Below are 72,089 nucleotides of genomic sequence, written 5' to 3' on the forward strand. Positions count from 1 at the left end.
AGGTGTACCGAAGTATACCGAGGTGTACCGAAGTATACCGAGGTGTACCGAAGTATACCGAAGTATAACCGAGGTGTACCGAAGTATACCAAAGTGCCACATTCCACAAAAAAAGTTGCCCATGACTGCATTATATGAAAAATGTTTATAACCTCAATTCAATTCTAATTTCAAGCATTGAATATGTTTATAAAGTCGGAGGTAGTCGTAGCGAAGAATGAGAAGAAAGAAAGAAAAAAGTAAAAAGGAAAGGCGAATAAAATTCAAAATCCATTAAGATGCTGACTAGTTGAGCTTAGACGCTTGTTATTCTGCTGCCTTCGACAAAAAAAGAAACAGAAACAGACTTCATTTCCCGTTAACAATGAGATAATAAAGAAAACAAGCAAATCTAACTGACTAGCCCGAAACTTGAGAATTGAGAGAGAAAATTTTCATTTCATCTAATCAGCAAAAAAATGATTCCTTTTGTGAGCTCAAATCAATTCTTTTTGGGTCTTTTTTTTTGAATGCAAATGGAAAAAAAAAAGTTTTCGAGAGCAGAAAAAATTTAAATTTCATTTCTATTTGCTGTTTAATTTAACTGAATTTCATGCATGATTTTTCTGTTGTTTTGCTTTCATGCTCAGATGGAGAAATTCTCATGACAGAAACTTCATCTGTGAGATTCTTTTTTTGCTAGTTTTTCGTTTGAAGTCTTATAAATGCCGCATTATGCAGGAAGAGCAACTTTAATTTGAGGAAAATTTAATTAAATTTTTTTTTGCATTGAAATGTTGGAAATTGATTTGACTGGGTTTGATGGAATATTGTAAGGCATGTTAGGGAAATTAGCAACAGTGGAATAAGTTGGATTGATTCAGGTTATTCAGCAATATTAGCAACATTAGTTGAATTCAGCTTATTCAGCAACATTGATTAAGTTCAGGTAGCTCAGCAAAATTGACTGAATTCAGCTTATTCAGCAACATTAGCTGAATTTAGCTTATTCAAAAACATTAGTTAAGTTCAGCTTATTCAGCAAATTTGCTGAATTCAGCTAAACAAGGTAAATTGATCGAATTCAGCTTTTTGATCATAATTTGTTAAGCTCAGCTTATTCATTTCTCACTGAATTCAGCTTGATAAGCAACATTGAAAATTTTAACTCAAAAAATTCAGAATTTTATTATCAACTGAATTCAGCTTATTCAGCAACATTGACTAAATTAAGTTTATTAAGTAACATTGGCTGAATATAGCTTATTCAGCATTATTCACCAAATTGAATAAAGCTTTTCTTAGTAACATTATTAACTGAATTCAGCTTATTCAGCAATTCATTGCCAAAGTTTAGCTTATTCAGCAGCATCATATGAATAAACCAAAAACATGCCGAGTACCTCTGCTCTGCAAAAAATATTGATTATTCAACAGAATCGAGTCCATATAAAAACTCAACACAATCTTCCTCAATTTAAACTGCTTCTTTTGCCTTATACAACATCAATATCCCACAGCCCATCTTTACATATCGCTTTATGAAAAATTAATTAATCATTCTGTTCATCTCTTCCCTTCTTCTTTTGTTCCTCTTTCGCTTCCTTATTCAAATTAAAGTGATGTTTTTTTAAAGGCATTTCGAAAGCGGTACGTACAGACGAAATTTCGTTGACTTTAATAACCATAACATAAAAATCATCATCATAATAACCGCCATCGTCAATGGTGTCTTCAAACCAAACAAAAGTACATCACATAATAACAGACGTACGCTTGGGCAATGGACTTTCTTCAATGTCTCTTTTTTCAGTTTCTTATTACATCAACAAGCCATTTAGACGAGATGATATAGGAACAATGGAAATGAAAGATAAGAACTGTGGCTCTAAAAGTTAATTTTGTGTATGAACGAAATTTCATTTTCAGTTTTTTTTTTGTAAAAGGTTACTTCATGAGTGAGATCGTGATAAGGAATTGGATACTATTCAAGTTAATATATCTTTGAGATTTGAACATTAAGTATGAGAGATTGAGTATGGAAGGAGTTACAGATAGAATTAAAGTTGATTGATATTGATTGTAACGGAAAGAGGTGGAAATTGAAGAAGTTTCGTTAAAATTTTGAATTTTTCGTTAAAATTTGAATTTGAAATTTTCCGCTGAGAATTTAAATTTGAAATTTTCGTTAAGATTCAAATTTAAAATTTCGTTAAAAATTTAAATTTTTCGTTAAAAATTCAAATTCAAAATTTCCGTTAGAATCAAATTCAAAAATTCAAATTTGAAATTCCGTTAAAAATTAAAATTCAAAACTTTCGTTAAAAAGTTGAAATTTTCAATTAACAATTCAAAATAGAATTTTCCGTTAAATATTCAAACTCAAAATGTCCGTTAAAAATTCAAATTTTAAATTGCCGTTAGAAGTTCAAATTGAAAACTTCCATTAAAATCCAATTAAAACCTCATTTTGCAATTTTCTACTCGACGCACCCAGTCGCAAGTCCAGTTTGAGAGAGTTAATTTAATGAAAATTCCATCGATCCAAATCAAGCAACAGCAATATTGAATTAATTTATGCAGCAGAAGTGGAATCTAGTTATAACCAAAAATGATTGCTACAAATGTTAACAATTTCTCTCTGTCTCATTAATTAACCTGCATCAGTCGTCTATGATTTCCAAAAAAAAAAGAAAAATTCAATTAATTTACATATCAATATGAGAGGATTCCCCGCAAGGCATTTAATTCAATTAACATTAATAACAACCATTTAATGAGATATACATTTTGTGTACAGTTGCCGCATCTCACATTTCCTTTTGATCTATTTTTTTTTTTGACTGACTGCTGTTGATGCTCGATACCAGAAATAATAATATTATTTTTCATATATTCAGATATTCTATTTCAATTTTGTAGCTGTGCATGTGTGTATCGTTGCCTACAACAATATCAAATTTTTGCACAATTTTTTTTGGGAGATTAAAGACAAGTTTTTTTCATTCATTTTTTTTATATATCATCATCCGTATAAAACTATTTACATATTTCATATTCATTTTCCATTTTTCATTCACAATTTCCACAAAATTTTTTTCTTTTTTTGATTCTCTCATCTCCTTTTTGGTAATTATTATACTTTTTTTTCAGTCATTTTTCACATCATTCATGCGAAAATCTGAATGGTTATTTATTGCAAAAAACGAGATACCGAGAGTGAGTTGAGAGGGGGGAGGAGGGTAGGAGGGGGGCGCATTACAATGTAACATTCATACACTTCATTTCAATCCCTAGGAAAATGTTATTTATAGTTTAGATTCTTTTTTTTTTGTATTTTTTTCATTATTCTTTTCTTTTCGGTAAAAAGATATCCTTATACATTCACGCACGCAATGCTTATATGCCTTTTGTTTCTTCTCCTTAATATTTTTTATACCTTATCGTTTAAGTTTGGGGAATAAAATTTTCTATTCACTTGTTTTTCTTTTGTTATTTTTATGAGATTTTTTTTTTACTTTACTTTCCGTTTTCTATCATATCTTTTTTTATATTTCACATTATATCCATTTCTCCCTCTCCATTCTTACTTCCCACGTATGTACATAAAAGTTTATTTGCTCGTGATATGGACTTTAGGCTTTAGTATAATGTGTTTCTTAAGTAATTGGAGTCGTTAGGAAGGTCTTTTATTGTATTCTTGTTTTAACGGTTTTTTGGAATTTGAAAATAGTTGGTTATGAAATTCCATGAGAAAATATTGAGCAAATTGATGAAAAATTGAATTTTTGCTGGATTTTATCAACATTTTCCGAATTTTAACAGCAATTAAGCTCAAATGATGCAAATTCTCATTAATTCCAACCTTAAACTTCCTTAAAAACACCAAAAAACTCAAATTTCTAATAAATCCCATCCATCACAGACGTCGGATTCACCCAAAATCAAAGTTTGTTTACATTAAATCTCAAGTAAGTCAAAAATAACTTAATTCCAGCATTACAACTCACTTTTCCTAGATTGTTAACCCAAAATCTCAACAATTAAACTACTTTTCATAGTCTTAATCTTATTGTTTAACTGCTGACTCAGAAAGTTCTCAAAAAAAAGTAATTTTCTTCGAATTTGAAGTAAGCATTAAATCATTACTCATTAAAAACTGACTAGATCTAGCCTTAATATCTCACTGTATCTAACATTTTGATCAGTTAATAACTTTCTTAAAGCCCACAACGATAAATTACTTAGAAACAGCACGAGAATCATTAATCCAGAAGCCGTAAGTCCAACAAGACAAAAAATTCGAGATTCTATATTAAAAACTTAACAAAAATTAAGTAAATGCAAAGGTTTTTTTAATTCATTATGTCAATGAGATGAGTGGACGAAGTAAGAAGGAGAGACAGAAAATTAGTTAGTGGTATAAAATAATTATCGGCAATGAATATCATACCATAATCATCATTAATTTACTTATTTCGCTTTCATGTACGTAATGAAAAGAAAAAGAGATATTCTTTTAATCGGAAAGTGAACGAAAAGGCTTTATATTGAGTATGTAGGAGATTTTAAGGGAATGAGAGAGAGGCAGGCAGGTAGAGGAGGAAAAATGGACAATAATTAATTAAATTATAATAATTAACATTCATTAATACCAATATCACTTAATTCACGAAATCTTACGAAACCGTGTTCGGCAACGAGCATTGAGCCGCTGGTCGCACTATCACCACTGCTACTTTGATATTGATCCATCACATTACTACTTCCGCTACGTTGCTGCTGATGATGTATTTGTTGTTGTGCGGTTGGCGAGTGCTGTGCAGCAGCTGCCATTAATTTGGCTTTATTTGATATACGACCAGATGTATTTCGCGTAAAATCGCGCTCATATTGTGGTTGATGGAACATTTGTTGTTGTTGTTGTTGCTGTTGCTGTTGTTGCAAATGTTGTGCAGATCGTGAATTGAGTGTTTGTATGCCAGATCGATGATGACCGACCACAATACCACTTGATGACGACGAGGATGAATTACATCCACCACTACCATTGCCATTGATTCCACGCTCATTTCCACTACTACCACCTCCACCACCACCGCGCGAATGATGTATAGCACCAATATTATTTAATGTACCACTCTTGCGAACACCACTACGCCGCTCGAATGAATTATTATTGAAATTACTATTATTATTACTACTATTTATATTATTGTTATTGCCACCAGCATTAGCCGTTGTAAAACCATATGCTGATGAATGATTTGATATATTATCACTATAATTGTAATTAAGTGTATTTGTATTTGCGCCACTTCCACTCTTGAGCGCCTTTAAATTCTTTGATACACGAAACTCATTACGCGAGCTTGAACGATCAAATGTCGGTCGTTCAAAATTTTGAAAATCATATGGACCATTTGGTCCATCACGAGATCGTCCATCGTAATGTGTCATTGTTGCACCCGTTTGTGGATGATGATGATGATGATGTTGCTGTTGTTGTGCATTCAATGGCTCGGAATAATATTCATCTAAATTATTTTGGTTATTGCTCTCTGAGCTACTTCCATTAGGGATACGATTTACAACATTCGCATCGCTACTATTATCACATCTCAATTCAAAATTGGGATTCTCATAATGATCTGGCACAATTGTGCTATTATTATCATTATTACTAAAATAATCCCGTTCGGTATCATTGTTGATTTGTGGTTGATGATTTATCAAGTGTGGCGGTGGTGGTCCTTGTGCTGGATGATGATGATGATTTAATGGATAATGTTTTATTGTATCCGTTGGATTATTATGTATACCAACTCCACCAATTGATCGAAAACTATTTGTTTCATATCCACGTGCAAGACCACCATTTGGATTAACCAATTGAAAATCGAGACCACTACGTGCACCATGTGGTGGTATAATACCATTATCCATATTAATAGCATTCAGTTGCATATCAGATGCACCAGTCTTTAATCCAGTTACCCATGACAAAAGGGCAATAATTGTGACCTCAATGAGTCTCAGTGAGAATTGATAACCCCATTGTGGCCAATTTATGTCAATATCATATGTTGATAATGATTTTGTCGATGAGACACTTATTGCACCATAAATTTGTAATGCTGCAAGTGATACGAACAATAATGCAATGGCAATTGTAATGTGTATTGCATAAGATAAATTCTGATATCCATGTATATAATTTTGTGACTTATTACGCAATACGCGCTTTAATATACGATAAATGTAAAGATAAAAGATGCCCAAACTAAGACACACAAATATGTAGATAATTTGACAAATTAATGATAATAATCGTGGCGGTCCCGAATGTCCACGTATGATGTTATTATACATTTTATTACTATTTGTTGATGCAAAACCATTTGCTGCTTGTTGACTCAATGTATAACTAAAATTCTTACTTGCAACACTTTCAACATAATGTAGCGTTATGCAAAGTCCAACATGAACACTACAGGCGACTAATACTGTTAATGGACGCATCAATGGCGAATATCGATTGTTCTTATGATTGAGACTACGTATAAGTAAAAATAGTATGAGTGTGGCAAATGCAACGGTCAAAAATGTTGCTGGCAAATTGAGCAAAATTTCCGATACAAATGGATCGAAGCTAAGATGTATATTATATGCATCATAGCAGAGGTAAAATATGCGTGCAAGACATATGATAATGAGAAATAGGTGTATTGTTATGAAGTACGATTGATTAAATAGATGCGTGAGCTTATCATAAAACATCATTTTAAATATTGAATAGACGGCAAGTATTGTGAATAGTATGGCTGATAAATAGACATGAATATTCCACGCAATTGTCCATGTCTGCACCTCGCTCTGTTCAGCATTAAATTTATTATTTGTATTAATATTATAAATTGGATTTTGTTGATTTATTGGATTCTGTTGTGGCTGTTGTGTTGATGTAAATAAACTACGATCATGATTGACATTTGCTAAATTCTGTATATTTTCAGTTGAATAAATTGTCTCGCCATCCTTCTTTGTATCACTACCGCTATTGATATTCTTATTACTCATACTATTTGATTGTGATGGTGATGAAAAATCATCATAATCATCTTCATCAACATCCTCATCATCTGATTCGTCACCATCTTGATTTGAATTTAAATCTTTAACATCATTATTATCATCATTCTCGCCATTATTTCCATTGACTTTATCATTATCGTCTAAATCTGATGGTAAATTATTTGACGGTGAATTTTTGTTGCTGCCATCCGGTTGTAATTGTGATGATGGCTCATTTGTTGATGGTTCAGCAGCCGGAATTGGACGAACGGTAACTGTACGTAAAAGTACGTCTGGAATGTCCTCTTTACGTCCATTTGAACCAGATAATATTCTTGATATACTCGGAATGATTTTTGACACATCCGATGGATTATCAGAATTTGAGAGTGCCCTATTGCCATTACTGTTATCATATGGATGACCCAAATCGACCTTGTTCTTATGTGATGGTGTATTCAGTACTTTTTTCGGTTGTGACGATTGTTGTTGTTGCTGTAAGTCTGTATTTAATGCTTGTGATGAGGTGCCAACTGATACGGCCCGATTATCAGATAAATCAGGCCGCAGTGGCACCCGCTCATGTCCAGGCGTTATACTTGGTGGTGGTATTGGTCGACGATTCATAAAATTTCCCGTATCCATAATACCAACTTCACTATTTGTTCCTCTTAATGTCGGTTTATCAGCAAATGGATTATTGTATTCGCGTGGCAGTGGTGGTGTAAAGAAAGACCGCGTGGGTGGTGAATATGATGGCATGTTACCGGAATGCATTGAAGATGTTGGAGATTTTTTGCTGTGACCTATAGATAACGGCGATGGAATATAAAAAAGAGAAGAAGGAAAAGAAAAAAGAATTATTTTAATGAATTTTCATCGCTCATCATGATATCAATCATATTCTTTATTCTTGGTATGGGATTTTTTGCAGAATATAGTAAGGGGATGTGAGTTCATTTTGTCATGGTTGATGTTTTGAGGTTAAATGGCCGTTAAAATTGAGTTTGAATTTTAAAGGCTGTTAAATTTTGAATTTAAAGTTCAAATTCAGTTGAATTTTGATTTGAAAGTTCAAAAGTCGTTAAATTTTGAATTCAAAGTTCAAAAATCGTTAAAATTTGAATTCTAAGTTCAAAAACAGTCAAATTTTGAATTCAAAGTTCAAAAGCAATCAAATTTTGAATTCAAAATTCAAAAGCAATGAAAATTTGATTTGAAAGTTCAAATCCTGTTTAAAAAATGAATTCAAAGTTCAAAAGCGTTTCAGAATTCAAATTATTAAATTCCGTTGCATAAAAATTTGCCACAATTTTCATAGCACATTAAAATTCTTGAAGCATTAAACAACTTCCGTTTGAAGAAGCAATAAAAATGCGCATAAGCCGCCTATCCTAGCGACTCTTCTACAAGGCTTTATTCCGTTTCTGGCTGAATATATGTTTTATTCATAAAATTACTGACGATAATACTTTATGCATACATAAGAGAGAGAAAAATTATATTTTTTCGTGTATTGTATACATTGAAGGCATTATGAATTTTTCAGAGCATCAAGAATGGATAAATCCCAGTGAATAAAAAACGATAAAAAGTCGTGTAGATTTATGAATATTTAAGTCCATGTAAATGGTCACAATTTTCATTTTCTTTTGCATAATTTTACAAACAAAAAACAGTGACAATAAAGTCTCGAAAATATATGTCTAATAACACCATATATAGGACAGTTCCATCAAAAATATTTATGGATATGAATTCCATATTTTAACTAATGTTGATACGTAAGTCTATAAATATGAGACTTTTGATCATCATTATCAGTTTTACTATAAATACAATAACATCGTTCAATATTTACTGGGGCCTATTCATATACATTCATAATATAATATTTCACTCAATATATGAAGGAAGAAACTTTATCCATTAATAATATGATTATATCGAGTTGTGACATGCGTGAATGGGAATATAAAAAAAAAATATTGTATTGAATGAATACAAGATGAAACTCATAGCGGCAGTGCTAATAATAATATTAATGACAACAATAATACTTATTAATATAATATTAAAGATTAATTCCAAGGACATTGTATAATATTATGACAAAAGAAAATGTAAAATCAATAAATTATTAAGATGAGGGCGAGAATATGCAAGAAAAGTTAACGGATTTTTCAAATTCAAATTCTCAACTCGCCATTTTGTGGCAAAAAAAATTCCTCACTTCGAAAAGTTTTTTGCAAATTTCTCATCAATTAAGAACTTTTATTGCCATAAAACAAGTTATTCACATATAAAAAAGTGGCAAAAGCCATATGCGATGCAACTGACTCGTTTAAAAACTCTCTAAAATTGAACATGAAAAAGGAACAAAAATTCCATCAGTCAATCATCAAACCCAAAATGAACTCTGAACAAAATATTTGTTATTCCCTTTTATTGCTGCAAAAATAACAAAAAAATCACGATAAAATCAACCATAAGACAAGAACATGAGAAAACAGCAAGAACTGAAATTGAAATAAGGAAGAAGAAATAATAAATAAAAAAAAAATTGATTCTTACCTTGCGGACTTGGTGTGGCATTCTGATGTCGATGATTATGATTGTGATGCCTATTTGGATTGGGATAGGTTGGATTGTTGTTACTCTTCAATATATCAGCATTCGGTGCTGATGTAGGCAGCGCATGATCTCGCTCAAGATCAAATTCGAATTTGTTATGATGGGATTTGATTTGTTGCTGATGCTGATCATTAATTTGACTGTCTTTCTCATAATATCTGGTTTTTTTCGAACAGAAAAATGCGTTTTTTTTTTAGTTAAAAGTCGTCGTCGTGGTCGTCGTTGATGTTAAGCGATGCGAAGAAATGGAAAGAGAAAAAGAAATGAAAAAGAATGTTGAATATTGATGCTTTTAAATGGTTTATATGTATGTGTGCATTATGTATTATCTACTTATATACATAAAATAAAACAGGTTTTTAATGCTAATGGAACTACAACATTCATTTTATATATCTTGCCATCCATTTTCATTTTTTATTTTATTTCTTACTTCTTCATACCATTTTTGTTGTGTATATAAATTTTTTTCTGTTATTTTTTTTTTGTTAATCTTCAATAAGCCTGAAAAAGGCACTTCACATAATACATTCGGAGCTCTAGAATTCTAGAATTATATTTTTTTTTCATATTTTCTCCACAAAGTGAATTGAATTTTGTGCTACTTCTCTCTCACTCGGTGCTTTACTGAATTAAAATTTTTTTTTTGCGGTTTTTTTTTCCCTACACGACGTGTTTGTTGTTGCTGATAGCTATAGCTGTTGTTATTTTGCGGAGAGTGATATGAGAATCAGGCAGACCCATCCGATAAAAATATCCCTTTTTTTACTCGTCGGTATCTGTGTTGCTGTCTTATTTTTTGGGTAGAAAAATACTCGCAGAATTTTCATCATCCTCAATCCTTTTCATAAATGGATGTTTATGGACTCTGCTTTTTTTTGAAGGGGGTATTGAGGTTTTTTGAAATTGTTTTACAGAATTTTTTAATTATTTTGGAGTTTTTTGCTTTATTTTTAATAAAAAGTGGTCAGATTTTAAGGAATTCAAGTTTTGGATTTGGTTTTTGAACTCACAGCGGAAGCAAAAATCTAAAATTGAGCAAGATTGATGCAAAATTGAGCAAATGATGCTAAACTGAGCAACAAAGTTTCATAAATGAGCAAATGATCCAAAATTGGACAATAGTTAAAGATTGATGAATAATGATGCAAATTTTAGCAACAGTGTTGCAATACTGAGCAACAGAGATGCAAAACTGAGCAATAGTGATGCAAAATTGAACATCAAAGATGCAAAACTGAGCAATATTGATTTTTTTGAAAGATAATGAGGCAAAATTAAGCGACAAAGTTACAAAATTGAGCAACAGTGATGCAAAACTGAGCAAATTGATGCAAAATTGAGCAACAAAGATGCAAATGTGTGCAAAATTTTCCCAAAATTGAAGCAGCTAATCAAAATAACTCAAAACTATCTCACAACAGTCGAAACCTCATTTGATACGTAAAACTTTTCATAAAATTTTTCTACTTAATTCTCCCCCCTAGAGATCTGTCCAAAAAAATCCGAATAAATTTTTTTCCCTTCACAAATCCCCGCATAAAAAGAAAAAAAGATAGACCGAAATGAGTTTTCACTGCTTCCACTGCTGTTGCTACATTCATCAAAAAAAAGAAATCTTCTCAACAGAAATTTTCATTCTTTATTGAAAGCACAGTAGGATGTCATTAGCCTTTTGGAAAACAGCACGAGTAGAGAGAGAGAAGAGATAAATCTGTAAATGCAGGGATGAAAATCATTTTCATTCGGCATTCATACATTTTTATCATCGTAATCGTCATTCACAACATAAGAGGGTGACTGTCAATCATAACGTATTACTTCTCTGTGTAGTCATATCACATAAACGATTCGAACAGTCGTACAATTACATTTATGTTATGTTATATATTTTTTTTTCGAAGACAATTTCTTTCATGTATGTCGTGTTTCACTCGCTTGCCTCACCATTGCTTCTTCCCCTCACCATGCGTGGGAATTTTACGAAAAAATGTCACATGTTGAAGAGAATTTCTTTATTTTTCTTTCATTATTTTTATTGCTACTTTAAAATTGCGTCTTGTTTTGATTTAATTGAAAAAATTTTTCTTTCCTGATTTTTAAAATTGTTGAATAATTTTAATGGATAGGGAGATGAATGCTGGTTTGGTTGGTTGTTGATTTTGTGAAATTTTATGGCAGAAAATTGATTGAAATGAATAAATTTGAATAAAATTGATGAAAATTTGATCAAATGAGGCGGAATTAAATACAATTGATGCGAAATTGAATACAATAGAAGCGAAATTGTTAGAAAAGATGCAAAAACTGAGCAAGATGAGGCAAAATTGAGCAATAAAGAGTCAACTTAATGCTAAACCAATTATCATGATGCGAAAATTGATTAAATGATACGAAAATTGAGTATAATTGATGTGAAAGTGACTTAAAAGATGCTAAAACTGAGCAAAATTGAGCAATAAAGAGTCAGCTTGATACCAAACTAAATAAAATGATGCAAAAATTGTAAGAATGAAGCAAAATTGAATAAAATGATCCAAAATTGAACAGAATGATCAAAAATTCTACAAAATGATGCAAAACTATTGCAAAATATGCAAAAGTGAATTAAATGATGCAAAAATATGCAAAATTTCAAACTCATCTAAAATTGTTTCATTTTTCAACCTAAATGAACTCTTAAATTCATCAAATTAACAATTTCTCTTCCTCAAACTGCCTCAAGCATCAAATCAACATGAATAAATCCCATTTTCCACTCAATAATCTCATTTTTTATGTAACTCATTCCACAAAAGCTAATCTTATTATTAATTCTACAAGTAGTTTTTATGGAATCTCCTTTATGGTCTGCTTAAATAAATTTAATGCGCATAAAATTGTCTACAAAAATTCATATATTTTAATGAAATTCATAAAGTATAAGATTGTGAGACAGATCACAGCAAGCTAATCCAAAATGCGAATATTTAACTTTCGATTTACGTCAATTTCAAGATACATTCTCAATAAATTTATATATTTCGTGTGGATTTTTTGTCGTATAAAATTTCCAATTTACGTAATCTTGAGTTTGATTGAAAAATTGAGTGAGAAACTTGAAGATGAACCACTTGAAAGAATTTCGTACATGTGTACATTGTAAGGTTAATACAATACACATATTTCGCTGACATTGATTCCTTTTTAGAATGTGTAATAAGCAATCATGCGTGGTTATTGTGTATTTAATGTCAAATTCATGAACCAGCGCGAGATTTTTTTTAACTTTATTTTCTAAATATTTACACATAAAATTTCTTTTTGATCATTTATTGCGCATATATCTGTGACTGTGCAAAGGTTTGCTTAGAATAAACATTATTGACTGTGTCTGGCTTGTAAGGTTGAATTTTCCATCATGTAATAAAAAATTAGTCGAGAATTATAAATTATAAATTCAGTGTTTTTTATGAGGTAATATAAAAATTGTGGAATTATTTTACTGTAATCTTTAAAATTATGGTAATAGTAGTCAATATGAATTTATTGTAGATATTACTGCATGGTATTAAATTATGATGAGATATTTTTTAATATGAAAGTTTTTATTTTGCTGTTTTCTGTGAGAAAGTTTTTTGAACTTCTTGATGATGTGATGTGCTTGGGATGGAATATATGATCAAGTTTGTTGTAATTAAGGTTTGAAATTAAAGTAATTTTAGACAAATATGCAATATTGAGCAACAGAAATGCAAAATTGAGCTACAAAGATGCAAAATTGAGCAACAATGATGTAAAGTAGAGCAACAAAGATGCAAAAATTGAGCAACAGTGATTTAAAGTTGAGCGACAAAGATACAAAGTTGAGCAACAAAGATGCAAAGTTGAGCAACAAAGATGCAAATTTGAGCAACAATGATGCAAAGTTGAGCAGCGAATATACAACATTGAGCAATAAAGACGCACAAATGAGCAACCAAAACTCAAATTTGAGCAACAATGATGCAAAGTTGAGCAACAAAGACACCAAGTTAAGCATCAACCATCAAAACTTGAGCATCATTAATGAAAATCCATAAACTAACAAGAATAACTCCAATAGAACCATATCAAGTCAATTTCTATTGAACTTTATGTTCAGAAGCTCTCAACAATCCTCAAAAAACTTTTAATTACTTTTCAACAACTTCCAATCGATATGTAATTACTTTTTTTAATTTCAAAAATATACTTCCAAGTTCTCCCCAATCTAAATCAATAGTTCCAAAACTACTTTAAAAAAACATTTGAATTTCAAGCCACAAAAAGTTCCTTTTTTATGTCCATATGTGGTCCGATTATCCTCATTATTATATTAATTCATAATGATGCTATTGTCGACCTCAATTCATGTATCAGCCTCAATAGAGATGAAAAAAGGGTTCTATAATTTTTGAAAAAAAACTCTGAATTTTTCATGAAAATTTTGCATGTGCGTATCATAAATTATTAGTATAATCCTTTCCATCATTAAACAAAATGGATCGTTTACATGAAAATTTATAAGCCACGCTATGTACATCTTCCCCATATCAAGCTAATAACCGAATCTAAGTCGATTAAAGAGACTTTCATGAATATTAATGTCACATTATACATAACTGCATCCCTCCCCAAATATTCAGTGTCTTTTACAGCACCATGCAACCCAATATAAGGAACAACATCGGGTGTTATGGTCGTAAACAATCAAAATCTTATCAGCATTTTCTCTAAAGCGAACAGACATAAACGAACATGATGTATACTTATATCACCATCGGATAATCCTACTTTCATTGTTACTAGGGTTCTGTGCTGCTGTTGTTGTTGAAATATACAATTTATATATTCTCATGAGAGTAGAAGTGGTCGCTATGGAAAGAAGAACGAATGATGGTTGATGACTCAAGTGCACGAAGTATGTGCGGATGAAAGAAAATAAGGGAAAGGGAGAAGCAAGTAGGGAAAGAAATAAAAAAATTATTCTCAATGTTGTCACGTAAACTGAATATTGCAATAAAAAAAAATAAGAAGAAATAACAGCGAAGCAATGCATCCTAACTATTTCATAGAGATAATGGAGTTATGAATGTGTCAGGAGGTCAACTTTCACATAAATTTGCTGATTCTCTTAATTTTGAAAATTGTTTGCAATTTCATCAGATTTAATAATTGCAAATTTCTGCATTTTGCAATTTTTTGTTGAGATTGTGGCTGGGAGCAGATGGCTGGAAGGAGGGAATTGAACATTATTTACTTTCTTTGGCATGAATTTGATGGTACGTGCTGTATTTTTGGGTAATTTCGATGAATAAGTAGGGAAATGTGATCGATTTTACATGAGAATTGGAGAGAATTGCTGGAAATTGAAGATATGTAGCTAGAGCTACCTTTATATACAAGTATACCTTATGTATTGTCGATCTAGGGTAATTGGATGATAAAGTACTGAAATGCACTCAATTTTGCATCAGAATTGCTGAATTTTGGAATGTAGAGACTCTTTAAGCAGCTCTGATGTCAAAACTAGCTCCACGAACCAGTAAACCTCGAACAAACCATCAATTAAAGCTATTAAAATCAAATTTACATAAATATTCATAATTTTATCACATTTAAGATTCGACCTCACATCCGATGACTCATAAGTCACAGTTCTAACCATTTACCCCATCCCAACTTCACCAAAAACCTCACAAAATGCAAATACAATCCACAAACTATTGCAACATCATTTATCCTTGATAATAAATCCACCAAAATCCACCATAATCACTCAAAAATCATTGAGAGAACAAACAGATTATAAATCATAAACTGTGATTTACCAAAAAATGCCGACATTTTGCAATACCATTGTGCCATACTGATTTTAAATGTTATTTTTTTTACTGCACATAAAAATTGACGCACCTATGCCATTAAACTAGCACGAAAAGACTTTATGTGATGTGTGACCTTGATTCGCTTTCGGGGGTATCTATCATCGTTTTTTTTGAACGACACTAAAGACATAATCAGGCGGTTATTAGTTTACTTCCATTTGGAAAATTATTTTTAAGCAAGTTTGTAATCAGTTGATGAGTTTTTTTGGACTGTATTGATTATGTGAAATGATAGGGTATTGAGTTTTATGGATGAGATTATTTATTTATGACTGAATGCTTCATGGGAAGTTTTGGAGTTACACATTTTCCATGGATTTACACATATTACACATTTTTATGGATAGTTTGATTAGGAACGGAAGCCAGCGATAGGGGGAGCTTTAGGTGTCTATCAATAGCTATCCATAGCTTTAGGTGGAGGATATGGATCACAGTTGACCTGTACGGCCAGCGAAGTAAGAAAGTTATTAGGCGAAGTAAGAAAGTTATTAGGTACCAATGATCATGATCACTAGTTTGTGATTGCAATCGCATTACAATCACAAAGTGTTTTTTCATGATCACAACTTGTGATCACAATCATTATCGTATCTGATCGTGATCACTCTGAAAAAATGTTATCATCACCGTATCATAATCACTGAACATAGTCACTGAGCGTAATCAGATGTCATCTGAGTACGATCACTCCAAAAATATCTGAGCATGTTCACTGATCGCGATCAATGAGCGCAATCAGATGCGACCTTATCATAATCACTACTGGAAATTTTCAATGAAAGTAGGAACGAGATCACTGATTGTAATCAATGAGCGTGAAAGTTGATCATGTTCACTGATTGTAATTAGTGAGCGTAATCAGAGCATAATCACTTATTTTCGAAATTTTTCAAAGTCATATGACCATGTTCACTGATTGAATGAACATAATCTTGAGCATGATCACTTCAATCAGGGGGATAATTACTTGGCGTGAAACATATACGTAAGATTGGCGTGAATTCACGAAATTGGAAGTGACTTTGAAGATCTTGGTTTTAGTTCGTGGAAGTGATGACCTTACTGGATCTTGTTATTAATCGGGAAAGTAACTTTTACCTTACTGGATCTTGATTTTAGTTCGTGGAAGTGACTTTGACCTTACTGGATTTTGGTATTTGATCGTAAAAGCTACTTAGATTCTACTGGATCTTGGTTTTAGTTCTTGGAAGTAATTTGACCTTACTGGATCTTGATTTTAGTTCGTGGAAATGACTTTGATTCTACTGGATCTGGAGTTTTGTTTGTAGAAATGACTTTGACCTGACTAGATCTTGTTTTTAGCTCGTTTAAGTAACTTTAAGATCCAGAAAGTCCAAAGTCATGTCCACGAACTAAAAACAAGATCCAGTAAGGTCAAAGGTTAGTAAGGTCATGCAAGATCCAGAAAGACATTAAAGCAAGATCCAGAAAGATTTAATTAATGAAAGTCATTTTCAAGGAACTATCTGAAAAGATTTTCGCAAGACATTAGGATGAAAAACTTGAAAATTGATTTTCCCAAGATGTTTGGATAAAAACCCTTCGAAAAGTGATCGCCTTAATTTTCAGAAGTTATGAAAACCCTATAAAATGTAATGTTTTGTAGTTTTTTTAAAAATTGGAATGAAAATCTTAATTCCATTTTCCGCGGAATTTTAATGAAATTAGGATGAAAAACTCAGGAAAATTTGATTTCCATCTTCAATTTTTTTTATCATATTGAATAATAATTTTTGAATATGTCGAAACCTACTTTTTTCATAATCACATGATTATGTTCACTGAATGATCAGTGAGTATGGAAAAAAGTTAATTAAGTTAATTAATAAAAACAAAATGGTGTCCGAAATGATAGAGTAACATTACTTCCTGAAGTTTGCATCATCAAAAAATATAATAATTTAAATATGTCTTTTGCCATATTTTTATTATTATATATTTACAGATGGTAGCTTCAAGGAAAAACGTGAGATCTCGAAAGTTAAGCAACGCAGCAATAAGATGGGTGACCGAAAAAAAATCTCCATAAACCCTTTTTAGACGTCATTCCCAAAATCACCCCACAACCAACCAATCACGAAGAAAAAAAAATTACATTCCAAAGCTTCACAGCAGTCAGGCTTCATCATGTTTTCAATCAATTTCAATATATATAAAAAAAAAATTGTTATGTTTTCTCTCATGATTTAATAAATAATCAGGTCTCTCGATTAGCTCTTGTGCGCACAATTGTGCATGGCTGAACAATCAAAAGTATTCAACTTTTACCGGTGGCATTGCTCTCGTGTCATGCCATTTAATCAAGTTTGTGAGGCAAATAAAAAAACCAGTTTCACTCTTCAACCTGCAAATATTAATAACTTTTTTCCTCTCAATAATCCTTTTAACATACATCAAAAGAGCAATCAAAAATCAATTTTTTTATTTTTTGTCGTAGATACCGATATATTTTACATTTATTTGATGTCTGTTGTGGCGTAATTGATTTGTTGCAGGCATTTGAAAGGTTGACTTTTTTTTTCATTCATCAAAAAGGCTCAGACCAATTAACTGTTATACCTTAAAGAGCAATCATGTTTAATTCCATTGCTGTTGCTGTGTTTATGATGTATAATTAGTGTATAACCAAAATATAACAATTGTGCAATCTTTCAGAGGTGGATATTTTGAAAAATATATGTTAACAATTTATGTTATGTTCAGTTTGGTTTGGGTTGAGACTTGATATTTGAGGCTGGAATTTGGATTGTCGTTTTGTGTAAGTTAATGGTTGGAAGGTTGGGTGACTAATTGGGAATTTATTGGCTTACAAATTGTAAATTACAATGTCAAGATTTTCATCTAAATTTATTTAAAAACCGTTAAAATTTGAATCTTAAACGATCATTTAAAAATTTGTATTTCTAAAGACAGTTAAAAGTTAGAAACTCAAGTGACAATTGAAGTTCAATTTTCAAAACCGTTAAAATTTGAATATTAAAATGATGAAAATTTGAACTTAAAAATGTTGAAAATTTGAATCTCAGAAGACAGTTAAAATTTAAACGTCCGTTAAACTTTGAATCTCATAAGATTGCTAAGATTTTGAACCTAAAAAGCCAATTAAGAATTTAATTCTTAAAAAACCATTTAAATCTTAAAAGACCGTTAATAATTTGAACTTCAAAAGACTGTCAAAAATTTGAATTCCAAAAAACCGTTAAGAATTTGAATTCCATTAAATTCTTCATACTCTTCAGCAATTGAGCAATAAAACAATACAATTATAAAATGCGCCAAATTCCTCCACATCCAGACCGCATTTCAAGCAACTCCAATTTTAATTTTTTATACTTTTTCTCACAAAAGCAGCAATGTCAACGGATGTTAATGTTTATTATGAAACAAAAGCTGTCTCATACATTCACTTTACAGGCGTACAGATTTACAAATTGCAAGAATTTTCATTCATTAAATATTATTTTTTCAAGCATTAAAAATGTATATCAAATTACATATTCATAGTATTATTAATCGTTAGTTTAGGTTGTTGCTCATTGATAAATGGGAGTTTAAATGCACCGTGCACATCTTCAAAAAAACGTTGAATTAATTATCGTATTAATTAATGATGTTTAATAAATATTCATGCACTGTGTGGCTGAATAAATTTTCTACTTTTTACTGTGTGGGATGAACTTCTTTTCTTATTTCTTCTATGCCTGCCTGAATCTTCTCTCTTTTTTCTTATATTTAAATCAGTCCCGCTTATTAAAATCGACTTTAAAACTTCCCGAGTGACATTTTATGACCATGGGAGGCTTATGATACCGATGGGATTTATGTAGATATATTTTAGAGTTTATCGTAATGTTCGTGCATTATCGTCATGATGAGCATGAGAAAGTTAATTTTTTGGGGATTATTAATGAAGAAAAAAATTTCAATTAGTGGATTGAAATTGAAATTTTTTGGGGATATTAAGATTAAATAAATGTCAGCGGTGCTGGTTTGAAGAATTTTTGTGTGATTATTGGATGGTGCTGTTGACTAGATGTCAACTTTGGGGGTTTAGTTTGCTATTTTATGAGCAATTAGGTGCTTTTGGGGAATTTTATATCGAAAAACTCCAACAAATCAACGATTTTCATCATTTGAGGGTAGCTGGGGTTTTACCCACATTGAGGTATTCTTTGACAATGAACCCCCATCTAAAGGGAGTCATCCTCATCATTTTAAATCCCATAGGACTTGAACCCAATCTTTAGACTGTCAAAATTCATCAAATTCAGACAATCTGCCCGAGATTCGAACCCACGACCTTAAACATGGAACTCAATCTCTATACTACTTGGGCCACAACAAGATTAACTGAAATTAAGCAATATTCAGCATTTTTCCCATGAGTATGTATCATTTACATCTTAATTTTTGACATATTCCCATAACAAATATTGCATTTTATTAAATCATCTGCCCAGATCTTGACTTTATTTATTGCGACATTCCAGTTCCAGACAATAAATTACAATAAAAGTTGCAATGTAAATCGAGACATCATAAAACAAAAGTAACTCCCGTGCGATTATGAATATGTGTGTCACTCGGGCGTGTAGTTTATGGATATTCGATACTCTTCGATATGGTCAGGTAGGAAGAAATTAAGAAACACATTTTAATAATTCACATTAAAGCTTATTTATGCAAAGTTGTTAATACAAACGACCTTAAGGCTTGTTTTTCGCAAAAAATATAGATACATGAAACTCTAGACTTTGTTGTACTTTAAATTACACATTTAGTGTCCATTTTAGAATTCATATAAATTAATATTATAGAATAAATTAATTCAAAATGTTGAAATCGATACATTATAAAGCATAAATCAAATTTGTTAAACAATTTGTATATTAATAGAATATTCAAATATTGATTCTATCAAACAAATTTATATTAATACATTATAGCTACATTTTTTTTTTGTACAGTCACCTATCTATGATCTGCATTTACGACGTGTTTTGGGTAAATTTCTCACTGTAGCTTAAATAAATTGAAAGCAATTTAGACATTTAGTAACAATCAATTTACAATCTTTTCTGTTTTGTTTTGTATTCATTGGAATGTTGGCTTCAGCTAATGAGTCATGTGAGAAAGATTTGCATTATGTTGTGATTAATTAAGGTTAATGGTAATGGATTTAGGAAGCGAATTGGTAAATGGATGGATGATTGGACAGTAGCGACAATATTTTTGAGTATGAATCAGGTTTGAGTGACAAATTTAATGGAAATTGAATTTAAAATGTCAAAAATTTACATTTTTATGAATATTTTGATAATTTTTTATATTTATTATTTTTTAAATTCATTTTTTCAATTTTAAAAATCATCAAATTTGAATTTTTTAAATATCAAAATTTTAATTTTTTTAAATTTCAATATTTTGATTTTTAAATTTCAAAATTTTAATTTTTTAAATTTCAAAATTTTAATTTTTAAATTTCAAAATTTTAATTTTTTAAATTTCAATTTTTAAAATTTCAACTTTTAAAATTTCAAAATTTAAAGCTTTTTAAAAGTTTGTGAACTTTAAATATTGATTTTTAAATTCAAAATAGAATTTTTAAAATTCAAAATTTAAAAAATCAAATTGAATTTGAAAATTCATAATCAAAATTGGGTATTTAAAACTTGAAAAAATTATAATTTTCAAAAATTTCAAATTTCAATTTATCAAAATAGAAAAAAGTCCGAACCTAACCTCAATCTCTATACAATTAACCGCAAATAAGCCAATAACTCAGCATAAAATTCTCAACTTAACATCAATTTAACCTTGAATTTAAGGACAACATAACCTCAAAATCAGCTCGTGTTGCAAAAAAACAACAAAATTCCATAATTGGAAGCTCTACTCTCATTTCATCATAACCATAGCGATAGCCATACTAGTAGAAAAAAAGCATTTATGATAAAAGAAAAATCCTAATTCATTATTATGATAATCCTCCATATTTTCACAGATAAAGTCATGCCGTATGTATTCAGTAATCTAGAAATTGAGGTAATCCATCTGTTAGGAATTAAATGAATAAATTATACGCTAATTCATATAAGCCTGTAGGTGTAAAGAAAAATAGCATTAAATTAAGAGTCTTTATTTGTAGAACCCTTAACCGCCTTTATTTTGTATAAATTGTGATATAGCTTTAAAGGCTTTAATTTCATACAAGACAAGAAATGTCATGTACGTAATTTATAATTGTAACAGTAAATGAGTCATAGGGGAGACGGGACGTAATTGATTTCAGGTATCGCAATTAACCTTATGTTATTCTGTAGTTTAAAAAACTCTGTCAAGTGTGAATCTTTCAGTGCTAAACTCAACATACTTAAGTTTTCTTTTGTGGTTACTGACTTGACTCATAAAAATCCATTAAACTGACTCAATGCTCAATTAAACCTACTACATCATTACGCAATAATTATTTAAAATAGCAATAATTACCACTCTTTTTTCTTTACCTTTTTTACTTCCATATTTAAACTGAAAATTGCCGAATTCCGTCAAAGATTGTTACCCTTGAGTCGGTAATAGTCAATTAACATTCTCAAGTGCCATTAAGTTAGAATTGTTGCACGACAAAATTGGTTTCTTTCCGGATTAGTTATGAGGCTTCTGGGAAAGAAATGTGTGCTGGCTTTTATGTTGTAATGGAAGTTTTTGATGTTCAGTTTTAACGGTTTTTTGGGATTTGAATAATTTTTGGATAAATTCAAAATTTTTCTCTCACTTCGAGTTTTATTTTGTGAAAAAATGTGCTTAAATGTACAAATTGATGGATTTTGAGCATGCATTCTTGTAGAAAAAAGTGGCAAGCATGGTAATTAAGCATTAAATGTCAAATTTTGATAGAATTTGAAGGTTTTTTGACAATTTTTTACATTTTTTTTTTTTTGAATAAAATTTAATTTTTCGTTTGAGTTTTAAAAAGCCGTTCATCCAGCTTCTGTTTACAGCTCAACTTTCCTAATGAATAAGCAATTTATAACTTTATTTATGCCAATAACCAAAGCGATTAAACCTCAAAGCAATTTTACTTATTTATTACTCAAGAACTTATTATTATTATGTTATAGCTTTTAAAATCCACAAACATGACACAGATTAAGCAATCGATAGACTTCATATGACCAGATAAAATGTGGATTATTACAGTACAATTAGCCACATTTATGAATTATTTACGAATAATCTCAACTTTTTCTCTTTTGTAATACAACCATGCATGATTAATAGTCAATCATGGTCTCATATATCCACAATGTCTCAACTATTTTTCATCAATATTCAAAATAACCCTAATGAATTTGTCTATGTCTCATCGTGTGTGTGCTGCATTGTATATCTAATCAATTTGTTCGATTGATTTTTTATTAAGCCAAAAAATATTTCATACTTCATAATTTTGCCATCACAGGCTTACTATAGACAAAAAATATTTCTTTTGGCATTTCGATTATGAAACTTGATACTGTTGTGAATACTGTTGTCTGAAAGCCTACATACGATACGAAATGACAGAAAATATATTTATTTTCATTTTGTTTATTTATGAGGCATTTTACATACAAAAGGGAGATGATATGAGATGACTTAAAAGAGACAAAAATTTTATGGAAACTATACAGACACAGACATTGAAAATTGAAAACTAAAAACTTCCTCAATTTTGCATATTCCAATTTTAATTGAAATTTTGCGCTGGAAGGGATGATTTGATTTTCACATCGACATCATTTCCTTTTTACCATCCATAATTGCTCGTCCAATTTCAAATTCGATACTCAGACATGAATCATTTTATTATTTCTTTTTTGTACCATAGTAAGTCATAGCTATTGAGTATGCTGATCGTCTGTATCTTGAATAAAAAGCTATGCACCTTTCTAAAAACTTTTTCTAGCATTATTATTAGTTTTTTTTTCAGCACAATACGTGAGCATTGAGAATTGGAAGCAGCATACATACATATATAGGTCATCAAGTACTTATGGCAATGCTGTTCTCAATTCCTTTGTTGTCTTACTTGCATTAATGAAACAAAATTTAAATTTTCAACTTTTTTTTATGAACTTTATCATGTGAAGGAAGAAGACTCAACGAACCAATTGTTTACTTAAAATCTTAATTAAGTTAACAAAAAACCTCAGAAACGTTTTGTTAGAAGTTTTGGAGAAGTTTTTTGAATTTTTAATCTCATGGGGTTTTTGGGGTGGAATTATGGGAAAAATTTGTATATTCGGGAAGGATTGAGGTAGATTTTAAGGAAATTTAGACAAAATTGAGGTGATTTAAATTTCAGAAGTGAGCAACATTTGAGCAAAACTGAGCAACACTGAGCAACTGTGTTGATTTGATTAAAATTGAACAAATTTAATCAAAATTTAGTTGATTTTCAACAAATGTGAATAAAACTGAGCAATTTAGTTCAGGAAAATTTGAGCAATAATGAATAGAAATGAGCAGCACTGAGCAACTTTGAGAAAAAATGAGCAATTGTAATCAATTAGAAATTTGAGCAAAAATTAGCAAAAATGAACAAAATTGAGCATTTTGTAATTAAAACTGAGCAACTTGTTAACAAAACTGTCAATTCTGTCAATCGGATCAATTCTGAGCAATTGGTTCATACAACTGAGCAACAAATTTCAAATAAACATAAAAATTACATTTAACTGCCCTTAAAAATTGCAAATGAAGCAAAAACCCATAAATGTCCACAATACAAGACCCATTACCCCCACCCATATTCAATTGATGACACAAAATTTCTTATTTCACATCCAATAAAAATCATTTAAAAAAGTAGCAAATTGTGTACTTATTATCATCACAGGAAGCAATATTTCTCCTATTATTTTCATTAAAGGAAGTCCAATTAAGCATTCTCAACAATTTTACTGTGTAATTTTTGTTGACATTCAATCGTTCTTGACTTGATGTATGCTAAAATAAAAAAAATCATTTTCAAGCCATAAAAAGTAAAGTATTTTTAAACTTTTTTATTTTGATGACGATATTATTGACATCACAATAAAGCTTTGACAGTTTTAGGGTGGAAGTTTTTTTCAGTTTGTTTTTAGCTTCCATTTACGCATCTATATCAAATAAATAATTGATAAAACTTTTGCTAAAGTTGTAAAATATTTATGAAGGAAATGAAATCAGTGCTAATAATATTCTGTGATTTTCCGTAGTAGATATAATGCTTGTGTTAATGGAGGAAGTCGTTTGGAATTTTTGAAACTTTTGCTCAGAGCTGTTTGAGAGGTCTTTAAATAGGAAATATTACAAGAATTCTCAAATCCTTCATAAAATTTAAAAATTCATCTCAAAAGGTTTTAGGTTCCATCCAATTATGCAGAGTTGCTAAACAGACTAAACAGACTAAAACCGTACAAATTCTTAATAATGCGCATGGATTTTCATACAAAACCATACAAATTACCAAGAAATTGAATGGTTTTTGCCAATTTTCTTTGTAATTTGTATGGTTTTGTAAGAAAATCTTGCACATTATTAAGAATTTGTACGGTTTTTGCCTATGTCAGCTGCCAGTTACGCAACTCTGCAATTATGTATCACGTGGACTGGCACATCCCCTCATAATCCCTAACCCCTGTCAGATTATCATGAAAAATAAGCAACAAAAGTTTATTCAAGACTGATATAATAAGACATAAAAAATTCGTAACTTTCGTAAACATCCACAAGCACAAATGACAAGTGAATTATCGTAAAAATATATCAAAAAATTAATTTTTTATAAGCGAATCACTTGAAAAGATTCAAGTTGAAAGATCCTCATCGGATGCGAAAAATAACGAGAGAGATTAATTTTTTAAGGCAGTAAGGCAAAATATATATCCCAAAAAAAAAGAGATATAACGTAGATAAGATATCCGTAGATACTTAACGCAGCCATTATCACGTTCATAAATGCTACCATTTTTATATATTTTTACTGGTTTACATCCCATCCATCCCCTTTATAAATATTAAATGCTATTCACATCTAGTTGAGTTTGTTGTGTTTATAATGGTCCTGCCTCATACCCCCCTTTTAATATCATTATTATCATCATCATGTTCTTGATCATTATGAGATTCCTCTTTTTTTTTTTGTGTCTTTCAAACTCTATGGACGAATAATTTGGAGAGTAGCATGCACGAAATGAAGTTCTTCATTATAATCAAACTGCTGAATTTTCTTATTTTTTTTGTATGTATTTTCATTTTATCTATTTTGTACACAAGTTAAGCGAGATTTTTGGAGGAGAATGGAAGTTTTGATGGTCATTTTGGTTGGGTATGTGGTTTATGAGTGACTATAAGGCTATATGGTGATGCAGTCAATGAGAAACCTGACATACATCCTAAAAGACCAAAGAGTATGCTCTCGAGAGCTCGCTCTCCTGAATTATACTAGATGAGCATTCTCGTGAGCTTTGCCCTCAGCTTACTCTGCTCTTGAGATGATGCTAACTGTCTGTTATGGTTTATGCCGGCCTGGATTCCAACTCCACGCAACCTTAGAGACTCTAGTTCGTATATTGTTAATAAGACCGGCCGAATTTCAGGCGGAATTGAACTTTTGGACTTAATTTTTGCCGGATCTATGCTGTTCCCTTATTCAACGAATACAATACATCTCTATTAGTAGGAATTTAGGATTTATAGCTTTCTATTTAACATTATTTGCAATTTTGAGTATCAAGGGTCAATGATTGAGAGGTCAGACAACAAATGGATGGCTATAACCTCTATTTTACGAAGCTGTGAGTACTGTTTTCACTAGAATGCCGTTATTTATTAAGTCATTACTTATTCTTTGATATTATAGGGAGAATACTCTTAGAGGTGACTCAGGCATGACCATTGTTTGAACAGATAAGGAGAATGATCAGAAATATGCTTCAAAATTGAGCAATTAAGTGGATATGCTCCAGAATTGAGCAATTAGATGATTATGCTCCAAAATTGAGCGATTCCATGAGTATGCTCCATTGTCTGTCAGAGATTGAAAGCTCTTATCGTAGTCTATTCTTACTTGGATAGAAACCTTAGTACGAATTCCCAAAATAATCTCCAAACATGCCAAAAAACTGCGCTCCAGCCCATCAATAACTCTATGAAACTAGACCAATTTTCATTTCTTTCAGTACTGTACATCACTACCGAGTGAGCATTTGAGATGATGAAAAAAAAACGGGAATAAATAGAAGAAAAAATCCTCATCTATTATCTACGTGATGTTTATTTCCGTTTGTTGACACACGAAATGATTCTATAGACAGATAGAAAACGAAGAGAAATAAAAATAAAATAAAAACTTCTTTTCCTCATTTCTCTTTCTTCTCCTATATGCTGTATATTTCTTTTGTTTTCTCGTCCAATTTTTTTCGTTTATTTTTTTGTCATTTGCAATAATGACTCGTAGGCATGTTAATTGTTGTTAACATAGCTGTTTCACCTATAGCATGACTTGAATTGTTAGTTATTTCGTCTTCAAAAATTTATTTTGTCTTATTGCATACATGCTATGTTATGTTTCGGCATCTAAGAAAAAAAAGGTCTTTTAAACATAAATTAGATAATCATTTCCGGACTTGCAGTCATCAGTCCCAAAAGAATTGTTTATAGTCGAATTCTTTAGAAATGAATAGCAACTTCCTCAAGGGAAAATTTACACCTATAAATATGATTTACCTAGTCGGACGGTAGGTATATAAAGTTGATGACCAGGTGAAACTGACCATCTTTAATTCCACACCGCTTTTTACTTTTTATATTTATTTTTATTTCTTTTTTTTTCAATTTTTATATTTTTCTAAAAACATTTTAAAATCCATTTCGTCGGAATAGCAACAAAAGGCAGCAAACTAAAAAATTCAACCCCCTGTTGACTTTTTTTTTTCCTTTTCTTTTTCTACGTATTTAATGGAATATAATATATAGCTTTATATTCTTTTCACTCTGTGCATGCTACACAAAATAAAATAAAACTATTTTGTGCAAGATACGAAAAAGAAAAAAAAATGAGAGAATCGATGACTGTGAAAGGGAAACAAAATGGGAATGCGTACAGAGTAGATATAAAAGAGATGAGTGTCAATGAATGGAATCGAACAAATAAAAGCGTTGATTAGGTATTGAGTGAACTGAGGCAGTTGGAAATGTTCGGAAATTGTCACAAAAGTTGTTTGAAGTTTGCTGAATGAACATTTAGAAGGGGGATTTAAAGGACAAAGGGGCAGGCTACTAAGAAACAGCAGGGCAATCAACTATGACAAAGAGGGGCAGTCAACTAAGATAAATTAGAACAATCTACTTAGACAAAGAGGGACAACCTACTTAGACAAAGAAAGGCAAGCTACTAAGACAAAGAGGGGCAACCAACTAAGACAAAGCGGGCAATGATAAGCTATCAACTAAGACAAAGAAGATGCAAACAATTAGCAAAGGGCAATCAACTAATACAAAGAAGACAATCAACAAGTCAAAGAGGGCAATCAACTAAATCTAAAGAGGAACAATCAACTAAGACAAAGAGGGGCAATCAACTAACAAAAAGAGGGGGAATCAACTAAGTCAAAGAGGGGGCAATGAACTTTCTCTCATCAAAATTTCCAATAATTACCAACCGTTTTCCCATTAAACAAAGTGTAATAATTCCATTAAGCTGAAATATCATCCAATGAAACTCAATTAGCGTAGAACTTTAATATTTCATGACGAAATTAGTAGATTAGTATCTTTAATACATTATTGATTGATAGATTTTGACACTGATAAGCATGAATAATTTAGAAAAAGTTATTCCATCTAATTTAATCCCTTATAAAACCATTTTAATTCCATTTCTGTGTTAAATTACCCCCTTGTGTAATAATAAGAAAAAATGTTTTGTAGATTATAGGATAAGTTGCGCATTTGAACTAAGTGTTATGGAATATATAGTTATAATGACGCACGAGATACTGGGAACTCATTCAAAGGTGGAGACTGCTTGACAATTTTTTCTTGGTATAAAATTGTGTGACTGTGTATCTGCCTTAATGTCGCATTTATAATTTATCAGTAAAAAAAAGAGTCGAAGACATTTTTCCGAAACACAAAAAAACTTTGGGTCTGTTCTATTTTCTTGAATGGCAAATCTCATGACTCAACAATTTTTGGCAGATTTGAATTTAAACCCATGACCTGATTTACACACAAAAAAGCAATTCTACCATAAAATATATTTTATATTTTTTCTCAATCTCAGTTCAATCCCATCTCGACTTCATTATCGAAACCTAATCTCAGTTAACTACACAAAATTCACACAATGTGTCTTTGTTAATCAGCAATATAAAGGCAAGAGAAAAACAAAAGTAAATTAAGAGAAGTAAGAGAGAAAAGAACTAAAATTTTAGTTTTGAGATAAGCATGAACAGTTTCTGTCGAAATCGGTCAAGCGTATCGCATTAATTAGATTATCATTATTTGCAGAGCTATGTCATCATTCATCATTTTAATTACTTTCAGTTACTCTCTCGCTCTCTTTCACTTTGAATCTGGGTTTACGGATGAATTTGTTCGTTTCATGCTCTTAATAAATTGAAATTGCAATTTTATTTCATGTGGAAATTTGTGTTTTTTTTGGTGGATTTTTGGTTATGGCTATTGAGGATTTTTTGTCAGGGAATTATTTTTGTAAATGTTGCAGATGGGATGTTTGGTTGTTGTGGGGATGTGTGTAGAGTCTGAGTGATTTTTGGAAATATATCGGATGTTATAGTTCAATTTTGAATTTATAGCTATGCTTCAGGTGGGTTGGATGACTAGAAATCATGGACATTGAAGAATAAGTATCCAAATTCGTCAAGATAAGGTCAGAAACTGAATGGTCTAATGGAAAAGAATCATTGTTCATGGTATGAGGATTCTAATCTTTCCTGAAGACGTGAGTTCAAATCCTAGTGAGTCTGGATGATTCAAACTATCCCGAGAAGCACAGTATGACCCATATGGCATGCATATATCACCAAGACGACGAAGGGTTGCTTCTAGACAATTCTAAAGTGTTCATCTCCAAGAACTCTATATAACAAAATCCTGAAACCATATTCCCAGCATAACCTCAAACATCAAGTAATTCACCAAACGTGACCATTTTCTCTCTTCTTTAATTACATCCACAACGTTATGAATTCATACAAAAAAATATTCAACTAACTTCGTAGCTAATTTCCACGAAAAACGACATCAAGAGACATTGTTCAAGCACAGAATTACACAATGTAAGCCACAAGCGCCTTGTTTCTTGTATTATAAGAATTCTTAGAATTTTGTCTGTCAAGCCAAAGTAAAAATCTATTAATTTAAGGACATTCAACTGCGCTAATGTTTCACAACACTGTTGCAACAAAACACCTTAAGCGCTATTCATGAAATTTTCGAATTATCTATTTACAATGTCATACAAAACATTAAGCATTAAGAGAAACAAATGTAACCTTAGGGCCACAAATATGTATGAATGGATAGAGATTTTTTGTTGATAATTTTAAAGTATTTTTGTTATTGAAATGTGTTTGCTGAAAGTTAAGCATGGGGGGTGATTCGTGGATGATGTCAAGGAGTGTGAGATCCATTTGGATGAATTGCTACCCGAAGAGGCAAAGAGCATGCTCTCGAGAGCTTGCTGACCTTAGGGTGTGCTAAGACAACACTCAAGCAGCCTCTAAACCAGACGTCATTAACGTACAAACCCCAAAAGAGATTTATTTGCAATTCCAACATTTCCAAGCAATTACTTATAAAGGAATTTATTCAAATGTCGACATCATTATATCATTTCAAGTTCATACGAGATTCGTAAATCAATTATTCAAACTTAAACTCATATAATGTACCTTAAATATCTCATAATGCTTTGGGATTTATGCTTTATGCAAAATTTATGAGATTCAATCGATTTAATCGCATTGCAAAATTTTTCTCGTTAAAGATATTAGAGAATTTTGAAAAATTTTTACTTAATGCTATAAAGTATCGAGACTAGCTAACGATGTTGTGTAATATTCCACAAAATTTTCACTCCAGCAGAAACGACAAATTAATAGATTTTTAAAAAGTAATTTAAGTAAAAATTGCAGCAAAAACTTTTACTATGCACTTTATGAAATTTTGAATAATTTTTAATTCAATAACATCTAATTTACCCCAACATAAATTATATTTCTACAAGTCTCGCAGAAACAACGGAGAGTTTTGTAGTTGGCATTTAAAAGTACTTCTCTTGCACATTGTTGTTGGGATGTTTATAATTTTTTTGCTGCTGTTGTGGTAGCCAATAATGCAATTAAAAATATGGCATAGGGTAACAAAGAAAAAATAAAAACTTTTTAAATGACTTTAATAGCATCGACATTAGACATGAAATATTTTGTTCAACTCTGACCTCTTTGCTTTTTTATATTGCTTGCTGACAGACAAACTTAAACATAAGCTACAACAAGTATTTAATCAATGTTAATTCTATTTTTTTTTCTATTTCGTTATAAATAAATAAATATATAAGTATACTGACATGAATTCATGAATCATTCACATGAATATCTTACGAACATCAGATTTTGTACTTATTTTTTCTCTCCTTTTTGTAGTTTATTGCTCGTTCGCTGCCATTATTAATATTAACATTAGAGTTCGAGTGGATATATCGTGAAATAAACTAATGTGTGATTTATGTCAGTGAGGTGGACAATTCTTGTAAATGTAGATTGATTAAGGGTGCACTGTACATTAAATATTTAATGCCTTTATGGTAATAGGGACTAGTTCAGCTTGGCTTTTAAACTTATTAAATGTTGTTTGTAATGAAGGAATTGAATTGACAATTTAATCAATCAGTTCTTTGTGTTCTTGTTATGCTAAATAGCAATGAAATTTGTCTAATAATTAAATTAATGTAATTCTTTTGTTTGCAATCAAAACAAGGGGCAAACAACTTTTTCTATATTGAATTATTATTAATTCGTTAATTTTGAAATTCCAATTCCGCATGCTACACATTGATTTATGTATGATTTATGTGTCCATAGCACAAATAATTAATATTCCATCATGTCGATTGACATTTCACATTTTTTTTCCTCATCATTGATCCTTGAAAATATCCCCACCAGATTGCCAAAAGGGAAAATCCTCCTATATAAAACGTGTTAATACAGATAAGGGTCGGATGATAAGAATTTGATTGATTGATAATTGTGGACTTTTTGACCTGCTGTGCTATTATTTTATAGATGAAATATTAAAGCAAAAGAAAGATTTATTATGGATAGAATAAGAATAAATTTTATATTAAAATATGATAAATTTATTCGTTTGTCATTCGAAATGAAATTATCGATCCATGAAATTCTCTCTTTTTTTTCTTCTTCCTGATTTGCATACGACTATGTTAATGTCAGTAGCTCTCGAGATTTTTTTAAGTTTATGTTATAGAAAAAACATTTGAATTTAAATGATATAAATCAAATATTCAAATCCAGATTAGAGATGGAGGATTGAAAGTTAAGTTTTTTTTGTCACGTTCCTCCAATCAGACATAACAAAGTTAATCCATAGAATTAAAAATGACTGAATTTTCTATAGCATCACATGGAGAAAAAAGTCTGTTAGAATCTATTTTTAATTAGAACATAACTCATAAATTTTTATAACACCATAATTCATCACATAATTTTTTATAGTATGGAAACACTTTAGTAATCACATCAGTTTTGGTGGATTATATAATATTCTACTATTGTCTGTCTATATTAACAATTTTAGAAGTTAAAATTGATTTTAAGACAATTTTTAGATCAAATTAATTTTTAACGGTTTTTTGAAATTTGAAAATTGTCTGTTTCAATTTTCGCAGCCAACTTCGCTTCTATTTTTGTAGAAAAATTGTCAAAAATCTTCAAAATTTAATAATTATCAATAATTGACCTTATTATTCAACACAGCAATGCATCAAAGCCAGTAAGTATCAATTTACCTCATTAACATTCAAAATAAGTCAAGAAAAATGTTCAAAAACAAGCATTTTCCGCAAAATTATGTAAATTCATGTCAAAAAAATTGTCTCGTTTGAGCTGCCTGCTCAAACTTGACGAGATACAAGCATTGAATACAAAAATCTTCTTCGTCTCTATTTCCCTTTCTAATCGTAAGATCATGACTCACAGACTCGACTCGACACAAACATTTTTGGTTCAGCCTTATACACAAATAGAAGAAGAAACTGATGCATAAACAAATGTTTTATGTTCTCATTAATTATAGATTTTCTTCATTCAAAATGAACATAAAAATGTAAAAAAAAAAAGATTTTTCATCTCATCAACAAACGCAATATGATGTATGTACACAAGTACGAAGGCAATGTTTATTTATCTTATTAGAGGATATAAAAGCAAACAGAAAAAAAATCTAAAAATCAAATAAAAGATAAAGCTGGATGAGTGCCGGGAAGTAGAACAGAAATTTATTTTATTACTTACTGGTTTACTGTTTAAATTTCTACATTTTTTTGGGGTAATAAGCCGAGACATAAAGATCATACTTACAAGAAGACTCACTAACATAAGCTTTATAAGTTCCGAGACGGAACCTAACAAGTTCCGATGCGGAACCTAACAAGTTCCGATGCGGAACCTAACAAGTTCCGATGCGGAACCTAACAAGTTCCGAGCGGAACAAGTTCGCGGCGGAACCTTACAGTCTCCGTGGACACTTAAATTCCGGAACCCTTACATGCCGACCCCATTCCTTATCTGTGTCACTCGGTATAGAGAAATTTTTGTTATGTCTGATCTGATCTCATATTTAATACCCAAAAATATAGTTAAAAATTTTGATTTCATAAACGTTTCTCCCAATTGTATGCCTCAACGATCAGATTTCGAAGGGTAAATCAATTTTGCACAATTTTTCAATTGAAAACTAATTGATTGATTGTTGTGCCATTATATTATATTGAAATAGAGACTAGAAAATGAGAATTTATTGGAATTAATGTTTGATAGAGCGAGACCTATGTATCCTTGAATTATTATTGGATGCATTGTTGGATATAATACACAATAAGCAGCAAGCAGTAGCGATCTTAGGAAGTACATAAATTTATTTCTTATTTCGCTTACTCATTCGTTTATATTGCGGGAGATATAGCACATATAGATGCTTCATTTTAGGGATATTTCCACTGCATTAAGCTTGTGTTATTTAATCCACGTTTCTAAATTATGTTTATCTCTTGGGGCAGTGGTGCACAACCTTTTTTATGACATGGGACACATTGGTTGTGAGCTGCAATTGTAAGCCATGCATGGCATGCGTAGCATAGGTAGATTGAAGGAATTGGGATGCCATCCTAGAGTGCCGCGACACACAGTTTACCCACCCCATGTAATAGAGCAAAATGCAATAAAAATGTCCTTAAAAATCACTCGAGCATGATTCTTTTATGGATCTTTCAACAGTCCGGAATTGAAATTGTACGAATTAAAGAAGTAGTATTCATGATGATGATGATACATAAGGGGATATATATATGTGTGTAGGGAGGGTGACAGTCACAGATATATCATTTCTCACACTTTGTATCATTTAATGTTCCATATAAAAAAGAAAAACTTAATAATGATTCACTGCTTAAGTTCCTCGATAGTCTTCTTACTTTTTTCCTCTCATTCTGCAGCTATAAAATTTATGATCCCTGTGTGTTATATGTTTTAATTTCAATTTTCAAAAACTCTTTTTTTCGCTCTCTTTCATTTATATATTTCGTTCCTTAATAGCAATGTTTTTATTTTATTTCACTCTCTTCTTTTCCTTTTTTTTTAAAAAAAAAAATGTTGCACCATCAACAGCAATTCTTTCTTTTTTTTGTGTCTTCTTTTACTTCGTCTTTCGTTTCTTTTACTTTACTTTATATTCTTCCTTCCAACATTCTTCTTATTTCTTCAAGTTCTTTTCATTCTGTATATCTTTTTTATTATTATTATTATTATTTTTTTAAAAAGAAAGGCATACACAGCACAAAACTACATATATATAATCATAATATAATCCATCGATGTACAAGGAATGAGAATAAATAAAAAAAAAAAAGTGAAATAAATGTAAGACGTATGTATGTGAGCATGAAATGAATGTATAATAATTTTTTTTTCTATTTGTTGTTAAAATAATAGAGTCTGGTTGGATGAATTAGGAATTCTCTTTTTTTATATATTTTGAATTGTAGATAGTGTAGAGGAAGTTAGATGCAATGGCTGATGGATTAGAAATTGAATGAAATAATTCTACAAAGGTGTTGAGGGAAATTTGATGAAGTTTTAAAGGAATTATGTTTGAAATTGATAATTGTAGAATTTAGTACCTTAATTGTTGCATTAAGGAACAAAAATTTATGATTTCAGAAGCAAAATTGTAGTATTTTGTAAAAATTATTGATAATTTTACTTAAAAACATTCAAATTTATTGAAATTTGATCAAAATTGATAGAAAACAGACAAAATTGGTGCATTCATTGGCAATAGTTGATGTATTCAGTAAAAAATTCTCAAAAATTGAAATTTGAACAAAATAGCTTTGAAAATTGACAAAATTGGTGAATTTCAAAATGTTATGTAAGTACAAAAATTGATGTATTCAGTAAATCTGTTGGTGTATTCAGAAAAATACACAAAATATGAAATATAATCAAATTTGCTAGAATATTGATAATTTTGATTTATTAAATTACAAATTGATGTATTCATTAGAAAAATTCATGAATTCAGTTAAAATATTGATGAATTTACTAAAAAAATTCATGAATTCAGTAAAAAATCATCCAAAAATATTGAAAATTTATTCAAAATTCCAAGAAACTCTGAATTTCTATCTTAAGATCAATAAACTTTGTAAACAAACTCTCTTTCTGACTTAATCGTTCATACTTTCAACTAGAAAACAAGTTTATTTGATAGAAAAACATTAGAATTGAGACAAAAAAATCATAAATCAATACAATTTAGAGTGAATTAGGTTTTCTAACATTATGAAGTCTTATGTTTTGAGTCTTCATACAATTAAATTGAATTTTTAAGATGCATAAATGATGTTTTAGCCTAAATTAACATTAGATCTTCTTATTCTAACTCAATTGCAGTTAAATATCAATAAATTGTAGTTGAATATCATAAAATATCCTTAAAATGGTTAAAATTCCATAAAAATTTCTTAAAATAATTGAATTTCCGTAAAATTTAACCTTAAAAAATTCCAACAAATCTCTTCAAAACAAACAAAATTACCCAAAAAATCCTTAAGGTCATAAACATTCTAAAGAATGTCATTGAACAAATTGCCAATTTTCAATCAAACAAATTCAAAAGAAACACAATAATAAAATAAAATTCTATCAAAGACACTATCTAATTTAGCTCAATTCAAAATCATTTTGAGATTGTCAACCTAGTTAACGTAAATTGACGCAAATCTGACGAAACCAATAATTTTAACAGCAAATAAGGCCGTAAATATTACGAGTGCCACACACAGGTCAGACACAAAATTTATTTTTTGTTGCAATAAACCCAAAAATACACAAAAAAAGGAAAAAATGTTTCATTCCATCTACCTGAACAGAAGATAAATGTAAAACAATAAGAGCTTCAAGTCGTTAGATCAGAATTCAGTCACTAGAAATAAGCACATTAAGAAGATCTTCGAATCCTATCATAATATTTTCTAGATTCTCATTAAAATCGTGAATAAAACCGTAAAACATGTGTTTAACTAGCGAAAAAAAAAGTAAGAATTTCGACCAAAATCCAAATGGAAAGTCGAACAAATAAAATTATGGCTAAGGGATACGCAGTAGAGAGCTGCAGAAGCAGCAAGATATATAAAATGAATAAATGTATATTTTATATGTATTTATGTATATATTATTCGTATTTGATATTAAAGAACAAGGCACAATAATAAATAAAAAAGGTGAAAATGTTGAGAAACGTACCGAAAAGTTGTTAACGAGGGTGTAGGCACGGTAGTTATACTCGGCACATAAACATTATCTATGATACTCCGTTTGGTTGTTGTTGTTGATGTTGGATATGCGACTTTCTTAAAAATCTCACCCAACTCTTCTAAATCCAATCCATCGCCTGTGGATGATGCGGAATCCACTAATGCATTTGCAGCACAATTGCTTATACTAATTACACTTAATAATAAATATATCACTATATACACCTTATTATTTACAATCGCATTATTTTTATCTGATTTATTTTTCCTTAATACATTTCTATATGCTGATCTGCTTGACGTTGATGTCGTTTTATGTGATTCTAATAGGTGTGATAATTTTATATGATTTTTTCTTAAATTCACTAGCAATTGTGTGCTGGACGATGACACAAATATTAGGAAGGATTTGAGACATGATTTGATACAAGATGATGAGAACATTATCAAAATTAAATTTGATATTTGTTGTTGAAAATTTTATTTCTTTTTTTTTGTGTTGCTCTCTAGTCGTGGCTTGTAGAGTTGAAAAATTCAATTTAAATTGAATTTTCCGATTTTTTTTTTCACTTTATTTTAATTTAATTTTTTATCTAAATTATTATTTTTGAAACTTTAACTTTTTCCTCATTTCTATTGATTTTTCACACAGTTTTTCACACAACTTTTCTTCTTCTTTTCAATAAAACTTTTCACATTTTTCATTTATATTATTATTTTTTTTTATTTTGTTAAAAAAAATTATATTCCTTTCTCAATTTGATTCTTTTGTTGGATATAAAAATCTCCTTTTTCATTTCTTCATTTTTTTAAATTTTAACTTTTTTTGTGTATTAAAATTCTTGATTGAGAATTTTACAATTTACGATTTCATTTTATTTCTCTTATACTCATATATATATTTTTTTTTGTTGTATATATATATGATGAAGAATATATAGGAGGAGAGGAATTGAAGTAAAAAAAAAAAAATATGGTGGACTTGCACTGAAAATTTTCTTTTGCAATTTTATACTTCAATAATTGATTTTAACACATAAAATCCATTTGTAATCCATGTTTGTGGTGCTTATCTCGCGATTTATTGCATTTTTTGCAATTAATTTACGTTTTTTATCACAAAATGTAATTAATCCAAATTGGAAAATTTCGACAAGACGTTCAGTGAGTTCCTATGATTCGCGTTCACTGAACATTTTTTATCGACTTCAGATGGCGCACGTGGTGACTTTTTTCATCGATTCTGTTTGTGTTGTTGTCTTTGTCGTAATGATGATTTTTAGACTTAATTATTGTGGATTATTCACAAATTTGTGTCACTTTTGAGATATTTTAATGATTTTTTCAAGACTTTCGACTAAATTCCACAATTTTCAGTAAAAAATCACATTTTTTATTGAATTTTTCAACAATTTCTACACAACGACACTACCGACACCTGCTGGACTTTTTCAAAATCCAACCACACTGAACACACTTCTTTCACTCCGTTTGTTGCTGGTTATAATGTTCTCAACGAAACGAATGAAACTGTGAAGACATGAAAAAAAAAAGAAATAAAGTTGTATGTATACATAGCACATAGTACAACATCGAGGGCCTTGAGTTTTTGTTAAAAAGAAAGAGAAAAAAAAAATAATTATTACTATAATGGTGTTGTTAATACACATCCAATAACAGCACTATGTTTTCTCTCCATTATGTTATGTTACTTATGATTATTATTATTATTTTGGATCATGCATGCTCAAAATTCTAATTTAACTCGTCAACATTAAATTCATGTCATTCACACAGTCGTATGTCATCGATTAAAAACAATAATATACAAATCCATCTCTCACCATCGGGTAAAGTATTTCTCTTATTTTTTTTTGTGTGTCGGTGTCGGTTTTTAATATAAAAAAAAATAAAACAGTAAAAGCGGCAGCAGCAGAACACAAAGGAAAGAGAATTGCACATTCTGGCGCATGTGTCATTAATTGCACAGGCACAACATAAAGAATCGCATGCGATACACAATCTGTGCATTAAAGTACGGCAGCGATGCATGGAGTTGCAACCAAAAGGATGAAAACAATCTTTTTTATATTCATTTTTTAAAAAAAAATGAGTGCATGGAATTGAAATGCACAAAAAAAATTGTTATTTTTTTTCTCTTCATTCTGAAGGTGTGTTTCATTATGAATTCATGTAGTAATTAGACGAGATGCATTGATTCATGCATATTCACAATAAATCTTTACTGTGCTTTGCCTCATCTATTTTTTTTCGGTATTTTTTTTTTTTTTTTGAATAAATTATTATGAATTGGGGGTACTAAATTGTCGGTAGGCTTTTTTTTTTTGTGAGGATTCTTAAGTGAAAGGTATGAAGGCATGCAAAGATAATTATGTAAAATTCATACGAAATTTACTTTAATGACCTTCAAGTGGGTACCACATGGAGGCTCGTGTCGACCGAGTGATATTTTGAAGTTTTTCAGTTTTTGGACAGTACAGTACAGTACAGTAAAGTACAGCATTTTAGTCCTGGCAAAGTAGATTTGAATGAATTATGAGATTTGATTTGGATGGATAACTTGAAAATTTCCACAAGCTTAAACAAACGTGGTCGACGAGAATGATGACTTTATCAAACTGCAAAATTCATTTCAGCTGAGATAAGTGACTTTGTGGACTAAATGTCTGCATGGAGTGCTTCACAATTGATTCTTAAGTTCAAATCTCAGTTGCTATAGGCAAATCTTATTTTGCTCATGATTATATGATTGAATTAAGCTGAAGTTATTAAGCCATTTTCGTGTTCTGGTTCATTGCTTATTTAACATTGTAATTAGACTGGAAATTATAGTTAAGTATAGTAGCTTGTCAATTTAGAATTGAGTGTTTCTCAGAGATTATCATTATCATATTAGTGTTGGATTTGTCAATGGAAGCCAGCTTTAAGAGCTTCACCTGAGGGAGACCACGGATCACAATTGATCTGTACGATCAGCAAAGTGAGAAGTAATGAAATTATGTGTCGGATTTGTGCTGAGGTCCAGTACAACAATAAGAGTTGTGTAATGAACACTGGGTAGCTAAAGAATTTTTAAGTGTGATTTGTGCCACTGTCCCTAACAATCCCTGGTAGCTCAGTTGTAGGGAATTGTAGAGCATGCAACCAGAAATCAAAGAATTTGGGTTCGAATCCTACTCGGGCTTTGTTACTGGGAAAAGGAGTTTTCTCTCTTGAACCTTAGAATGAGTATGATTCCGAGCACTTAGTAGTCCCAAAAATTGACACTTCTGGAGATCAAAATTGAGGTCATCCTTCTGCCTCCTTCCCTCTTTTTGGCAATATTCTTTACGTCATTACGGATATTTTAACAGAAATCCATAGACACCTTTCTGAATGTTGCTATTGTTAATATCCTGAGTGGGCAAGTTTATTTTGACTATCTGTATGTCTAATTCTAAGAACAATTACAGCTGTCCGTGATGTGATACAACTAGTGACATACAATCAGTCGAATAAAATCCTACGCACTATGATATGATCAGGTACGTCATCACTCCCGAAATATAAAAGTTATTCCTGGTGATAAAAATAAATTCTGTCGTGCATTAAAGGATAATAAAGAATTTATCAATGAATTCAAAAATAGCTCTGAATGTACAGATAAATTACATACCACACAAAATTTCCTACACTCATTCATCTACAAAGTATGAAACAAATATCGGAAGGATAATGAGTGGGAGTAAGTCTGCTAGACCACAATAAATTTAGGATTGAATAAGTAGGCTGCTGAATAAAAATAGGACTAGATTGGCACTTAAGCAGCAAATCCTTGAGTGTTGATTCCTAAAAATATGTGTTAACACTTTGAGTGCTCGTCAAGTTTAATTTTCTGTTGAATTTTTACGAAGCTAAATCACTTAGCAATGCACACAAGCTTTTATTCTTCTCAAGTATTGCTTGTTACAATTTATCATCTTTTCGCATCTTAACAGCTACACTTTACTGGATCGTGCTATTTTTTCAAAACCAAACTCTTGCCAATCTAAAAAAAAAATTCTTAGAATATTAAGCATAATACCTTTAACAATAAACAAAGGTAGGAGTTAAAAAATATACCTGAAGAATGTGTCTGTTAAGAATCCCTAGTATGAATATATTCAGGGTAAATAGCAAATATGAAAATATTTGTAGAACTTTAAAAAAATGAGAGAATACAGCAACAAAAGGAAATGTGCATTCATATAGATACATCAATATTGATGACTGGATAATTATTTACACGAACGTCTATCTCCTTTGCATTTTATTCATTCACAACAGATATATTGAAACAAAAAAAAGTATATGCGATAATCTGAATGAGTGGTGGACATTGACAAGGTGTGGGGACCAACAATATTGTTTGTTTTAGATTTGAGATGGTTTATTGGATGTTTGGTTAGAATTTTTGTGCATTTTGTTGTGGTAAATTTGAGGTTTTTGGATGAATTTGGCAACATCGCTGTGAGTTTAGATTGACTTGTGGTGAGTTTGGTTACTTTTGTGGTGAGTTCATTCGATTTTTAAGAAGAATTTTTGGTCATTTTTGGTGATTTGGTCAATTTTTGGTGAATTTGGTTTTTTGTGTTTGACAATGTCAAGCTTTTATGGTCAAATATTGGTCAGTTTTGTGGTGAGTTTGGTCAGTTTTGTGGTGAGTTTGGTCAGTTTTGTGGTGAGATTAGCAATTTTTGTTGTAAAATTAGAATTTTTTTGTGAGATTGGTAAAACTTGTTCCCTAAATTCTCCCCAATTAACAATCCCTTGCATCACATTCATCCTCGTAAAATGATATTTTGATTTGTTTTTGTTATAACAAAGTCTCTTGAGCCGACTTATATTAATCTATTAATAATGATGCGCATTAGATCACAAAACTAATGGCATTTTAATGATTTATTTGCATTCCATTTTTGTAAAGAGAAAAGAAGCAAAAAGACAAAAATATCATTTGATAATTCTCAATTAAAAAAGGATTATTGACATTTGAATATGGAAAATATGTGAGGCTTTATGTGAGGAATGAAAAATAGGTAAAACGATCAAATTATTAAAAATTATCGATTAATGTTTGTTGAAGTGAGAAAGAAACTCTCTTTATGGCATTAATTTTGTATCCATTTGTGTTTATTAAATCACACACATTTTTACCATATAAAAATATATGAATGAGCATTAAATTTTTCATGGTTTCAAAAAGAGCTTAAATTAAAGTAATTTATGTAAAAAATGTTAAAATAATTATCTTTATTGATGCTTTTGGATTCATCTCGATACTTCTTTTTCACGGTAGTAATTTATACAAACATTTTTAGCATAAAATTTTTAAAGACTGCGACTAATTTTATGCTAGAAAATTGGGCGTGAAATGCTGTAAAATGCAAAAGTTGCGGCTACGATTAGATATTTATGATATGTTAATTTATTTTTAAGATTTTTTTTTGTGTTTTGACTAAATAAATTTTGGCAAGTCTTAAATACTGAATTCATTGTCTTAAAATAGAAATTTATGAGCTTCAAACTTTTAAATTTGAATTTTAAAAGTTCTTTGAAACTTGAATTTTCAGAATTCTTAGTTTTTATTGTTCAAAGTTTAGTTTGAATTTGAATTTTAGAATGTTGCAAAAATTTGAATTTTAAATGTTCTCTTAAAATTCAAACTTTAATTTCATGAAAATTTTGAATTTCAAAAGTTCATTTTTAGGCTGATTTTTATAATGAAATTTAAATATTTAAGTTAAAATTTTTAAGTTTGTAGTTAAATTTTCGTTCAAAATTTGAATTTTGAAGCTTCTTCGTTCAAATTGAATTTTAATAATTTGATTTTTAAAATCTTGTTCAAATTTGAATTTTGTATTTCGGTTAAAATTTGAATTTTAAAATTTTACAAAATTTTGAATTGTGAAATTTTGTTAAAAATTGAATTTGAAAATTTGAAAATTTGTATTCGAAATTTTGATAAAATTTGAACTCAAAAAATTCGCAAAATTTTGAATTTTGAAATTTCAATAAAATTTGAATTAAATTTCGTCAAATTTAAATTTGTCAATTTTTTAAGTTTTGAATTTTGAAATTTTCTTAAAATTCAATTTTCAAAATTTAATAAAAATTCAAATTAAAAAATAAAATTAAAATACTTCATTAAATTTCCATTTCTATTACTCGTTAAATTTAAACTTCAAATTTCTAACCTCAACACTTTCCATTAAACGCTTCATCAGCACAACAATAGCAAACTTCAAACAACATTTTAATAACAACAATTTTTGAAGGATTTCTCCAAAAAAAAAAAGTTTAACAAGCACAAGCTTCTTTATGCTTCATTATACCAATTGAAATAATTTTAATAAAACGCAACGTTTTCACGATTCTTAAGCTACATCTGCAAATAAATGATTGCTATGTAAAAAAAAATAATATAAAATAAAATAAACGAACCAAAGAAGACAAGGAAAGAAAAAAAAAAATAATTTTACAGAGATAATCACAAAATGAAATTAATCTTCAATACGTACGCATCGGGTGATTGCGAAAAAAAAAAAAAGAAATTGAAATAATTTTATTCTTGAATTAAGCGAGAGAGAGAAACTGAGTTAAGATAAATATTCCTTTATATGGAAAGCTTTACATTTCTTTTATTTTGTTGCAAAATCTTCACTCTAAAGAGCTTGCATAAATTTTAATATTAAGCACAGGCATAGGTCAATTATAGATATTTATAAGCTTATGTAAATCGTATTTATTGGCTTTTTTCTGATAGAAAATTGAGATAATATTTCATTTTGTGGCCTTTTTTTTGCTGCAATAATCAAAAAAATTGAATTTTAAATTTTAAAATTCCAAGAAATTTTGACAAACTCACAACCAAAATGTCTTCTTTATATCCGAATTTGAATGAAGATGGGAATTGCCTTAAATTTGATAAGTAAGCATTCATCTCAATTTTATTCAGATGTATCACATTCATCAATAAATTTTAGAATTAATTTCGTATTGAGTGCTATGGATTTTCATTTGAAATCCAATTATATAAGCAAAGTGATCCCTTTTGTACTTGAAAAATTGAATTTTGTTGTCTCAAAATGACATGAAATATATTTTTGATTAAAAGAGAATAAAATGATAAAATTGTTTTTAATCGAAGATGTTGCTTCGAAATTTATGAAAGAAAAGGTTAAATTGTAATTATTGATGTACGGGAGCTTAGTTAGAATTTTTTAGAATTTTTGATGTTTAGAGGGAATTTGAAATATTTTTTACAATTCTTCATTCAATCCAAGATTCACTCTAAAAGGTACTAAGAGGAATTAGAACAATGTTGGTCAACATCAATCAGGCAACCTCTATCGTCTCAGGTACACCTTGGTGGTAAGCATTGACCGAAACCGCGCGCGGCACTCAGGATGCACATCACTCCTAGAGTATTGACTAATTTGAGAAATAAGCATTTGTGTATGGATCAACTGTATTTCAATTCTATCCACTCTTGGGTAATCGAGTATTGAGTATTAACAAAGCATCAATCCCTGTTTCCCTTTCTAAACTCCCATCCACATCCAGACACATTAAAATTCATCATCATCCTCCCCACACACAGACATTCAATTCTTGACTCCTATTCCAATTTGCAATCATACCAATTCAAATGTAATGATAGATGATAAGAGGAAAAAACAGAGACAACATTCTGACAAAACATATTCCATATCTAGACACAAAACAAAAATTCTATATAAATTACAATCAAGAGACAACAAAGAGTACCAATGCAAATGTAAATGATATGAAAATTGCTCAAGAAATTGAATACACCATCAAATAAATAATTTAAAATGACATGGCAATAGCTAAGTATCAAGTAATACAAGACGAATCAACATGACCTTTTCATATTTTGTTGTTTTACATCCTATTTTTAGCGTATTTTCCTTACAGGAAACGACGTTATTGTTCGCAATTTGTCCGTTCGTCTGTCAGTCTGTCAGTCTGTCAGTCTGTCAGTCTGTCAGTCTGTCAGTCTGTCAGTCTGTCAGTCTGTCAGTCTGTCAGTCTGTCAGTCTGTCAGTCTGTCAGTCTGTCAGTCTGTCAGTCTGTCAGTCTGTCTGCCCATCTGTCACCTAACTTCACTTCCAGTTTAAACTTTTTTGATGCGGTTTTTTTTGATAATTTGCGATGTATTATGAATCATGAGGGTAAAATCAACCGTCGGGCACGAGTGACAACGTCCATACTAGTTCTCGTGTTGTTTACGTTCCAATGCAATAAAAAATTTACACATGTATTCCAAAATTCGATCCAAAAATGAAAAGAATTAACAAGTTAATAAATAATACTTTTCATATCACTTTTTAACAATGTGCCAATTCCTATATCCAAGGCTAAACAATACAACATCTACACCCTTCTTCAATTCACATGTCTACATACAAATGTTTAATAAGAATATCAAAAAATAAGCTAATAAATATTAAAATGTACCATACATGTACAACATTCATAGATATACACTATAATCATAATTATTTTTCATATATCTCCTCCCATACAAATGCAATTGATATCTTTTCTATTGCCATTTTTTTTATGCCTTTTAAACCACCACAAGGCTTAACATGCAATTCCTCCTGCCTCAACTTTATAATGTATAAAATGAATAAAAAATTGAGGAGAGAATTTAAACATCTGCAGACTACTGATTATGTCTATTTACTATGTATGCCATGCGTCAGTGGTGGGCAACCTTTAGTTTGTTGTGGCACACCCTGGTTGTAAGGCTCCTGACATGACATACGGATTAAGGCATTTCCAAGAATTGGCAACATACTAGTGTGTCGCGGCACACAGGTTGCCATAGATATTCACGGCATACGGCTCATCACCCATTCTAGTGTTCCGCGGCACACAGGTTGCTCACCACTGCCAGGTATCACAGCATACAGCTCATAGCCCATACTAGTGTGTCACAGTATTCACGGCATACAACTAATACCCCATACTAGTGTCTCACACAGGTTGCCCACCACTGCCATAGGTGTTTACGGCATAGCTCATGACCCATACGCCAACCACGGCATACAACTAATACCCCATACTAGTGTCCCGCATCACACAGGTTGCCCATTCCCTGTCATAGGATTTTTAAATGCTTTTGCTTGCCATGCCATACAAACATATGTACATATGTAGGAAGAAGAAGTAAAATAAAAAAACCTGTGGATTAACACATCTCGATTGCAGATTATCAGATCTAATGCGGAATGAGTCATTAAGTGAATTGAATGATGAAAAAATAAAATAGAATTCAATTGAAATGAATAAATAATATAGAAAAAAGACTTTATTAATGTACAGAAATTAAGAAAAAAATAAAGAGAAGAACATCCGCATTCAACTAATAAACGAATGCGACGAACTCCCATTTATACATCGTGACTGTGATGCGTACATAAAAATACAAAGAATGGAAGTTGATTTTGGAATAGGAGGCATAAATGTAGCGCATTTTTATTAGCTCAACATATGCGATGAAAAATATTTTTATTAAGTCATATTTTTTTGTGTTGTTGTTTGATGAAGGGATGGAAGTTTATGGATATATGGGTCATTTGTGTTTCTTTGTTGTGCTATTTGTATGTTAAATTTTGATTATGTTGAAATATATTTTGACATTTTCATGTCCAATTTTATGATTTTCATTAGAGTTTTTTTTTTGTGTTTGTTTTGAAGGAAATTTTGATCGTTTTTAGGGATGTTTTGGATGTTTGGTGAAATTTTGATGGATTTAGATGGATAATCTGTGAGATGAAGTGACTTGGTGGTGGTTGTGAATGGTGATGCGGGCTCAATTATTACTAAGCACATCCTAATATATTCTTGGTCTTTTTGGAATGAATTTGGGCTTTTTGAAATAAATTTGGGTTTTTTGGAATCAATTTGGATATTTTGGGATTGATTTGGGCTTTTTGGAATAAATTTGGGCTTTTTGGAAAAGATCTGAACTTTTTGGAATAGATCTGGCATTTTGGAATATATATAGACTTTTTGGAACGAATTTGGGCTTTTTGGAATAGATCTGGACATTTTGGGATAAATTTGGGCTTTTTGGAATAAATGTGGGCTTTTTGGAATCGATTTGGACATTTTGGAATAAATCTTGGCTTTTTGGAATCGATTTGGGCATTTTATAATAAATTTAGGTTTTTTGGAATAGATTTGCGCTTTTTGGAATAAATCATTGATGAATTTGGGAATTTCCACTAGCCTAGCGCCGGATTCGTGGATCAATTTCTCGATTTGTGCCATTCTGGACTTTTAAGAACCCTTGCAGTCAATTTAGCAAATATATTAGAACTCTACCTCAATTTCCATTCAAAATTCATTACTAAACGAGTCTCAAATCTCCTCAAGACACAAGCAGTTCTTGCATGCTTTGTAATCCATTTTTAACCATTTAAGAAAAATCTTTCATATCAATCTATAAGCTCTATTATTGCATACATTGTAAATCTAATCCATTTATAAAATCTCTTTTCTTTTTTCTCTACAACATTCATCCAACCATCAATCGGTCATTGTGCTACAACATCAATAGAAATATACGCTACAAGAAAAATAATAAAAAGCAAAAATATCGACACGAAAAAGCAAAGAGAAAATAAATATATCGAAACGTCATTATCGAGTGATTATCGTCGATAATTTATTGCCATTTCATTTCGAATCAATGACTGTTTGTATGTCGATCGGGGTGAGGTAGCGCAGAAAAAAAAAAACAAAAAAATATTCTTACAATTGTATATGCAATCGAGTGTGAGGGATTAAATCTTTTCATTGCTCTCACTCGTCGTTGCTTCACCCTTAAAGTTTCTCCTCAAAAAAAAAAGTTATATTTCAATATTTCAATTTACCGAAGAGCACAAACAGAGTAGTTCCCTATCGATGGTCGTAGAGGGAAAAAAAAGGAAAGAAGAATTGCAGCCATTTGGGAAAGGAAAGTCAGGCGTATAACATACAAGATTGCAATCGAATAAATTCACTATAACAACTTGATTTAATGCAATTGAGTGTGAAGCACCCCTTATTTTTTTTTCGGAAGCTTCTACAGCTACCGCTTACTGCCTTGTTTGTATATCCCTTTCGATTTTTTTTTTAAAAAATGTTGCCTTTTTATCGTCACTTATTTGTTACCGTTTGTCTGCGTTCGACAGTACTTTTTATGTTTTTTAAAGTCATCATGTTTATAGCACACAACTCTCGTACCCAGCCATTATTTTCATATATTTTAGAGATTTCTTTTCAATTTCTTGAAGTATCGCGTTGCAATTTTTATTATTTATGGGAATCAAATGTTATGGCTTTTATTGATAATATTAGAAGAAGTTTTATTGATTATTTTCTAAAGATCTTAAAAATTTAGATGCATGAGGCTTGAATTACACACATAAAAAAAGAATATAATTTTGTGCAAATCTGACTATGACAAACTCGTCGTCTTCGTGCTGAAGAGAAAATAGAGAAAAAAAAAATCGATATTTTGTCATGATTCAGTGAATAGTAAATGTTTTCATCAGTTGTTTTAAAAACTTTTTCTATTCTGTTGTCGCTAGTTTATAATCAATGACTATGAGAAATTCGAGCGATTTATTTTTGCTGTTTAAAGAATACACTATCTCAGTTGAATAGTTTAATAAGTTACTTTGAGATAGAAATGATCAGTTAGCATTATTTACTTCGTTTAATATGGATAGTAGTTAGTCAGTCAATATATCACTTAAATTAGATGAAATTAAGTATTTAAATATGTTTTCTAGAGTGGAACTACATTTATTTGCTTAGTTGTAGTACGTGGATGTCAAATGACGACTAATATTGTCTTGATGGGATTCATTGTCTCCAAAACTAGACATACTAATTGTTAAAATGACAAAATTCAATTATATGGGCATACCGTGAGTCAGACGATTGATTAAGAACTATAATATTGCAACTTTTGCGGCTTTATCTTAGTAAGCACTCTGTTTAATTAAGCTGAGCATCAGTTCTTCTGAGCTTCTATCAATCTGAGCGTCAATACGACTTAACTTCAGTCAAGGTAAGCGTCAGTACTGCTGTAGACATTTAGCTTGAGTCAAGCCGAACGTCATTACGGCTTGGCTTCAGTCAAGCATAGCGTTGTACGGCTAAGCTTCAGTCAAATTGAGCGTCCATACTGCTGAGCTTCAGTAAAGCTGAGCATCAGTATGGCTGAGCTTCAGTCAAACTGAGCGTCATTACGGTTGAGATTCAGTCAAACTGAGCGTAAGAAAGGTTGAGATTCAGTCAAATTGAGCGTCATAATGGATAACTTTCAGTTAAACTGAGCGTCATTATGGCTAAGCTTCAGTCAATCTAAGCTTCCGTCAAGCTAAATGTCATTACGGCTGAGCTTCAATTGAGCTGAGCGACATTACTATCGAATCTCAAAATGTCATTTCACAAAGATTAAATCCAAAACCTTGACTCAAGTCATACTCGAATCACTAACTTAATAACATCACTAGATCGTAACATGTTTCATCACCAATTACTTTTTTAAAAGCCAACTGCAATCCGTAACTCAGTCATACTTCATGAATGCACATTTACAGAGCAGCAAACATTAAGAAATTACCTTTGTCTCTTTTTCTTTCCTTCATGACGCACTGAACTGATAACATCGTTAAAGGTTACAAAATCCACTCAAGAGTATTTCCATTATAATCTGAAAATATTTGCCTCTGTCATGGTGTTCTGAAGATAAAACAGAAAAAGTAAAATTTCCTCCGTTGTAGGTCGAATAAAAGTAAAAATGAAAATCGGCTCAACGTCGTCTTAAAGAAAGGTTGTTTGTCGCCCGGGGCTGATTTAAGGAAGGCAAAGAAATTTACATTTAATGAGCATTTTTTTTTCAATTATTTAAAAAAACTTAAATTTTTTACAATACTCAAGAGATTTGAATATAAATTAAATTTTAATCATTAAAGGGGTTCCCCTAAAGTCATCTAGACTGTATCATATCCCCTAGGCATGAAAATTTGACATTTTGTCATATTTTGACATTTTACGAGGAAATATTCATTTCTATAGGAGATGAAAAAAGGGTGAAAAAACAATCATAAGAAGCTCACTGGCAGTGCTACCTTTTATTATTAACATAACTCAATTTAAACAGTAAAAAAAAGTGTAGAACAAAATGGATTAACACTTAAAATTATTCAAACAACTTTAATTTATATCCATACAAATAGAAACGTAAATAGAGATGAGAATTATGTGAACTATGAATTGTTTGAAAACATTTATTACTTCATGGTCTGATAAAGATGCTTGAAAAAGCCTTTAAGTGCTCTTCGCATCATGGAACCCCTTTTATTAAGTATTATTTTACAGTATTATGGAGTATTGTTCTTAAAATACTCAATTGTGAATTTATTTATTAACTTTGTTGAGGATTTGACTTCTTTGAAAATACTTTTTGATTGATTAAATTCAGTGTTATCAAGTTTTTAATCAATAATTGGGATGTTTTTGATCTTATTCCTAATAAAGAGTGTAGAGTTTGAGATGATAATACTGTGGTAGTCTTTGGCTTTGTCCTTAGTCTTGATTTAACAATTTTGTGAATTTACTAATGACAAAATGCCCAGAAAAAATTAAGATTATGTTCTCAAATGCACATAGGTGATCCTGTAGATCTAAAACACTTTAAATTGACAATCTACTCAATATATAATGATCTTTAGATGTAGTTTTGCTATATTAGTAAAGAACTGTTCGATTATGTGTCAATCTACACAATTTTAGTTTTATATCAGTTAATTGATTTACATATCACTAGGATACATTGATGAATTTTCGGATTAGAGTGTAATCTGAGGCATTAAGCCATATGTAAGCAAATCTAAAAATATGAGAAAAATATCTCTATGGCGAAATCATTAAGCTGGATTAGGTTACGTTCGGAAATTACATGACGGTTAAGTTAGAAGGGAGGAAGATTCCTTTTGAACAATTTTGGTTCCTGCTTTTTTAGCGTTAGGTAATTTTCGAACACTATCTTAGGAATTAGCTGGGATCGAAGTCAATTCGACCGCTGGGAATGAGATACTTCTTGTGACGACTTGGATTCGATTCTCATGTGAGGACAATCATTCAATCAGTGCATAGAGTGCTATCGATTTGATAAGGAATCAGACAATGCTAACAGCATTACAATAAGCTAACTTACAAAACTTACGGTCTCAGATTGTTAATCTACTCAGAAAATATCTTAATCATTCAGCAATTTTGAATCCTTGACATCACTACGAGTGGAAGACCGAAAATGTCCTGGATTGGATGTGTTGTTAAGGACGCTAGAGTTCTCATTATCTTGAATTGGCAGGCGTTATCGAAAGATAGAAGTGTCTACAAACGTTCTTTAAACGCGGCAATGGGCCCCCGTGCGCCCTATCGAAGGAAGTAAGACATTACTAAATTTGACCCAAAAATTCCATGAACTTTCCCAATTTCCATTAATTAAACTTTTAAATTATGCCAATAACAATTCCTATCCAGGTGTATAAATGTTACGTAATCACAGATAACAAATAATAAACAAGACAACGAATTGCACTATCCATTTTGCATATCTCTATCAACAATTACAGTTTATTATATCCTGAAACACATTGACCTCTTCCGCTTGTTATGTTATGACCATTTCATCAATCTATCTGTCTATCTATCTAGTCATAATTACAATAGTCGTACAAAAGAATCGATTACAGTTGAAACGTTTTGCGAGCCATACAAACATCAAATTTATTTCTCGTATTCAAATTAAATTTGTGTATAACAGACATGCACAATACACGACCATTATTTATTTATTTTCAGCACAGAGTGTCGTCTCCTTTGTTATCAACAATAGCTGAATATGAATTCGACATATATTCCCTCTCATTTTTTTTATTGTTGGATATATATTTTTTTGCAATCACAAATGGTAGCGATGAAAAATCAAAAAATATTTATGAGCTTGAGCTGTTATAAAAGAAACATTCTTGTCTCTGTTGTTTCGCTGCCTCTCTTCACATGCCAAACAAATTTCCATCAAATTGTTATTTTATGAATTTCCTCCTCTCACTCATACTCTGTGATGATTCCTTGTATCGATTCTTAGAGGTCGTACGGGAGTGATGTCAATGTGTTTGGGGATGGTAGACATTTGGTATGCTTACTTTTATTGCCAATTAGGTAGAATAGGTAAAGAAATTACGATTTAATGATACTTTGTTACTACATCCATGGTTGCAGCGCATGTTGGCCCATTGTTGCACGGAGAACGTCTAAAGCCTCTATCTTTCGAGAACTTCTCTTCATCCAGTCCAAGAATTCTTTGGTCTTCCTTGAGATCTCACACCATCCACCAAGTCTAATACTATATCCTATACCCTAAGGCATTCTGTAGACGTCTATATGCATACCCAACTCATCTCAAACGATTTACTCCAAGAACTGCATGTATTGATATCAGCATAATTTATGTTAGACGTCACTAATGAACGTACCCCAATATTATAAAAATATTTTGATTAGGTCGTAGATCCTTCATTAAACATTCACACGATTAAATCTCTTGAGAAACAGATTTTAAAGTAATTTTTGATTAGACGCAGGCTTTAAATAATTATTCACAAAAATGAATTTTATGAAAACGAAAGTAGTTTTTTATGTTTAATTTATGTAAAATAATTTGCATTGCAAATTAGCTGTGTATTATTATTACATTTTAATTAGAATCCGAACGAGTAATAAGGTAGATGATTTATGTACACGTGCATTGAATATTTTTAAAGGTCGTGGATATTACGGATGTAAATGTTAGGTCTTTGAGATAAAAAACATGTGTAAGAGTTCTGTGACAGGTTTTGGGTTTTTTGTGGTCAGGAATATTCAATTGATTGAATATTTTGAAACAAATCCATCAAATGTTTATGTTGTGGCTTCTCTTTTGAGTTTAAGTAACATTAAGCATACACAATCTGCTTATTTTAAGTTCTCTGATTCCAGTTTTGAGTATAAAATGTGAATTAACATTGCATTTGTCGATTTAATTACATTTAAGATCAATTAAAATGCATACCTTTGAATTTTTTCATGCTTGAAATTTGCAGCATCAATTTTTCAACTAAATCTTGCAATTTTGATGATTCATTTACGTTTGTTGATTAATTAACCTGCTTATCAACACGTTTATCACTAAATTAATCACGATAACTCACTAATTCCAATATAATTTGTAATTTTAATGAATTTTCGAAAGCACATTGATTTTTTCCCGCGCAAACTGAATCGAAAATTGTAAACAAATGAGGGATTCAAATAAATTTCAACCGTTACACATCAAATCAAAGCCAACTTCAATCTCCACATCAAATCAAAGCAAAGCCAACTTCAATCCTATCATCAAAAAGCAATATTTTTTCATAACAATTTTTTTTTTACAATTTCAAATCCTTTTCAATCGACAATAACTACAGACAATGTATTGGAAAAACTGCAGTGAAATCATGTGAAAGAAGATTTATCAGACATACACAACATATGGATGATATAATGGCTATTGAAAAAGTTACTGATAACGACTCGATGATTCTTACATAGAGTAAAAAAAAATTGAACATCATCGCCATATGCAAAATGTATTCATGAAGATAAATTTAGCTTCATGTCATCATAATCTGCGTGTGAATAAAAAATTTCTTCCATTTTTTTTTGTTCAATATCAATTGGGGCTAAAATAAATTGACTGCCTTTCAGAAATTTCATGAAAATATCTTGTATTTAAATGGATATACACACATACATATACATAAACTATCCGCATTCATGCCGCGGACGACTATGATGTTGATCATGATGATGATGAGTGAAAAGAATTGAAATTTGATTGATCTTCTTTGATGCTTTATTTCATTGAAATCATTATGAGGTGCTCAATTGAAGCGTTTACGGCATTTTTTAGTGCCGCTTTTTAGCGGTTTTTATACACAAAAGGGAATTTTTTGGTTTATGGTTTTGGGAGCATTTGGCATGTCTGACTGTCATTTAGTTGGAATTGATTTTAGAATCTCGTTTTTGAAAATTTTCTGGCCGATAATTTTCAAATATATTTTAACCGTTATTTTTCAAATATATTTTTCATATTTTCTTTAATTGTCTAATTTCAAGCATTTTTTAACCAATATTTTTCAAATTTATTCTGACCGTTATTTTAAAAATTTCTTAGACCGTTATTTTTCAAAAAAATTTGACTACATTTTTTCAAATATATTTTGACTGTTACTATTCAATAAAATTTTGACCGTTATTTTTCAAATTTACTTTGATTATTAAATTTCAAGCATATTTTGACCAATTTTTTTCAAATTTATTCTGACCGTTATTTTTCAAATTTTTAATGGCCGTTATTTTTCAAAAAAATTTTGACCATTTTTTTCAAATTTTCTTTAATTGTTAAATTTCAAGCATTTTTTGACCATTATTTTTGAATTTATTCTGACCGTTATTTTTCAAATATTTTTTTACCGTTAATTTTTAAATATATTTTGACCGTAGGTTTTTAAATTTTCTTTGACCGTTATTTTTTTGAATTTTCAATAAATCTTTATTTCTGCTTCAATAAAGACCAAACTGCGCTCTAATAATCCAAAGAGGATAACACCCATACTCGACTTTTTGGAACGGTGTTGACTGGAGTGAGTGATTCTAACTTCAGATAAAAATTTTTCAATATTTTAATTTTCGACGTGAATACATATAGAGAAAACTTGTCTAGAAAAAAAAAATATAATATCGACGCTATTTACATGCATAAATGTTCAATTATAACTTCCTCATAGCTACAATATTTTTGTGTGTGGAATGTTTTGTTCAAAAAAAAAAAAAATTATGAAAAAGAAAAAAAATTTCAATTTAAAATCAGTTATGTGTTACTTGAAATAATTCAACAACAAAACAATTTGTGGTATATGAAGTTTGTGAGAGGATTAACATAACATGAATATTTTCAATATTGCACACTGCTATGGCATAACTTTTAGCTCCCCACTGTATTTTCCTAACCCTCACACCCCATCATCAAAAAATTTTCATTCACTCATAAAGTGGGGGTGGTGATTACTTCTGCCGCCACATGAACACAAACATTTTCCTATTTCATGTCATGTATTTCATGTACATACGTATATATTAATCTACATATATTTGTGCGATTCAATGTATAATTATTTTTAATACTATATTTCATAAAAACTCAGTAGCTAATTACAAAATTTCAGGAGCGCATTCTCCTCGACAATATATCATCATCATTTTTACTATATCGCTCATTCATAATGAGTAAGTGCGACAGTTTGTGTGAGTGTGTATTTTGGTAGTTTTACTGTACACTTTTGTGCAGTTGGGGTGGAAATTTGAAAATGAAAATGATTTTTTTTTTTGAGGTTATGATACTGTTGTAATCACAGATGCTGGATATGTGGCTTTTTAGAGATTTAGAGTGTTCTTTTGGAAGGGTTTTAAATACAGGGATTATAATGAGTGTAATCTTAGGATGAATCTCGAGACTTAGTACATATTCTTCTGGGATTAGAGCTTGGAACTGATTTGCAACTGATTCACAACTGATTATTGCAGCGAATTTCATGAACAAACACTAAAATGCTTGGAGAATTATACAGCTTTGGAAGTGAAAGCGCTGTAAACTGCTTTGAATAAGAGCAGTTGTAGACCCCTTTAGGATAAAAATAGTTGTAGACCCTTAAATATTAGAGTAGTTATAGGTCTCAAATGATAACAGTAACTGAAAGCCCCTAAGAGGAAGAGTAGTTGTATGTCCCTTTGGACAAGAGGAGTTGTAGGCTCCCTTATGATAAGAGTAGTTGTATACCCCTTAGTGTAGTTGGAAGCCCCGCTTAGATTAAGAGTACTTGAAGGCCCCTTAAGTAGTCGGTCTACTAGTAGTTCTTAACCTTAGGTTAAGAGTAGTTGTAGATCCCTTAGAATAAGATTAATTGTAGGTCCATTAGGATAAGTAGTTGTAGGCCCCTTAAGGGTAAGAATAGTTGTAGGTAACCTTAGATTAAGAATAGCTGTAGGCCCCTTAGAGTAAGAGTTGTTGTTAACTCCTTAGAGTAAAAGTAGTTCTAGGCCCCTTAAATAAAGAATTTTAATGCCAGCAACTTAATTTTGGTACATTAAGACAGTAACAATAGCCAAAGAATAACTTAATGGAAATACAGCCTTCACATACCATTCAGGAGATCATCAATCTATAGCACATGTAGCATTAAATCGAATATAACAGCAAGAAAATCAACGACCACCTTGAAAACATCCTTATTGCTTTTAATTTTCATGCAATTTAGAACAATAGTCCATAAACAGCAAATTCATGCCTCTATTGAAAATCTCAGAACCATGTCTGATATGAAGCAAAATGTGCAGTCAAACTAAATTATCTCAATGACCCGTGAAGTATTTCTAACACAATATTTGTCCATTATTACGTCCTTATTCAGATATCTCAATTTAAGTTCGACCATGAAAAATTACTGACAAAAATTCGTCACCCAACAAAACTTCTGTCCAACTTCACAAAAATGTCCAAAAATGCGTTTCGTCCATAGAAACAAAAAAAGAGGGATTTATACAGCAACACACAAGTATGTCGAGTGAGTAACGATGAAAGTGGGGTTGAAAGTATGTAAAACGATAAAGTACAAATGATAAATAATATTGTTTTAATGGTTCTGACATAATAAACTATTATATTGTATACATTTCGGTGGGGGCTATAAGCATAGGGTAGGTTGAGTAAAATATTCAAATATCTGCATTAGAAAGAATGGAAATAAGGATTTAATTAGGAACTTTATATTTTTATGAATATTTACGATAAAATGCTTTCTACTTCTTTTTTTAAGGCTATGCGTATCAGAGTGTGGCTAACTCAAAAACGACCGTTAACTTTTTTCAAAAAAAAAAAATTTGTTCTGAAAATTCAAATTTTTTTTGACCGTTAATTTTACTTTTCTTCGTAACGTAAATTTTTATTTTAAAATAAGTTGAGTTCGAAATGTTCGAATTTTTCGACAATCTAATTTCGAAAAACTCGAATTTAAGACGGTCACACTCTGATGCGTATTAGAAGTGAAAAGATCGTTATCTTCAACGCCTTAATTATCATTTTTAGAGGATGTTTTCTGTTCTATTGAATATTGAAATGGATTCATGACAGCCCAACACAAAAAGGCATTTTAGTGTTAGACAACGTAGAGTAATTAGCATAAAATTATATGAAGTATGACGAAGAGTTATGCTTGGAATTTGAGTCAATTGTACAATTTTTTTGGGGTTTTTTTTCTCTCACAAAATGGCTTTTTTATTGCATATTAAAATGCTTTTCATGTTTAGCAATGCCAGAACATAGAGACAAATTGGATGATTACTATTTGTGAATTCTTCTTTAGTTATGGATGGATATATATAAATTTGATAGTAATTTTTGTCTCCCTAAAGGGTGATTTTGAGAATTATTTCTGGCTTTTGGTGGGGTCGGATTGATTGTGATGTCTAATAGAATGATAGTGAGAGTTGTGGTGTCTCCTGACAGACAGAAAGATCGCTTTTAGGACTGTAGTGGAATTTCTGAATCATGAACGCATGCTTTTTGCCTGTTAGGGTTTTGAGTAGATTAAAATATGAGGTTTCGAGCCATATATTGGTGATTTTGTCAGTGCAAGAATAAGGACTCTGTGATCGAGTAGATTGGCATCAGACCATAAATTTGCTACTCTCTTCATTCATGAGGACGTGGGTTCGATTCCCACTTAAGGCCAATTATATTGAATGTTGTATATGAACCTAGGATTCTTACAATTTTCACGGCATTACTGACTATATAGTAAGAAAAGTTGTAGGCCATTTGGGATAAGAGTAATCGGAATGTCCTTAGTGGAAGAGTAGTTGTAGGCCCTTTGGAGTAGTCATAGGTTAGGCTTCAGGGTAAGATTAGTTGTAGACCGCTTTGGGTAAAAGTAGTTGTAGACCCCTAAGGGTAAGTTGGTTTCAGAAATTTTACATTAGAGTAGTTGTTGGCATTGCTGAATATATTGTTCAAAATAGGGTTTTCAAGTCTAGAACTGAATTCATATATAATCCCACAATTCAACATTTTGTTTTAATCCCAGGATTAAAAAACCCCAGTTGAGAATCTCAAGCAACTCCAAAATCCAAAACCATTGGATATCATAAAAGAACGACTCCCTCTCAAAATATCTAATAAATAATATATTCAAATGGATAGTAATATTTTTTGCATGGCGACATCATGTCACACAGTTTGTGGATTGAGAAGTTTGGCTTGTTGTGTACCAAATAAAATAGTTCAATTTCTCAGAACAAAAATTTAGTAGCCATTGAAATTTTATATCTTTTGGAAATTCATTCAAAATTTAGGTAAGTAATAAATTTTTACAAGATTCAGCACAAGCAGTACAGTTCTTATAATTCAGTGAAACAATGTAGGAGCTATGGACGGACTTAAATAATGAGATTTCGTGTACATACAATGTTGCAAGTATCATATTTCAAGGTGAGTTTCTTACACTTTAGCGACATTCTGTAAGCAAGGTAATAAGCTGAACGATACAAAATAGGTAATGTAAAGCTGATTTTCATTACAGTCTTCAAAAACGTATTCCACCTAAATGACACGATGCAGCAATTCTAATATTTTGCCATCAATATGGATTGAAGTTGATGTCGTGGTATTGTCAGGACATTTCCACATCAATGTGACGTTTGATCGTTAAAACTGCAGTGTTGCTGTGTCTTAGAGGCTGTGTTATACTGTTTAGACCAAAAGACACACGGCTGAGAAAAGGCTCAAGCTAACGTGACAACTAGACATCAAGCCATCGCAACTTTAACAGATTCGATGATATTCTGGTTCAGAAAAGAGTCAAGTCGGTCTAGAAGTTGGATTATTGCCCATTTCCGCGCTGTGTTTTCCGGGTAGGTTTCAATCCTTCCTAGTAGATTGTACATGAAGTAGGTAACCGTAAAATTAGTTGACTCTTAAATCCCATCCGACTACATCCCTTCAACTAACTGCTCACAAAATTCACAAATGAAGAATTTCACTAAATATTTAATTTTTGGTTGCTGCCGGCTATCATCCGATGATTTCTTCATAATGTCTATATGAATTTCACTGATTGTTGCCATTGGCATTTAATTCCGACAAAAAAATTCAATTTCTAAGTATTTCATTAGAATTTTACAAAATTAAATTCAGCACATTAACCATATATTGACATTTCTTTGACAAAAACTCTTCAAAATTGACAAATTTTAATTTTCATAAATGAGCAATATAAAGTTCAAACATCATAAAAAAGTCACATCCTGAATTTGAAATACCCGAGCTCAAAAAAAGTCAAATAAAATCATTTCATGGAACTTTATCAAAATTTATTGACAGAATCAATATCATTTCTCATCTATTTGCATTTTGATGTCTACAATTTTTTTTTTGGGGTTTATTTAGTTATTATGTGATGCAGTGGTGGGTTACTTGTTGGTGTACCGTTTGTCGATGATGTGGTGGGAAGCTTGTGTAATATGATGGATCATAAATCGTATGCCGTGTGCGGTTTTGATCGGCCTTACCACCAAAGTGTGCCAATACCAGTCCTCACCCTCACTTACCCCAGGGTGTTGCGTATATGCGACCTATGCACACATTTGAAAATGCCATAAACCTTATGCCGTGTACGGTTTGTTTAAGACTTATCACCATTTAGTGCCATCATCACCCTTTACCCCTTTACTCCAGGGCGTTGCCATGAACCGCATGCCATGGTTTACGACCAAGATGTGCCGTGACCTACCACCAAGGTGTGTCAGTACCAAGCTTTCCTCTCTTACTTTTCTTCAGAGCGTTGCGTAGTGATTAGGCAGTGGTTAGCAACTTATGTGCCGCCCTATCAGTCGTGGTTTACCACTTAGATGTGCCATGACTTACCACTATGATGTGCCGAGCTTCATCGCCAAAGTGTGCCGTGGCATTAAATAGGTTGGACAGCACTGTAATAAGCGTCTCTTGCCTTGTCACATGTTACGTGTTTTTCTGACATTCTTCCATCATTCTTCCTATCGCTGCACGTCATTGAACACAAAAAAAAAATGAATTTTAAAGCCATCGATTCTGTTTTTTAAAAGCCTAATCAGCCTGTGACAAGACAAGGAATCAATTTAGTCATGAACAAAAAAAACAGTAAAGGAAGGAAAGGAATTTGTTTAAGGCATGACATGGAATATCACATTTCATACATAATAATAAAAATAAATTACTGTAAACAATTTTTTCTTTCGTTCTCAGTTCAAGGCTCAACGTAAAATGCTTGAGACAACAATAGAAAGGAATAATGAAGCAAATTATATGCACAATAGGAACAAAAAAAAGTTTCTTTTTGTGAAAGTTTTTTTAACATAAATTTTTATGATATTCTTGCTGATACATCCACAGGGACATAAATTACATTTACACATTACCATGTGCCATAATTACATTCTAATCTTTAGGTAGCAATAATAATTTTTTCACACAATTTTTCAAAATATCCTAAACGATGCCGTTCCATACCCCAAAAAATAAAAGTATAAAACATTTTAATCCCCCCCTTAACAAAAACTTTATGCTGTCTCTCCTTATTTCATAGCTTCATATTCACATTAAATATGCACAGAATAGAATATAGAGACATTGAGATATGAAAATAATATTAATGTCTATGCAAATTTAAGGAAAAATCATTTTCTATGTGAAATGTGGAGGGTGGGGGATTGGTGGGGTTTGATGTTGTAAGGCATAAAGATTTTCTCGAGGTTTTTGATAAGGATGAGGAGAAATGGAAAGTAAAATGAGTACGGAAAAAATCAAATAATTTTTTTTTTTGTTTAAGCCTTGGAGTACGCCAATGGGGATTAAGGGAATCTGGGGTTATTGGGGATTTTGGGGGTCTTATCTTGGGATTGTGTGTTCAGTAAAGAAAAATCAAGGTGAATTCTAGGAGAGTTCAGTGAAAATTTAGGTGAGTGTAGTGGAAAATCAAGCGATTTCTAGGTGAATTCAGTGAAAATTAAGGCGAATTTAAGGTTAATTCAGTAAAAATCGAGACAAATTCAAGGTGAGTTTAGAATAAAATCAAGGCAAATTCAGTGTGAGTTCAGTAAAAATCAAGGCGAATTCAAAGTGAGTTTAGTAAAAATCAAGGCAAATTCAAGGTGAGTTCAGTAAAATGCAAGACGAATTCAAAGTGAGTTCAGTAAAAAGAAGGCGAATTTAAGGTGAGTTCAGTGAAAATCAAGGCAAATTCAAGGTGAGTTCAGTGAAAATCAAGGCGAATTTAAGGTGAGTTCAGTGAAAATCAAGGCGAATTTAAGGTGAGTTCAGTAAAAATCAAAGCAAATTTAAGGCGAGTTCAGTAAAAATCGAGGTGAGTTCATCAGAAATCAAGGTGAGTTCAGTGAAAATCAAGGCGAATTCAAGGTGAGTTCAGTGAAAATCAAGGCAAATTCAAGGTGAGTTCAGAAATTAAGACGAATTCACTCAAAAAACTAAAGTGAATTCAGTAAAAATCCAAAGAGCAGTCCGTTTAAAATAAAGCGCGTTCAGTAACAAAACAGCACATTCAATTTTCTGTCAAAAAGCCCAGTGTCCGAAAATTAATTCTAATCATTAAATTAACATTGGATCAAAAAAAGAAAAAAAAAACGAGTAAAAATTACCATAATTATTATTTCTCTGGCACACCCTTTGGCATCAACCGTATATGTATGGCGGAATAAATATGAAAAAGAGCGAAAGGCATTATTATCAAAGAACAACATCAAATAATTTTATTTAATAAAATTGTATATGATGGGGTGGAATTTCTCTTCTTCTTTTTATATTTCTGAGTGCACACACATATATTTCAAATATTTATTCATTCACTCATTCATTCAGTTTATACATAGAGGATAAAAATTGAAATTTATGCAGTTTTCTTATTCGGCTTTTTGAGGCCTTAACTTTCATTCATTTCTTCACTAAAAATTGTTCTGTATGCCTGCTGTTAAAATGGTATAATAAAGAAAGATAGAGGCAAACCACCATACATTTTATAAATTTATGAACGATTCCCGAGGATTATAGGCATCGAAATTGACGACGCTCAATTTTCATAAATTAAAAGCTAAAGGCAAAATTGTCTTTAATAATTTTCCATTTTTGTGCTCCTTCCTTTTCTTGCCTGAAATGTTTTTTTTTTGTCTATCAAAAATAATTTTCCATTTTTGCCTTCCATACGAATAATCTCATTTGTGTGAACCTGTAGGTGAAATATTATTTTTTTTTCTGCTCTATAATGTATCGTATGGATGTATATATAGAGGGGGTCGTTTATGTTTGACGTCTAGGAATTGGGATGGGAGTGGGTGGTGAAATTGTTTGAAATTGATTTTGAAACTTTGACGTTGTAATGTCGTGGGCACTGTCTATGTAGTGATTAAAAACAGCTTCTGCTAGGAATTGAACTGATTCCGACACCAAGACACTAAGCAAAAGAGACCAAGGCACCAAGACACCAAGACACCAAGATACAAAATAACCAAGACACCAAGACACCAAGACACCCAAGACATCAAGACACCAAGACACCAAAACACCAAGACATCAAGACACCAGGACACTAAGACACCAAGTCAACAAGGCACCAAGAAACCAAGACACTAAGACATCAAGAAACCAAGACACAATGACACCAAGACACCAAGACACTAAGACACCAAAACACCAAGACACTAAGACACTAAGACACAAAGATACCAAGACATCAAGGCAACAAGAGACCAAGACACCAAGATACCAAGATACTAAGACACCAAGACACCGATGCAACAACATCAAGACACAAGACTCAAGACACCAAGACACCAAGACACCAAGTCATCAAGACAACAAGACACCAACAAGACACCATGACACCTTGGTATTGACCTCAAAACCTTTAGTAAGCAATAGACCCTTAGTGAATTTTCAATAGACATCACACATGAACGTCCCCAATACACGTTTTGCTTTTCATCATATAAAGCGAACGCGACACCACCCCGCGCGACTTAGAAATAGCAGGGAAAGAAAGAAAGAAAAATTGTGGAAAAGGAATTATTCACAGCAGTAGCGAAAAAATAGAAAAAAAGAAGAAGAAAATTATGTTAAAGCGCCTTTTTCAGCCATTTACCTTCACTCCTATCCTTTTTCGTCTTGCTCGGCTGTATGATTTAAGGGAATTTTTTTTGTGCCTTCAAAATTTATAACGTTCACATGTATATTTTTTTGTGTAAATAAATTTCTTCTCCTTCCTGCTTATTCTGTTTTGCTTTATGCGTGAATTGAAGCGACTCGATGTGAAGGAACAGCAAAAAAAAAGGATAAAGAACAAAGGGAAGAGGAGAGGATTATTCTTGTATATAATTTGAAAATAAATGTGTTTTCATATAAGCTTAATAGCGGTTTAAAATTTCAAAATTTCATGCGTGTTATCAGAGAGTCTTGTGCAATTTTGTGTGTTGTGATGTGTAGGAAGTACTGAGAAATTGCTTTCTAGGAATGAAATTTGATTGCAAAATATTGGAAAATAAATTTTTTTGGTTTGATTAAATTTGAATGTTTTTTTTTGAGGTTATATTGAGTGAATGTTGATATTGGGTTGGTAGTGGGGGGGATGTTCAGAGCTTCAGATGGAAGAGGAGGATGTGAGGATGTATTAGGGGGTATTATGGGTGTATTAGGGGGTATTACGGGTGTATTAAGGGGTATTAGGGTGTATTTGGGTTTATAAGGGGTGTATTCGAGAGCATTCGGGATGTATTAGAGGGATTAGGGGTGTACTTGAGTGTTAGAGTATATTAGAGGGTATTGGGGGTGTATTAGAGTACATTGGGGGTATAAGGGTGTATTATTGTGGTATTGGGAGTATTAGGGGTGTGTAAGAGGTTTAATTGGGGTATTTTGGGGAATTTCGATCGAACAATTGCTAAAAATTGAATAATTTTGACCAAGAAAGTAGAAAATAGAAAAAATGGAAGGATTCCAGTCAAAATATTAATCTGCACTTAACCCCATACCCCTGCATACGCCCCAGACTGCTACACATGCCATTGCAATTTATAGGAATTCTATAGAAATTCAATAAGTCTAAAAAGTTTGCAACTCAATTTTCTACACAAAAATTTCAATTTTAATATCTGAAATAATCCTTGCCTATATGATTCATAGAAAATGTCTGCAATTGTGCATGAAATTCTGCCTACATACCTTCATTCATCTATCTAGATTTCATACATAACATTTACCTTTAAATATACTTTCATTGAAAGGCATTACTTAGACGATCAATCTCATGCATAAAAAGCTTTCTTGTTTTTGATCAACAATATTTTTCGAAAATGGTTTTTTTTTTATTCTTCTTAGGCTATCAACAAAATCTTTGACATCAAAATTGATTTTTCCCTTTCCCCACAGAAAAAAAAAGACTCAGAAACATACCTTATATTTTCGCTACGGATTAAAGAATAAAAATGAGAAAATAATGGTTTGGAAAAGGCTTTGTAATCAAAGAGTTTGGACGCATTTTGGGCATTTTGATAGGTATTTGAAATTTACATTTCAATTTTTAACGTATAATTTTTAAAATTTGAATTTTCAATAATTTTTGAAGTTTCAATTTTTAACAGTTTTTCAAATTTTGAATGCTAAATTAATTTTTAAAATTTGAATTTTTAACGGTTTTTTGGAATTTAAATTTTCAACTGATTTTTAACGAGTTTTTGAAAGTTGAAATTTTAACGGATTTTTAAAATTTGAACAATTTTATGAAATTTTAGCTAATAACGGGGTACAAAAATTTACGAATTTCTGAATTTTAACAGATTTTTGGCTTATTTTGAAATTTGAATTTTTAACGGCTTACTGAAATTTAAATTTTTAACGGCTTTTTAAATTTTGAATTTTTTTTTGTCTTTATGAATTTAAATTTTTAAATTTTTTTTTGAAATTTGTATTTTTTTGTAATTTTGGGAACTAAAAGTGTTTCCAAACCAATAAATCTGAATCTTATAGACCTTATAGATTGGCCACTAAGCCAAACCATAACCCTAACCTATAACTCTCTCAAAAAGTACGCTAAATAACATGAAATAAAATGGTATATTAAAATGAAATTTTCTCTTGTTATATCGCGCGCTATACAGAGCGGTTCCACGTTCATTTAGGTAAAAAAACCTGTTTTTTCTTTTTTTCGTTATTCTTTTCTTTTTCATATATACTTCTTCTCCTCGATAAACAGTTCCAATATTTACAAATTTCTTTTACATTAGCTACAACAACAATAAATCGTGCCCATCATCATTTCATTTCTTTGCTTTATATTTTATTCTGCAATACACAGAGAATGAGAGAGAATTGAACTTAAGTCAATGGTCATTTTTCTGCATTACACAACATCTGGAAAAAGTATTCATTGAACATGTAATGGATTTTTGTGAGGAAGTTATGAAACAATTTTCGATGTGGTTTAATAGAAAGAATTTTTTTGTTGATGCTCATCTTGAAGTTATGCGATGATTGATGATAAGGAATGCGGAATTGTTGTTGTTATGCTGGGATTTGATTCGAGTTGTTGGATGGTGTTAGGAATTAGAAGATTGGAATTTAATTTGATGCATTCATTGTTTTAAAATGCAATTGGGAGTTATGGTTGCTATTAAGGCATTTTGTTGGTGATGATGGATGGGTGATGACAATATGTAGTATGATAATGAATTACTTGGAATGTTTGATTTGTGTGAGAAAAAGGGGTACAAAGAAGGAAGTTTTTAACGGTTTTTTGGCATTTGAATTTTTAACGGCTTTTTGAAATTTGAATTTTCAACGGTTTTGTGAGATTAGAATTTTTAACAAATTTTTGAAATTTGAACATTAAATTAATTTTTAACTTTGAAATTTGAATTTTTAACAATTTTTTGACATTTCAATATTTAACGGTTATTTAAAATTTGAAATTTTAACCGTTTTTTGAAATTTAAATTTTTATTGATTTTTTAAAGTTTAGATATTTAACAAATTTCTTTTTAAAAATTTTTGAATATTTAACGGATTTTTGAATTTTGAAATTTTAACGGTTTTTAGAAATTTGAATTTTTAACGGTTTTTTAAAATTTGAATTTACAATATTGTCTCGTATTCAATTTTTCATTTCAAATGTTCAACCTTGCTCTTCCCAAACCACATACACTTTGTGACTAACAACTGCTTAATTCCATTCCCTAAAAATTGAAGATTGAAAAACTATAAAATTCTTAAAATCTCAAACAAACTAATCCAAAATCACTTAACAGCTTCTTAGCTCTTAAGTACTTCTGTTTGTTTTAACTAAATCACAGATTTCCACATCCTCCAGATCTCTTCCTCTCCAAAATAATTTTAACATTTCAAAATCAAGTCATCAAAACATTTTGAATAACTATTTTACAACCTATCAGTTATTCAACTGACATTTCCATGTTCCATAATACTTTACGAAAAAAATAAGAACTCTAATTGAGGATATAAATTCTTTAAAAACTACTTAACAACCGAACAAGTCCCAATGTCGAAAGACTTACAAGAATACAAAAAAAAAAAAAACAAATTTCTTATTTTTTTCAACTTAAAAATGGAAAGAATGGAAAGTAAAAAAAGACATGGCAATAAGCAATAATCCCGGAAATGTGATATTCGATATTTGATATAGCGATTTGGGAGTTGTTTTACGCACAAGGTCACTGATATGCTGGTTATAAGTAACTAGACGGGGCTCGTTCTCACTTACAGGGAAACAATTGAATAAGTAGAAATGTTTATGGAGTTAAAAGAGCATTTTATTGAGTATTGCTGCAAGTATTTGAAAAATGGGAAAATAATGATTATTGAATTTTTATAAATAACGGCCAAATTTAATTTGAAAGATAAAATTTGAAAAATAACAATCAAATCAAATGAAAAATTTTAAAAATAACAAGTCAAATTATTTTTGAAAATAACGATCAAATAAATTTTGAAAAATAACGGTCAGATAATTTTTGATAATGACGGTCAATTAAAAAATAATACTCAAATATTTTTTGAAAAATATCGGTCAAATGAATTTTGAAGAAAAATAACGGTCAAATTATTTTTGAAAACCAACGGTCAAAAATTTTTTGAAATTTGAAACGATCAAAATTAATATTTACAAATTCTTCTGCAAAGTTCTTGGCAGTTTTTGTTACGAAAATTTAGGCACCAGTCGCTAATTTCTCCGGTAGTGGTGCGTTACGGTAAAAGCATACCAAGGGTACGGTACAATGATACACCGGCCATAGGCAAGTGGTATATTACGGTTTTGATGGCGTGATCGAAACTTCCCGGATAGTTTTGGCCTCGGTCTCTGTCTCGAGAATTGGTCGAGAATCATTCGAGACCGAGACCTAGACTTAGCGAAACCAGCTAGTGGTAATCCTGTTCTATACTAATTGCATATCTATACCATGCCATACCATGTCACCACTGGATAAATCGACCTCTGCCTCAATAATCGAATGGACAGACACACCAAAGACACCAGCAACTTCTCTATAACTTCAGAAAATTTTGAATAATATAACATAATATTATGAGAAGGATAGACATTCGATGAAATAATTAATTAATTTCGTAATTCGGAAGAATATCAGATTTCATATAACAGCAGCAAATCGAAATGAATTGAGGGGGTAAAAAGCGGACGACTGATGTTCAGAATGTATTTGATGATGATGATGGTTCATGGTCTGGTGTTGTTTATTTGCGTTGTAACATGCCTTGCGGGATGTTTGTTACATATTAAACGGAAAATTGAAAATGAAGCACTTAATTCAATTACAGGGAAAGAGAGTAAGAGAGAGGAATAAAAATTGTGGCAGATGATGGCAGAGGAAGCGAAAACACAATACTTTAAAGTACTTACTTTGTGGTTCTTTTTTTGTGTGTGTCGGAAGATTAAACGTTGTCGATGTTTATGCAAGAGTCGGACATGCGGGGGATGAGAACATCAAATACTACTTAGATGTGACCATCAAACAAGACTGACATAGTCACCATCTCTAAATACGGCACACGGTACTTAATTATTATACCATTGCTCTATGAAATATTAATTAATCATTCCTTTATCTTTCTCGCATTTATTTCTTCTTCAATCCACAAGCCAGCGAGACGTTCACTCCGTCAAATTGAATCATTTATTTTGTTCTCAGGGTTGGGGAATGGTAGGTATGTGGGAAACTCCTATTTTTGACGGGTCTTTTGGAAGTGTGATTTTTGGGAATATCTGGTTGATTAGGCTGACATGATGGTTGTTGTTTGGAATTGGATGTTAACTGATTGTAGAGAATTATACCAAAATAAAGCTATTCACAACAAAAAGAATTATTTGCTCCAGCGTTTTATATTTTATCAATTAACATAAATATCAAGGAATCGAACCCACTTACATTATGACTTTACGTCACATTCTCTTGTTTCTGAGGTATTAAGGTATGACTTAGATGACGGCAAAATGCCAATTCAATGTATTTTTCTGATTTAATAATTCAGGCAGAGCATTAAGTCGATTCGGTTCTTGTGTAGAGAGCCTACTTTAAGTTCTGGACTTTCAGATAATGCAATGCTTCAAGGGCTTCTAATTCCATAGATTGCAATAAAACCAGTAAAATGATAATTAACATCACAAATCGTTCACTTATTGTGTAATTCTGCTTCTAACTCAAGCGACACAAATGAAGAAGGCTCCGACACGGAGCTTTTTAGGCTCTGCTTCACCTACTTTATCAACATCAAATGAAAATTGCTCATTTTTGGCTGTCATATGGATGCCAAATAAGCACTCGTGAGAACTGAGTAAACTGCCAGTAAACTGGGAGTAGACTTCCTATAGAAGTGTTTTGTAATGAATTTTAAGGAAAACAAGCAAGGATTGATGATTGATTGACTTTCCAGTATTCGAGTGTTGGCCATTGAGTACCCTAACAGGTATGGAAACCGCTTTTAGGAACCTTATTAGCATTTCTATACCTACCATATCTATATAGGCCAAAAGTTATCTTGAACTTTAGACTGAGTCTGCTTTGAGTCTTCTTTTGTCAATCACAGAAGGGTGACTTATGGCAGTTTCTATTCAAATATTCTGACATGATGACTGTGTTTTCAATTTGATGTTCAATGATTATAGACGATTTCACCAAAAAAGTTACCAGGTACCATATTCGAGCGGCTCATATTTTTTGGATTTCCATAAATATCAGGGAATCGAACCCACATATATTACGACTTTCCAGCTCATGCTTTAATAGCTGAGCAACCGAGGTATGGCTTGTTTCTTGGCAGAGTGTCTAATTAATATAGAGACAAACTATGACCTTTGCTTTCATGACTAATGAGAAATTAGGTAAATTCGGAATATTTTGATCCAAATTCTTGTAAATACCCAAAAAAATTCTACAACATGAAGTTGGCTACAAAGTGAATAAAATTCAAAAAAATTTCTAATGGTCACAATCCAACCCTGAAATTAAAACTTAAACCAGAATGTAAAAATTTCTCAAGTTTTACTAACCATAACGTAAAGCCATCTTTTATTATAATAACCATCATCATCATTATCATCATCATTGGTGTCTTTAATTTGCTATATATGAGGCAATCTCTCTTATTTCTCTCTGTGTGTACTTTATAAGACTATCTCAATAACTTATATTTTTATTCCACACCGACATCAACAAGTCATTTGAAGGAAGAATTTCTTCTTGTAAGTTTTGAAACAATGAGAAAAAAAAAGGCACAGATAAGATAATTTTTAATGCTTCTTTATTCGCATTTCGAAATGGAAATGAAAAAAAAAGGAATAAGATTGAATTGAATTGAAGACGAAGGAGAGGAAGAGATAGAAAAAAATATGTGCTTCAAACGGCATTAAAACCAAAATGTAGTTCAAAAAATATTTCTATAGCAATTCATTTTACTTTCTGATCACTTCATTAAAGTCATTAATTTTAACTCGTTTCATTTAAAAAGAGATGTTTGGTCTTGATTATTCTTTCTTTTTTTTTGATCAAGTCTTCATCAACATCATTTATCTGGAAATTGAAAAAATTTAATTTTATTTGATGCTTTTTTCTCTTTGAGGAAGCTGAAAATTGTTGCAAAATTTGTTCTCGTGAAATGAGATTAATGAGTGTGGAAATTGTTATTTTGATGATGTACATAGGACTTTTAAAAAATTAGAGATTTTGAGGCTTGCTGTAATAATGTGCAATTTTGGAGAATTTTGATTGTAAATTGAATATTTTAAATTAAAATTTAATGAATTTTTGGATGGAAAGTATTTTAAATTATAATTGCAAACTTTATTGAATTTTGGAATGCTTGCTTACTTTCATCGCTTACTATACAGTTCAATTGCTGTTCAGCTTCATCACTGAAGTTCCCTCTTGCCAATTCCCAATCACGAATAGACAATAAGCACGCTTACATGGTAAAATGCTATTGCAATGATGACATCACAGTGTCATGTGATCATGTTTAATAGTGTATTCGGGAGAAGTAAGTGCAATACTATATCTATCAGCAGCTCCCAAGAGTTTTTCAGCCAATCACGTGATTTCTTGCTATCTGTAATGTCTGACATGATAGCCATAATTAATGGAGCTTCCACAGGAATCTACTAATAACTTGCTCATCTCATTGAAGAATGTTCACTTTAATTCATTCTAAAATGTCGGGCATAGTCGTATTCAGGGAAGAGATGGTGGTTTGGAGATCAAAACCGTCTCTTTTTGGAAACAAAGCCTTCAATTTGCCAAGGATTTCTGGAAAAAATCTCAAAACACCCTGATCAAAATACCCTGATTCATCCTTTCAAAGAATTTGCTGCGAAACTCTTGATGACAGCAAGCCTGAATAGCAGATATATTTCCTTCGGTCTGGCCAAGATCCGTAAACCTTCATTTCTTGCGTTCCGGATGCATTCGTTGCAGTTTTTGATTGTCCCTTAAAATTACAACTCAAGCCAACTCAACTCCATACAATATTCGATTCTACTTCGAGGTCTGTTTAGATTTATCAGTTCCAAAACCCTTAACTACACCTAAATTCCAAATTACTGCCAAGCCATGTGTCGCCTGCAAAGCCAAACAAACAAAAATTCACATTAAAAATCATTCACATATTATTATATTGAGGTCTTTAAGGTCTTAAATGACATGCTATGAATATTTATCATATTTTACAACAAATTCTTGACCACCCATGAAAGTGATAAGTCAACAGTTCATCATAAATTCAACAATCTAGCACAAACAAGCAAAATACTCCCCAAATAAAATGCTTTCCTTATCAGCATTTTGAAATTTTTACAACAAACAGCTGAAAACTGACATGGAAAAGATGAAACTAAAAATCGAAGAGTGTCGAAAGACTAAGGAGGTGCCAGACTTAATTTAGAACTTTTATGAAATAAAATTACATAATAGACAGTCATTATTTTAGAGTGGGACGGATCAGATTTTATCGTCATAATTACGAAAAGTATCAATTATTTTATAAGCACTAAAAACAAATTCGATGAATATTATTAAGCATCTAGTAATATTAAGAGCAGCCGTCAAATAACTCCTTAGACCAGTGGTGGACAACCTTTTATTTTTTCGCGGTGCATCTTCGTGATATGCGTCGATCAAAACCATACATAGTGTATACGGTTTTGATCGGTAATTTAGCATTTCTGAGCCGCAGCACACAGGTTGTCCACCACTGACTTATATTAAAATAATTATTGTGAGAAAAATTTTTATTGCTATTTGCAATTTAAGCACTAAAATGTGATGAAATCGCCTCAAAAGCTTGCCAAAATGACTTTGAATAAGAGACTTAACAAGCCATAAAAATTAAAATCCATTCCTTAGTCTGGAGAATATTTATAAAAAATATATGACAGACTCGAAAAAATATTTATTGAAGCATTAACCTTAGCATCCCATAAGACAACAAAAAAAAAAAAGTGATATTGAGACTGCAAAAACAAGCACCGCAGGTGTGTTGCACATCTGAAAAAAATGTTCATCGATAATTTATATCCGCTAAAAATTATGACATAAATCACTCTAAA

General features: G+C 31.1%; 1 protein-coding gene across 1 annotated transcript; it reads right to left on the reverse strand.

The window, feature by feature from the left end:
- Nucleotides 1–2,381: 2,381 nt before the first annotated feature.
- On the reverse strand, nucleotides 2,382–37,566 carry LOC139095245 (homeobox protein 2). The gene is made up of 3 exons (XM_070646540.1): nucleotides 36,698–37,566; nucleotides 9,628–9,845; nucleotides 2,382–7,859 (listed from the first exon to the last, which is right to left on the reverse strand). Exons 1-3 carry the CDS (start codon nucleotides 37,150–37,152, stop codon nucleotides 4,618–4,620), a joined length of 3,915 nt encoding a protein of 1,304 aa, XP_070502641.1. The 5' UTR covers nucleotides 37,153–37,566; the 3' UTR covers nucleotides 2,382–4,617.
- Nucleotides 37,567–72,089: the final 34,523 nt, after the last annotated feature.

The sequence above is a fragment of the Chironomus tepperi genome, unplaced genomic scaffold (genome assembly GCF_022539635.2).
Source record: "Chironomus tepperi strain 1889 unplaced genomic scaffold, CSIRO-AGI_Ctep_v1 contig_364, whole genome shotgun sequence".
In the NCBI taxonomy this organism is placed as follows: Eukaryota; Metazoa; Arthropoda; class Insecta; order Diptera; family Chironomidae; genus Chironomus; species Chironomus tepperi.

What these genes read in the sequence shown, in the direction of transcription:
- LOC139095245 (XM_070646540.1), bottom strand. Translation starts at nt 37,152, where the DNA reads ATGTTCTCATCATCTTGTATCAAATCATGTCTCAAATCCTTCCTAATA. An exon ending in CCCTCGTTAACAACTTTTCG is followed by an intron (nt 9,846 to 36,697) that starts GTACGTTTCTCA and finishes GAAAAAAACCAG; the next exon opens with ATATTATGAGAAAGACAGTC. An exon ending in TGCCACACCAAGTCCGCAAG is followed by an intron (nt 7,860 to 9,627) that starts GTAAGAATCAAT and finishes CGTTATCTATAG; the next exon opens with GTCACAGCAAAAAATCTCCA.